The 72,089-nt window shown below is 38.5% G+C and overlaps 1 protein-coding gene and 2 long non-coding RNA genes across 4 annotated transcripts in view; 2 read left to right on the top strand and 1 right to left on the bottom strand.

The window, feature by feature from the left end:
- LOC311439723 overlaps positions 1–3,003 on the bottom strand; it is a 3,571-nt gene extending 568 nt beyond the window's left edge. The window contains exons 1-3 of the long non-coding RNA XR_014694960.1: positions 2,869–3,003; positions 2,317–2,370; positions 197–315 (exon numbers count right to left, since the gene is read on the bottom strand). This is a non-coding gene — a long non-coding RNA (uncharacterized lncRNA). The remainder of the gene's footprint in view (positions 1–196; positions 316–2,316; positions 2,371–2,868) is intronic.
- Positions 3,004–3,717: 714 nt separating this feature from the next.
- LOC311440237 lies at positions 3,718–6,107 on the top strand. The gene is made up of 3 exons (XR_014695280.1): positions 3,718–3,751; positions 4,599–4,866; positions 5,243–6,107. It is a non-coding gene; the product is annotated as an uncharacterized lncRNA (long non-coding RNA).
- Positions 6,108–26,803: 20,696 nt separating this feature from the next.
- RAB11FIP2 (RAB11 family interacting protein 2) lies at positions 26,804–62,622 on the top strand. 2 transcript variants are annotated; one of them, XM_084526363.1, is made up of 5 exons: positions 26,804–27,635; positions 38,920–39,366; positions 40,065–40,523; positions 54,184–54,229; positions 57,978–62,622. In XM_084526363.1, the coding sequence occupies exons 1-5, from the start codon at positions 27,283–27,285 to the stop codon at positions 58,203–58,205; spliced, it is 1,533 nt and encodes a 510-aa protein (XP_084382489.1). In that variant the 5' UTR covers positions 26,804–27,282; the 3' UTR covers positions 58,206–62,622. The 2 variants fall into 2 exon arrangements, with proteins under 2 accessions (XP_084382489.1, XP_084382488.1); XM_084526362.1 differs by having other exon boundaries at positions 26,807–27,635; positions 38,920–39,362; positions 40,061–40,523.
- Positions 62,623–72,089: the final 9,467 nt, after the last annotated feature.

The following is a 72,089-nucleotide window of genomic DNA, read 5'->3' as shown; positions in this document are numbered from 1 at the left end:
GCCTGTTGCAAAGGCACGCAAAGTCTGTAAGTAATATTAAAATGAGCCTGCTATAGATAATTTAATCAAAACATAACTTGTTTGTTTAAGCTTACTGACTGCTGGCATTATTTCTTGGAGAGGTGTATATTGACGTATTATTCCTCTCAGCGAGGCCCAAACCATTAATATTTTTATATTAATAAAATATATGAACCTGAGTAAAAGCAGGGTGCATGCAGCCCAATCAATGCTGGAATCTGCCATTCTCCAAGTGACATGGTGCTGCATGGGGCTGCTGGAGCTGCCTCCGCATGCTGCATGGGGGAAAGGGTCCTCAAAAGGACAAGGAAAAGAAAGAAATATTTTGGAAAAATCAGTTGCTTTGCTTTCTTTTGGATGCTAAAGGTGTGGTATTTGTGGTTTTCTCAGCTACACAAACTTCTGTGATTTGAAATTGTGATTGTTTTGCTATGAAAAGGAAACAATAAGGTGACTTGAAAAAGTAACATTTCATCTAGATTTTCAGATTTACATCCTTCTTTTCTGACTTTGATATACCCGAACGAGACTTGTGCTTCCTGTACTATTCCGGCCTTTCACCATAGCTTTAGTTCTGTAGTTGAACAATTTACAAGAAAATCCTGAGGCCACAGAGCATACACAAACCCCTTCCAAACTGAAGTGATGAAGACAGCACTAAGATGGAAATTTGTTTCAAAAATGAAAATGACCTTTGATGTGCAAGCAAACTGATTTGTGGGAAAAAAATAACTTGGAAACATGGAGTGCAAAACAGTATTTTAATGAAACATCCAAATTTTTTTTTCTACAAATCAATCTCTTGCTAAAGAAGCTGGCTGAGTATATGCATATGCACTGTTGTTAAAACCAGTTGTTTTACTCTGTATGCTAACACATCCTAAATTTCAGTCAAGGTAAAAATAGTGAAGGAAAATAAAGTATTCTGTAGAAGGCCGATTTGATATATATAATAAACTTTTATATCTATACACTAAGAGAAAGAACATTTTCTTATATGAAACAACAGAAAGTAATTTAAAAACAACAAACAAACATTATCAAAGCCAACACTATTATTTTGAGGTAAAATAAATGAAACATCCAAATTATTTCTGTATATGACTCTGATTCAGCATCACTGGGATTTTAAAATTGACTTCATGAGAGCAAGATCAAGCTCTGTAGCATGGTATTACAGACTGTACTTTGTTTGGGAATTATAAAGTCTGAAAACTTTTGTCTTCTCTCTGATGAGCTCACTTTTATGAAGCACATTTACAATCTTTACAGTGGTTCCGGGTTACAAGTGACAAATCAGATCTGAAGAGTAACATTTATATGTTTGATGTTAACTGTAATAACAGCTTTATTCAGTTAGACCTCTTAAACTTTTTAATAAAGCAGATACTTGACACAGAGTTTTTATTTTATTTTATAATAGCTGTATCCCAATAAAAGCGTGAAGTGGTAAGTAATCTGAATGTAGATTATTTTGTGTTTGTGTTCTTTTTTTTTTTTTTTTTTCCTCAGTATTTTCCATGTAATTCATATGTATTACTATTGCATAATAAATAGATTTTTTAAATATTTGTTCGTAGAGGTCTTTCCTTGAACTTAAGCATAAGTTATCTAAACAGTTGAAAAAAGATTTATAGTTATGAAGAGGCCTATATGTCAAGCAAAGTTTTATGATATGTTCCATAATAAATTAGCAATAAATGGATACAGGTGACTGTGGAATTTATGGCCTTTAATGTTTTAATGCTTCACTAAAGAAAAACCTATTATTAAGGTCCTAAAGGGTAATACAGGAATACCATCTACAAATTGTCAAATTAAATTGTTGTTGCTAGGTATTTGAATGGTGGAACATTTTGGTTTGACCAGCAGCAGGGACAGACAGAAATGAAAGTAAGAGAAAACTGGAGCATGTCAGAATTACAAATGGAAATTTCATCCTGCAACCCTACTGCAGCATGTACCATCTGCTCCAGCCGTCGTACTGAAAATGATGTGCCTGATTCTGCAACTGTCTTGCATTTGAATAACCTGTAATTATCCATGTAATCCTGCTAAGTCTAGTCACAGGGCTGTGAGTTACTCGCACAGGTAAAGGCTGCAGGATTCTTCCCAGGTTATTGGATGGACAAAACCCACTAAATAAAGCACTGTGCCCCCCTTTGCTTGGCTGAGACCTTTTCAAATACTTTCATCCAAGTGAAAACTATTGCTTGAATCTGAGTAATTATTACACACCGTGGGAAAGGAAATTGCCCTAAAACACATTCAGACAAATGCCAAAACGATATGCACCTTTTGCAGATGCCTGCAGACCCCCTCCTTTAACCTCTCTTGAGTGGCTAAACCCTATCAAATGACAAAAACATGGATAAAAATGAGAATGATCCAACCAGATAAGAAACCAACCCCCGGCTCAAAACAGCCTTGGTATTTGGTGGGTAAGGGAAAGAGATTAATCTTCAAGGAGAAGTCAGGCCAGGTGGTAAGGAGTGAAGATCCAAAAACCACTTGGCACTGCCTGCCCACTTTCAGGAAGCAGCCAGCACCATGGATGTGACACAGACCCAACAAAAAAAAAGCAGGTCAAAACTGCTTTTTAAGATGATGCATACCCAAGCCATTAGCACTGTGTCCACACATTAACACATCAGCACAAAGGTAGGGCACACGAAGGGCAAGAGGAGGGGGAAAGAGTTATGCAAAAAGTGCTCCGGGACCGCCGCCGGGGCAGCTCATCTCTAAGAGGAAACACATGTTATTCAGCCCTGTGCCTAATAGGGTTGGACAGTAATTAAAAAATATCTTTTATTTGGAGAGCTGGGTCTTGAAACTAACAACTCGTGCCATTAATCTTGTTGATCTACGGCGAAGATCTGCCCCAGGGTCGGCGAGCGGGGTTTTTGCAGGTTGTGTAGGGCTGAGCACAGCAATGGGACAAGGCGTGCTATGGTAGGCCCGGCTGCTTCCTGTAGGTATTGACGCACAGTGGTCAGGAAGGGGATCTTTCTGTGCTCGTACCACCAGGCCACAGTTGTTAAATCACCTGTAAAGATACTGGCACTTCCTCCCAGACACAAATTAGTTATTGGGTGGAATGGAAATCAGGAGCAGGCAATAGGGAAAGGAATGGTTACAGCCAGGCCCCCTCATTTTGCTCTTGTCGAAGGTGGCTCACCAGGGCCTGTCTGCTGCTATGCTGGAAACCTTGAGATTTGCTCAGGAGATTTGCATTCCCACATATGAATGTGAGCTAGCAGTTTGTGAGTTGCCAAAATTTGAAGCTGTGCCATGCTAACTGAGTCGCAGACCTGCCTCATCTGTCCCCAGCTTTGGAACCCTTCTGGCCCAGGGCACCTTGCCATGTTCCACCAGTAAAAGCAATCCAGTACCACCAGGCAGAGCTTGTGTTCAGATGAAAATCTATCCACAACCAGACGTGTCATGGAATAATAGCTTTCTAGGGCAGTTTCTGGAGGGCTATTTTTAAGCCAGCCTCCATCTCCACCTCACTATATGGCTGTTAAGCCCTGTTATTCAACTTCTTTCCAGCATGGCTGCAGTAAAGGGAGATGCTCCCCACCCCAGATAGTCAGGATAATCATTAAATAGCCCATTAGTCTTACTCACTTTACAGTTCCTTTCTTTTCTGTCTCCACTGTCATGACGCTCTAGATGTTTTTCCTTATTTTGACAGGGCTAAGGATCTCCCTTTGTTTTTCGGATTCTGGTATGTTTTTAAAAGAATTCGATGGAACACCTGTGATTTCATCTGGAAGCTGTTTTTATCCTCATGCTGTGAATAGCTAACTTCCAGAACACTCTCCAGTCCATCTGTCTATCAGATGTGTTCATGGCAGGGTGGGGCTGTTTTCTTCACTGTGGCATTGAACTACAAGCTTGGCTGACCCTTAATGGTGACTGCTGCAGGTGACTTGTGAATATATCTGATGTCCAGATAAAACTCAGGCCATGTCACAGGTATCTCCTCTACTCCCAAGAGCCTTCTGCAGTGCTCAGCTCAGATGGCCTCTGGCTGTTAATCCTCAGGACAGGCTCCTTCACCCAAGGGAGCCTCTAGCAGAAAGCTGATGTCTGTAAACTTCCTCACCAGGTCAACTGGCTCAACAGAGAATCCTACCTTTAGTTCAGACATGAACATTTATGCAAAAAATCTGATTTTTCAGAGTCAAACATTATAGGATCTCCAAATATTTGTTATGTTTTTCTTGTGCTGTTATTTTATTCATTACTTGCACTACAAGCTATGTTGTTATCCATATAAAAGACAGATTATTGAATAAAGATCCCACAATTATTTCTCTGAATTCTTTTTCCCTCAGTAAAGTGCAAACAGATATCCATGTGAGCAAAGCGTTAGTTTAGCTTGAGCAAGTGTCTCAAGATCAGGAGCCAGGATATAACATCAGCTTTCTTTTGTCTCTGAACTACTTACATTCAGGAAGCACAGAGGAAGAGACCCTCAGAATTTATTTATTTATTTATTTACTTATTTATTTATTTTTACTTAAACAACAGAAGTTAGCAGACTGAGATCTAATCCTGATCTCTCTTAGGTTAATAGTCAGTCAGTCATATGATAAAGAGACCACATTCAGAAACACCCCAGAAAATCAGTTCACCAGCACACTCCATTTCATGGGGTAGGGCAAGTAAGATAACTCTCAAGCAAAGACATTTGATGTGTGTCCTCATCTTTCCTCTACATAAAAAGTTACAAAACATTAGGACAGATTTGCTGGATCAAGACAACATTTCAATTTGCATATGCAGCTAGCATATGTGTGCAAGACAGATAAAAAGCGTATTGCTACTGTACCAAAGGTAAGATTCTTCATTATACATTACTATAGGCTTTTATACGGTGGTTTTCAGGCTACCCTGTCTTTATATATTATTCCACCATGATAAATCTTTAAGTATATTACATAGGAATGTTTCTTGAGATTTCCTACGTATGGATATTTTAATGGCATCTACAGTAGTGTTTAAATGAGGATAAAGACATAAAATTTATGGATTTCAGATGCTTCTGAGTTTAAAAGCAGACTGAAAAATATGGAAGCAAGTAAATGATGAAGTATAATGAACTACAATTGCTTTGCATTTGGGATTTTCGATCATGTTTAAGTGATTGGAATCTCTTCTTGTGTTCAGACATACTTCAAAGAGCTTTCTTAAGTATTCTTTCTTCATCTAGATGCTGTGCATTGGGAATGGGTGTGAATCAAATCCCAAGCTCTGGACACTCCTGGCTCTGGATCTCAACCTGGATTTTGCAGCTGACATCCTTCCCTGTTACGTTATGTACAGGATTAACAATACCTTTTGTAAGGCACAATTTGTGGTACTACAATTATATCTGCGATCTCTGAGGGCTACAGCTGGGAAGGAAGGGATGCTGAACTTCAGCTGTCGCCCCCAGGGAGTGCCTGGAGACTGGACTGCAGGGACAGATGGTGTTTGCACTTACTGTATGTGGAAACCTCAGTATCACTTGTTATGTCCTGAAAAATCTGTGAATGCTCTTCTGCCAGGGCAGCATATACCAAGCTAAAAGCCAGTACGTGCTGAGGTGAGCAGAGATACAGAAGGTGTGCAGCTTTCACACCCAACCTGCTGAGACCACTGTCAGAGTAACAGGGATGGGGGAAAGGGAGCAAAGTCTGACACCAGACACAAAAGCAAAGTGAACTGGATACCAGCAGGAGGTCTTCTTCCAGAAGGAATGAGGCAGCTGATTGAAGGAATGCAGGACCAAGTCATGTCCAAGAAAAGATGAAGACATTTGGATGTTTTTTTTTTCTTCCAGGAACAAGGCAGAACTTAACAAAATCAGAAATAGTGAGAAGAGCCTCTCAGAGAAAAGGCCTCTAGAACATGCTGGTTGCAAAATGAGAAGAAAGATGCTGAGATAAGTGTTGGAAAGAGTTACTGTAAGAGATGATACATGTACCACACCAATGAACAAGAAACAAAAGGAAAAAAGGGTGTGTCAGTTCACATGATTTCAGACATTTCAGGAGTTCCTCCCAAGTCTGCACAGAAAAAAAAAAAAAAAAAAAGAAAAAAAAAAAAAGCCAATGAAGTTGGAAAAAAAGAAAAATTAAAGAGGACAGAAAAGTGAATGAGTCAGCCTTGAGATCTTTGATGTTGGTGATACTTTCCAGAAAAGAAAAGTACTAGAAACTATGATGGTATCTCCATAAAACTTAAAAGAACACTTGCCCATACAGCCTCCCTCTACAGGAAGGGACTGGGCTGCTGTCTGACTTCCAGGGTTAATTTATTTATAGTGTATTTTTTCATGTTAAATATTTCCAATTTGGTGATAATGGAGAGTGATGTTTTTTCTTGTCCTCTCCTGGAGGTATACGCAGCAAGCTGATTTTTGTGTCCAGCAGTATGTGGCTTATTTGATATTGGCTTAACAGGTATTTTAGATAATACAACAGTGTCTATTCTCAACAGCATTTTTGCTGGGATTTATATAAGGGCTATTTATCTTTTTCTTCTTCTTCTTTTTTTTTTTTTTTTTTTTCCTTTCTCTGACCATATCTCCTTGTCTTTTATTTTCCTGTTTATTTCAACTCAAGAGGGATTCAAGGAAAAAAAAAAGTGGAAGTTATGCTAATGAATTCTGTGCTTCGCTTTTAAAGATTCAAACATAATCTTTCTCTAACATGCCTACTGCAAATTCAAGCATGCAGGATCAAAATTTAAAATTATTCTCACTCTTGAAATAAAGCAAATACATAGAAATCTCTAGAACACAAATTTAAATCACAGTAGAGAATACCACATCTTGAAATCAATAGCCAATTTTAAATACAAAGCTGACTTTTCACCACTAAAGATGCTGTGTGGAGAACCTAGCCCAGGGTTTTGACAGTTAAGGCACTTCATTAAACATCCCCACCTTGGGACTGGGAGAATGAAGCAACAGCACACAGTCACCTCCCTGGGAAGTAAACTGACCACATCCTGACTGAGCTGGATGTCTCCTGGCAATACAGCTTTGCAATACAAAGCTGTATTGCAAGTGTATATTTTTGCCCCTGTGATTTGACAGAGGAATGTACTCAGACCCCTAACATTTGCACTGCTCATCTTGCTGCCATTGTTAAGAGAGCCTACTGCCTTGTAAAAATCTAACGACATGTGTTTCATAAAAATCTGTATAGAAATAACGACACTGGGGTACTTACATCTTTCTGGAACAATTGAATTCTGAAACAAGCATCTCTGGTTCTTCCTCTTGCAAATGGATCAAATTACATTTCACTAGGTAATAAAGTACGGTACAAAAGCCTGCCCAATCTGTTTTCATCTTGTCTCATACAATGTCTCAGATATACTTACTCATTATTCAATCTAATGGGTCTGCATTTGGCATATACTGAAGGTTAGCGTTCTCCTTGGAAGCTGCAGAGGTTAACTGCTCCTAACAATCTCTTTCCTTCCTTTCTGGGCATGTTTTCCCCATGAATAATAGAAACAACAGAACTGAATGTCATAATATCCCAGAATGGAGGTGCTGGTGCAAACCACGGTGATGAAGTAATGGTAGCAATTTTTTGTCTTAAGCTTTGATAATCCCAATGGAGCCTAGTTCATACCTGGAAATATTTTGAAATGCATCGGGGAAGGAATCTGCTCCTGATGAAATGCTTGCAGAGTTGAAGGTCCACATTATTAAGCATTATCATCATTCTTCATTGACATTATTGGCAGTGTTTCTGTGACTGTGGCTGTGCATGAGAAAAAAAAAAAAAAAAAAAAAAGAAAAAACTGCTTGCAGAAGCTGAATTGGAGATATTACACCATTCATTTCAGGAGAGGAAAAAATCTTTCTAAATACAAATGACCTAATTTAATGTTAGCTATGAGCTAAGCTGTGGTCATCATAGTCCTGTGAGTGGTCCTGCTGCAGCAAGTTAAAAACAAAAGTACTTTTGAAAACAGCAGCTTGAAAAAATATTTGGATATAATTGATAGGCTCTACAGCAAGGAATTACATAAATTGCTAATCACACACAAAAAAATGAACAGAATGTTGATACAGTTAAAATGTTGTCTTTGCTCTCATTTTGCTCTATAATCATTTTCTAGTCACTGCACTTAAAGTAGATATATCACATTTTTAATGTAGTTTGGCTCCTTTCAAGGTGTGAAATTGGTAAGTACCAACACCAAAGGAAAAAAAATCTTTTAATACTGTGTTGTGCCACTTGAAGCAGTATTACCCTCTGGCTCAGAGCCAGCAAACTCCAGTGAGAACTATTTTATAGCACATGACTATAATAAAAGATATTTAAACATGGCCTAACAATGGATTAAACTAGTAAGACATAGTTTGTGTTAGATCCCAAGGATGAATATCAAAAATAGAGGCAATATTTTTGAAACAACAGCCAGCAGTGAAAAGTTTATTTCTAATACAAACCAGACAGTCCCCAAAATAATTTGTGGTTTATTTAATTCTTACCGTTCATCTTGTGTTCTTTTGAGTAAGCTAAAGTAAGACACCCGCCTGAAAACACCAGCTGGTTTAGATTTTGATTCTGGATCTCTAGTGAGCTGAAAAACTGTAATCTGCATCTGCAGGGGTGGGGAGTCATTTCTGTAAACAGAAAAAATAAGGATTTCTTCGGGGGGGAGGGCAGCTTATGAGAAGGTGCATTTAGGAGAAGAGAAGGGAAAAAAGACAACTCCACTAATATATGATAATAAATTACGCTTTTGTCATTATCTGGTTATATTTGCACAAACATCAATTGCATGTGAGCCCTGAAAAAGAATGTCTCATTGCCTTTAATATGCACTGCAGTGTGCACCCATACAAAATCATTACTGTAATGAAACCAGCTGCGTCTAATAGAAAGCAAATGATTTACAATGTTACTATAAGAAACTACTTTATTTCATATTATCATAAAAAGAACAGCCCTGAAAATTTGCATGACAAACACAAGAATCCAGGAAATTCCAAATCTAATTCATTTTTAGGTTTTAATAGGTATTAAATTATGAAGGTGAATTGTTAAGACCATTTCTTGAAGAATATTTTCAGAGAGTTTAGCTGCAATATCGGAAGTTGTGTTTAGTGAAATGCATACAAGTCTTGTAGATTAAGAAAATGTATAAGCCTTAAATAGTTTGGATTCCCTGCTGGACCTAGAAAAGCGTGACAGCTTGGCTGAAGGTTCTGGTGTGTCTCAGATCCCTCAGAAGTCATTGAGACTTCACTCCCTGGGACGAAGACTGATGGATTAGCTGCTGTTATTTCTAAAATTTCAGTTGTTATCAACCTGCACAGATTCTTTTTCAGCTATTGTGAAATTGCAATAAATATAAGTGGTTTCAATCCTGCATTCTATGCGTTCATAGGGAGTAGGTGGGTTTCTCAAGTGATTTACTAGATTATGAAGGATCTACCACCATGAGCAAGGACACAGACTATGTCTCACACAAGTCATGAAACAAGTTTTTGTTGTATCACAGCAGGTAAGCTTATTTTATGCAGCTATTGAAGGAGATAACAGCTGTTACAAAAAAGGTGGCAGGCATGTAAAACAAAAACTGAAGTCTTGAACAAATGGAGCTTTATAAGACCCAGGCAGAACTCAAACAAATGTTCAATGAAAGTCACTTTTATGGCTTTACTTTGGTTTATCGCAAGGCAGTAATAAATGTGTCTCATTAAAAGCCAGTAAAAGAACACCACCTACACCACCAATTGCTGTAACTGCAGATATAGCAGATCTGGAATAGTTACCTAAAGACCCTCATTTCCTAGCATTTAATGCTTCCCTGTCCGTATAAACTAGCCTTCTATGGATTTAAGGACTGTTGGATGCTAAAAACAGCAGCTGTTGCTGGGAAAACGACACTTTCAAAGTTCTGTTCCTTTCTCAAGGTGAATTGAGAGGGAGGTTGGGTGAACATGTAGGTCTTATTGGCTAAAAAAACGCCGGAGGAGAGCGCCAACAGAAAAACAAGCAATTCCCCCATTCTGGGTAGAGCATAAATGTTTTGCCTCAGCTTTATTGCTCAGCGGGTCAAATTCGTTCCTGGTGAAATGGCAGTTCCCATGGTGAAGCCACAAGGAAATTCTGAAACCTTCTGGCACCTGTCAAGGGATGGGGATGTGAAAGCGGGGGGAGGAACTGGCATGTAGAAGCTGGGATTAAGGGTGGGAGCCACCACATAAAAGGTTATTCTTGTTCTGGTTGTTAGAACTTTTTTATTGCGTAGAATTTACATACATGCTTATTAAGTGGTTTAAAAAAGAAGCCTGACAGATATTAAACAGCATGCCACACTCTTTATGCTGCTGCCATACAGATGTGTCCAAAGCATAAACAGACTTACATTCAGCACTCAATTGCTCTATGGGAGAGTATCTCTCTAGCAAACTTCTCCAAACTTTTCGGGACAATTAGCTTGAGAATTGGAAACTTTTTTTTCCCCTAATTTGATCCTTTGCTTGATCTCTCACTGCTTTCCAATTACGAAGCGAAAATATATAGCAAGTGTTTTAATGCCCCATATTGAATTTCCTAAACCTAAGCGAGCAGCCGAATTACTGGGCTGGGGATTCTGGCACAAGAAGTACAGCTGTGTGTGAGCTGGTGGGAAAACTACTGGAATATCATGACTAGTCTTGGTGTTCACACTTCAAAGAAGGCATGGAAAATTGAAAATAGATCAGAAAAGAATGATTTCAAGATCTAGAGTATCTGCCTTGTAGGGATCGATGTATGCAGCCTAATCTGTTTACTTTATCAAAAGAAAGGTTAAGAGACTTGATTATGACATATTAATATCTATCTACATGTGGAGAAGATTTGTAATGGCTCTGAAACTTTCCATATAAAAGTGCATCAAGGCCTAGAAGCTGAACATAGACAAATTCAGGTTATGGATAAAGAAGACACGATTAGCAGTGAGGTTAACTATTCATCAGGAAAATTTAATAATGAGTTCCTCATCCCAGAAGCTTTTAGATCAAGGCTGGATAACTTTGATGTGAGGAGAAACATTTGCTTGATCTATGAACTGGGCTGGGCGCAGGATTTCCAGGTGAGGCACTGTGGCCAGGAAAGGTTTGTTAATCATGGTGATCCCCATGACCAAGGATGTGTGGCGGTCAGTCCAGTTTTACCTGGTTGAACTCGTTGGCAAAATCAAAGCCAGTATATGAACCACACTGAAACCTACATCCCAAATGGTCCCCTCTTCAAGCGAGGCCAACACTCTGGGAAGCTCTGTCACCAGTGCCTAACTTGGCCCACAGCACTAAGAACTTTCCCTCCTGATGCCCTCCATGCCTGGACTGCCCTCAGAGGGGAACGGACCAGTAGGCATCCTCAGCTCTTGAGTACACTCTGCAGTGATGGACTGTCCAACATGAAGAGTACATGCATTACTTAAAGTTTATCACCTGACATTTTGTTGTTAGAATGTTTAATCTGTGAGGATCCTTCCTTAAGGATTCATCTATGATGAGATGTTACACACACAGAATCGTTCTGTTCCTGTTCTCCTCAAACCTTATCCAAACCATATTCAAAAATTCAAAAGTGAAATTATTTTTGAAAGCATTTTGAGGCTTATAAAATAGAATGTAAGGACCCAGGTAGTGGCAGGACACTGCACAAAATCCAGATGAGATAAATGAGTCAGCTGGAACATCTGATGGCCAAAATGAAGCGTCTAATTATACAGCCTTTTCTAGCACTGCAAATGAAGGTAAACATGCTGTTGTAGTAATATGGGTTAGAGAAAAATGAGTTTGAGCAGAAGCAAAGAAACAAAGGAGAAGCTGAAGGAAAACAAAATATGGAGATGATTTAAAATCACTTACAAGACCTGTGCCTGCTAATGCATTTTTTCAAATGATTATGACCTACATAAAATACATTCAGACATCTTCTTCTCATTAGAAATACTGAGTTGAAAAAGATATAACCAGTATCCCAGTGTGTTTCTCTTACATGAGCTTTGAACCACAGTTAAAAAGTTGCATCCAACATTGGTATGTCTTAGCATCATGTGTTGCTGGATGATGAGACATCTGTGTTCTTATACGGACAATCCTATTTACTCCAACATCAGCAAGAGTGTTTCTAGGGAACAGTTGCTGATGTGTTAGCATGGTTCCTATTTTTCTATTGAGACTGATGTGCTTCATCTTTGATTTCCTATTTTTCTAGCAGATGGAGTTTTACTTGTATTCACCACATTTTCACAGGTAGATAGAAGATGCTGTCAAATATAAATGGGAAAAAGGGAGCACCACTGGCTTAAGCCATGAAGATACATTGAAAAGCTTAAGGCAAAGGTCAAAGTAAGGAAGTATATCACTTGCTAACATGAGGTCCATTCGAAGTGTTGGGTGAAGAAGCTCAGAGGGTGGCCCCTGTATTCTAACACTGTTAATTATGACTTCATTAGTGAGGCTCAACCAGTTATAGCTCCAATGACAAACTTTCATGGAAATTCCTGTATTACAAACAAAGAAGACAAAGGTATATATCCAACAAGAGATTGTAAAACAGGGTAACAATTTTCATTTTTATTTACTCCAAAAAGAACTAAATCTGATGGCATGGCTCTGCTTTCAGACTGAGATAAAGTCTCAGCACATTTCTAAAGCAATAGTGAACACAACTGACAGAGTAGACTTCTCAGTAGACTTTTAGTGTAGGGAAAAAGGCTTCAGAGCTGCAAATGCTAATCAGAAGCTAAATTCTGCTCTCAGTCACACTGGAGAAAGTTCAAAATAATTACCCCACTGACTTCAGTGGTGTGATCCTAGATTTATATTACTGTAAATGACAGCAAAAATTGGACCCAATATACAAATAATTTATCTAAGGCCCTAAGTATAGTTGCACAATTCAATCTGTAAATAACGCCACTAATGCACATATGGCTAATTTACATCTAGACTATGAGAACATATCCAGTGCTGATTTCCAGGATGTTTGAAGCACTAGGCAGTGCCAAAATAAATTTGCAGTATTCCCATAGCCCTCACAATCCTTCCAACTTTTGGTGTTGGGAAGATGCAGTACAGATATCTTGGAAAAGTGAAATTTTATCTGTTATATGTCTGGGTGTTGGACAATTCTTACAAAAAAAAAAAAAAAATAGCATAGAAGGCTGTCAAGCAGCACTCTATGTCTATTTGCATGAGTTCTGTAAGCTCTCTTCTCTCAATAAGTTGCTTTTATCTAATTTGTCTCTTACTGGGAGCAGAATTTTAGGAGCAGCTTGAGTTTTCTAAGAATAAACCATGCTTCAAAGAAAAGAGGGTTGTAAGCAACACTGGAGAAGAGTGCTTGGAGTACATACATTTAATGCACATAAAACTTAACTACAGCAATTTAATTCAGACTCATTCTCTAATCACATATTTATATTAAGATCTCGCTGAAGCCAAATTGAAATTTATATTGCTAGAAGGCAATGATGATATAAAATCTGAACTATTAATCAACACAGCAAGCGAAAAAAACTCTCCCAAAATGACAAATATCATTCTGAGATTTATACCAGCTCTGCGACATGGGATGAAGAGTTAGAAAATACACGTCTTGGTTTATCAAGGCTTGAAAAGGATACATGTTAAATCAAAGTCTAGCAAATATATAAAATTTCCTTCCTAAAATATTTTATGCTACGTTATTTTATTTTACTTTTCTTTTATTATTATTACTACTATTTTCTCCCCTAGTATCATCAGGGAATAAGGATTCTCCTGTTACCAACGGATCGGAGGTGTTGAGACCCTGCAGTTAACTGCAGATTAATCACAGTTGACTCAGTGGTGCAGGTGGATCCCATTAGACCCTTCAACAACAGAAGAGACATGGGATAGGCCTTTAGTAGGAGAAAGTTTCTGGGAAGAAGCTTTGGGGGGCAGCTAAGTCTGGGAAAGAGTCTTGGGAATGAGTTTAAACATGTTTTTGTTAAGAAGGCCAACCTTTAAGAAGGAAGGTTCTTTTCATTCTTTCAAGCAGCACATGGTTTCTGCTTTAAGGTGGGTAGATACTTCACCATCTTGCAGTAACTACAAGCTTAGTACACAAAGCAATAGTGGAGTTTAATGTATCTGCAAATAAGTTACTTTTACCCAGTCTCAAGTGGCAGCCTATTAATGTTGAACGTTTAGGTCTTGTAAACAAGGGGAAAGAAGTTGATAAGGTCAGAATTCCAGTTGTTAAAAACTTTTTTGGGGACATAATTTTATGGTATTTGCTGAGGTTCTCCTTGACAGTTGATAACTTTGGGATAATTTCTGAGGTAATGGTCTCTGAGATCCTTGGAGACCTATAAAGAGAGAATGAAGGCATAATATATTTAAACCCAGAAAAAATACTTCTAAACAAACCTCATACTCAGACAACGGTAAAAATCTATTCATGTTCTTTTTTCTTTTCCTTCTTCTAGTTCAATAGGAAAGGTCATAATTTTTAAGTCATTTATTTATATTGCTAACACTTCTTAGTTTCTGTCAAGTGCAAAAAATATACATATATCCTCTGTAGAGATGGCAAAATTATCTGTGACTCTCCTTATGTTATTTTTATGTCTAGTTCCAATGCATAGAAGTTGTTTGCAACCCAAAAGCATTAGATATGTACTGCAAACAAGAAAAGAATGTGCATATTTAGGTCTGAAAACAGATATCATATAGGCAATTTCTATTTCCAATGCAATTCTTTAGATTGACCCTCAGTTTGTGTTTCTGTCTCTTTTGAATGGGTGCTTCCCTAAGAGTTCACATGGAGGTTTCTATTACATTTTAGGAGAACCAAAGGGAAATCAAATCTGAATCGAACTCTCAGGGACTGCACGTGCCTGGTGCCATCCCATGTGGAGGTCTGCCTGAAGGCAATGTGAATCCTTGCAGGTCTCGGACAAGACCATGGCCTTTTGGTGTGCCTGAGGTATCCTGTAGGTATTTTATGTTAGAAGTGCATGAGGAGTTTGCACAATAGGGATGCTTTGACAGGGAAGAAGAAGAAGGGGGGAAAAAAAAAAAAAAAAGAATGATTTGCCTGCCTACAGCTTAAGCTAAAGCTGCTGAGAGCTAGGTGTCTCCATGGTTTTATAAAACTGAACTGAAGTCCAACCCAGACACCTAACATCTTGAGACACAGGCAGTTTGGGTCAAATCTGGATGACTGGCAAGTTTAATTATAGCCTAATTATAGCCTCAACATTGGTAGCCTTCCAAAGCTTTGACTATCCTTGGGATGTTCAGACGAGCACGTTCTTCTTGGTATGTCTCCAGAATGCACTTCAGGTTTTGTCAAAGGTTAAAGAAATCCTAAAGCATGTCATGCACAAATATGTTGAGAGGTAGGAGAGTTATGTGTGGCAGGGAGAGGGGGAGAATATCTGGTCCCCAGAGTCCGTCCTGGTCCCGAGAGTCCCAAGGGTGAATGGTGGAAGGCACTTTGAAATCATTGCAAGTTGTTCTTGTTGTCAATTGCCACGTGAATTAAGGCCATGCAAGTACCTTCTACTGTTTCCTCTTCCCTTTCATTTGTTGTCTGCTTAGTACCAAATATTACAGATGTGGTGAAATGCCTTAAAACAACATTACTTTTTAAATAACTTTTTTTTTTTTTTTTTTCTCTCTAGGTCTGCCATTAGCTGACAAAGTCGAAAGGTGTGCTTTTCTCTTTCGTTCTTGCATAGAGTTAGAGGCAATGGCAATTTAATCTGTGACTGAGGCTCTGCAATGGTGCAAGTCTATCCTACTGCTTCAAGTTCAGTGATGCAACCTGAGTTTACACTAATTAACTTTCAGGGATTGAACCAATTTAAAGCTTTTGGACTATGACAATTCTTGGAAAACATTCCCACAGGTTTATTTTCTTCTTTTACATTTGCTTGCTATCTCCATCTCATTCAAAGCAGGGAGGACTGGTTTGCTTCTCTCTTGTCTGGAAAAGTTCCCTGCACTAGGAACCATGGTTAGAATCAGAGTCCTGATCTAAGAGTATGATGAAAAGTGTTGCACTCCAAGTTGGAAACTGGAGAAGAAAATGTTCATGTATACATAAGAATTGTACTCAAACAGCTGATTACACCTTCTCATACACCTTAACAGATGCTTACACCTTTTAAGGGAAAACTAAACCTGAGAAGCAACAGGCAGTTTTCTACGTTTCCCTTGGGGATAGTGTACTCCTCTGTATTTTGCTTCTATACAAACAGTTCAAACTATTAAAGTTCTGTTGTCAGTCATACAACCAAACAACCTTGCATGGCATTACATGTTCCCCTCCACATAGATCAAGCCCTGAATGCAAGATCAGACAAGTAAATAATGCCAACACGTAATACTAATTTGAAAATACATTTATTTTTTTTTTTTTGGTGTGTATGTGTGTGTGATATATTTATTTATTTATTTATTTATTTATTTATTGGCACTTTGTGGGTCTTAACTGTAGTGAGAAGAATGTCTTCAGGTGTGAACTGAAATTATACCTCTACACCACAATGTCTCTGGACTTGCTTGAGTATCTCCATGTCCTTCTCGTGGCGAGGGGCCCAAAACTGAACACAGTACTCGAGGTGCGGCCTCACCAGAGCCGAGTACAGGGGGACAATCTCTTCCCTAGCCCTGCTGGCCACACTGCTTCTGATACAAGCCAGGATGCTGTTGGCCTTCTTAGCCTCCTGAGCACACCGCTGGCTCATATTCAGCTGACTATCCACCAATACTCCCAGGTCCTTCTCCGCCTGGCAGCTTTCCAACCACTCATCTCCCAGCCTGTAGCTCTGCTTGGGGTTATTGCGCCCCAGGTGCAGGACCCGGCACTTGGCCTTGTTAAACTTCATGCAGTTGACCTCAGCCAATCACTCCAGTCTACCCAGATCCTCCTGCAGAGCCTTCCTACCCTCGAGCAGATCGACACACGCACCTAACTTAGTGTCATCTGCAAACTTACTGAGGGTGCACTCGATCCCCTCACCCAGATCATTGATAAAGATATTAAAGAGAACCGGCTCCAGTACTGAACCCTCTCTCTTTGGTGAGATCTCTTCTCTTTAGTGACCAATGACAGGACCCAAGGGAATGGGGTCAAGCTGAGGTAGGGGAGGTTCGGGCTGTACATCAGGAAGAGGTTCTTCACCGAGAGGGTGGTCACACACTGGGACAGGAGTTTAAGAAGCGTTTGGACTGCGATGGGAGCTGACGCTGAGGAGGGTGCTGAGCTGTTCTCCTTGCCCTGCTGGAGGAGCCAGGACAGGCAGCAGAGCTGTAGCTCCAGGAGTGCAATTGGAGCCCATGGAATCAGCTCCTCAGCTAAATGCTCCCCGGGGCTGTGGCAGCCCAGCTGTCAGCACCTCACGCCCGCGTTTCCTGACCCGGTGTGGTACAGACACTTACAGACAAAGCGTTTGTTCAAATAACAATATTACAATATTAACAATATTACAACAATATAACAATATTAACAATATTACAATAAATAATAAACAATATATAAACAATATAATACAAATTGCAATATATATTGCAATTTTTGCAGAGCTCAGAGCTCCTGGAGTGAGTGGAGACTCCCCAGGAGCCCAGATGGTCACTGTCCAGGTGGAAAGAGGAGTCTCTGCTTCAAGCTTCCCGGCAGCGGTGTCTTCAGCTGCATGGGGTGTGCCTCCCCCAGGGGTGGTTTTGCTGTGGAGACGACATGGAGGAGCAATTCCCAGCTGAGCAGCATCATCTCCATGGGCAGCGTGCTCAGCTCTGGGGCATGTGGCAAGCAGGGTGTCACTCCTTCAGCTTCACAGCCACTGAAATCATCGCTGGTGAAATCCCTCCTGTGCGTGCTTGCCACGAGGATGGTGGTCAGGTCAGGAGGTGGGTGACAGTGGTTGTCGAGGCACGGGTGGCAAAGTTGGTGCCTACCAGCATACAGACACAGAGCTGCAGATGTCGGAGGTGGAAGGTGTGCCAAGCATGCCGAGGTGTTTCCTGAAGAACAGCATCTCTGGCACAGCGCAGCTCTGGGGCCACCTCGTGCTGCTGTGAATGCCAGCCTCTGACTATTCAAAGCTCAGGTAGGTGTTCGAGTCGTCCTGCTTGACCCCAAGCATGAGCTTGATAGAGAGGCTTTCACTGGAGGTGTTCCGGGCATCCAGAATGTCATTGGGGTCTTCCTCGGAGGAGTCGTCGTCCTTCCTTCCAGAGATGTCTTTCCTGGTAGCACTGCGCTGCTCACGGCAGAACTTCATGAGCATGTGGCAGAGCACAAAGAACAGGACGATCTCTCTGGTCACGACCCAGAACTGCCACTGCTGCAGCAGCGACAGGAGCAGGGTTCCCACACACGCCCAGCCGTGCTCCAGCTCCCTCTGCTCGATTTCCATCAGCAGCTGCGTCATGCGAGCCTGCAGCTCCTCTGCACGCTGCTGCATGCGCGCGGTTGTAGGCGCATCGAGTTCATCACCAGCTTTCTGTGGGCTCTCAATTAAGCCCAGGAAAGTCAACGCGAACAAGAGTTCCGAAACCATGGTCTGCAAGAGTTGAGAGAGAAGGGGGTCAGCTGGGTAGGAGCTGGCTGGCGGCTGAGGGAGCCGGGGCAGGAGCTGCAGACCCCCGGGGCTGGCGGTGACAGCCACGAGCCCTGCCCTGAATGGCTGGGCCCTCGCTGCAGGCTCAGCAGCCCTCGGGGGGCTGGTGTTTGTGCCCCGGCCCTGGCCCAGCCCAGCCTTCCCCCCGCTGCTTCACTCACCTCGCCAATGGCTCAGGACAAAGTGAAGCAGCGCTGCCCGTGGCTGCCTTAAAAGCAGTCCCCCCATTGTGACAAGTCCTCTGTGCTGTCACCCGCGCCACAGCCCCCCAGCCCTGCCCTCAGTCCCCACACAACCCCTGGCATTGCCCGAGTGCCGAAGCTCCTCGGGCTCCCTTTACATGGCCTGTGGGAGCCCCCAGGGCCGTCTGCAGAGAGAAATTTGGGTGATGGAGCCTGTGGATGCTGTGCTCCTCGTGTGCCATGACGGCGCAGTGCTTCGGAGGAGACATTTCTGGACGGGGACGAGGCTGTGCGGGAGGGGAGGTGCCCAGCGCTGCCGGAAGCTCGTTTCTGCCGTGCCTGTGAGGAAAAATGTCAATAATTTTTACAGAATCACAGAATTGTCTAGGTTGGAAGAGACCTCCAGATCATCGAGTCCAACCTCTGACCTAACATTAACAAGTCCTCCGCTAAACCATATTGCTAAGCTCAACATCTTTAAAAGACCTCCAGGGATGGTGACAACCACTTCCCTGGGCAGCCCATCCCAGTGCCTCACAACCCTTTCGGTAAAGAAGTTCTTCCTGACATCCAACCTAAAACTCCCCTGGCGCAACTTTAGCCCATTTCTCCTCATCCTGTCACCAGGCACATGGGAGAACAGACCAAAACCCCACCTCGCTACAGCCTCCTTTAAGGTACCTGTAGAGAGTGATAAGGTTGCCCCTGAGCCTCCTTTTCTCCAGGCTGAACAAGCCCAGCTCCCTCAGCCGCTCCTTGTAGGACTTGTTCTCCAGACTCCTCGCCAGCTTCGTCGCCCTTCTCTGGACTCGCTCGAGCACCTCGATGTCCTTCTTGTAGCGAGGGGCCCAAAACTGAACACAGTACTCGAGGTGCGGCCTCACCAGAGCCGAGTACAGGGGGACAATCTCTTCCCTAGCCCTGCTGGCCACACTATTTCTTATGCAAGCCAGGATGCTGTTGGCCTTCTTGGCCACCTGAGCACACCGCTGGCTCATATTCAGCCCACTATCAACCAATACTCCCAGGCCCTTCTCTGCCAGGCAGCTTTCTAACCACTCAGCCATCTTCAGACTTCGAGATCTAGAGGAACAGTTTGGGTGCAGCCTAAAAGCCACATGTACAGAAGCTCCCCCAAGCCAGCCAATCTTCTTCCCATGACCTGACAGAAAACAGCTGTCCTGGTTTCAGCTAGGACAGAGTTAATTTTCCTCCTAGGAGCTGGTAGGGTGCTACGTTGTGGATTAGGATGAACACACTGATGTTTTAATAGTTGCAGAGCAGTGCTTACACCAAGCCAAGGACATTTCAGCTTCTCACTCTGTCCTGCCACTGGGCAGGCTGGGGGTGCAGCAGGAGCTGGGAGGGGACAGACCCAGGACAGCTGACCCAAACTGGCCAAAGGGATATGATATTCCATACCCTCTGGCATCATGCTAAACAATAGATAGGGGTGCCTAGCTGGGATGGGGGGGCCGTCTGCTCGGGGATAGGCTGGGCATTGGTCAGCGGGTGGTCAGCAATTGCATTGTGCATCACTTATTAAACTGTCTCTGTCTCGAACTACAGGCTTCATTTTCCTGTTTCTCTCCCCCATCCCAACTCAGTGTTCCCCAGTAGGCTGCTTTTTCTTCAGGTTCTCTACCATCTCTGTGAAATAGTTTTTGAGACTCTGTGAGCTAGTTACATTGGTGGTGACTTTTCAGAACAGGAAAACCCCGGTGGTGCTACTTCCCCGTGAAGTAGTTTGGCAGTGACTCAAGTTCAGAAGATGGCAGGTAAGTGTTCCTGGGTTCTACAGTTGTTTTGTGTTGGGGAGCTTGAGGACTTCCTTCACCTTGTCTGTTTTCAGTGACGTTACTTACATGGATTCTCAGCTGGTCCCTGGTCCTGGTCCCCTCCTCAGAGCAGGCTGCCCAGGTTGGTGTCCAGACAGGCCTTGAATATGTCCAGAGAAGGAGACTTCTCAACCTCCCTAGGCAGCCTGTTCCAATGCCCTGTCACCCTCACCATTGGAAGGCTACTAATGAAGCTGCTGAAAGGCTGTGAAAGAAGTTCAACAAAAAACGAACGAAAAAGATGATGGTTCCAACATTCTTAGTGTTACCTGGTGTTTATTTCAAGTTCGATATTCTACTTATTCTAGTGTAACTGTGACTCCAGATTTCCGGTTGAATAGTTTTATATCAGATTACCAGATTTTAATTAAAAAAATGGAAAATTCAATGTGTATTTGCCTGATTTCAATCCTTCACCCCCTTCTTTATGCACACTCTTACTTTGCTATTTGTCATGCGATCCTTTGTGTACCAGTGAAGAATGAGGTAGGGAAGACAGAAGCTACATCCTAAGCAAAGAGGAGGAAAAACCCTGGTGACAGAGGAGAAGGGCACAGAAGCAATGACAGTGGCAGTACCTGAGAGCTTCAAACCAGCAAGAAAGCATGTGTATGGCTGTTGAGAGCTATAGGAAGATTCATCCCTCCTGTTGAGGCCAAAGGGAGCTGAAGGATGAGATCTGGAGGAGACTGGCCATAAGAGTGAAGGTGAAAAGTAAAAGGGACTGTGCCAAGCGGGACATTGCCTACCTCATCCAGCCTCAGAAAACCAGGAATCCCCATATTTGGGGATGCAATGTTTGTGTTCAGACCAGAAACACGATGCATATGTTCACCTAGCTTTCAATGTTTCCATCAAAATGCATTCAGCTTAACGGTTTATTGTTTTTCTCAAACCAGGAGAGCAGACAGGAACAGTAGCATGAGAAAAACTTTCCAATTCACTGTGGTGGGTTTGAGCCCAGCAATCTGATTTCTGCAATCAATTAATTCTGCTGAATTCCTGAAGAAGTCAGTAATTGAAACAATAACAAAAGCTAAGATAAAGTTAACAAACAACTGTGTTCAGTCTCAAAAATTTGCATAGTCTCTCCAGTAAATGTGTAATCTGGACAGTTGCAACAGCTACTGAAAGTTAGTCGTCTAGGCTGAAAGCAGGAGCTTGCTGCATGTCTAGACAAAACTAGCCTGTGCCTCACAACTGCATAATGTTCAAAACAAACACCTCACCCGAGATCTGCCAACAAAGAATCATTCAGCAAATAATTTCAAAGAAGAGATAGCATTTAAAAAAAAAAAAAAAAAAAAAAAAAAGGTGAAAAGCTTCCTACTTCATAAATAGAAGTCGGGGAGAAATTAAATCACCAGATTATCTGCTCCAGTTTACCACTGTAAACTGCTCTGATCCTCTTTAGCAAGTATGCAGCTGGAAATGAAAAGCAGAGGATCGAACAGCCTCGGAGCAGAGTAGGCTAAAAGATTTTCTTGCCTTTTCTTGTGCAAGGGCAGCCAGAATATCAAGCCTGATGTTTAATCAGATGTACCATTGGCTCAGTAATGAGAGTGGAGAGGGAATTTCAAATTACTGAAACTGACAAAAATCCACCGTAATTCTTGGAATACCCTTTTTTAAAAATGAAAACACAAAAAAGTAAAAAGCTGATCTTTTGGGCCAGAAATGCTTGGAAGAATGTGTAATAGAGATAGATGGCACACATGAGGATTAAGGTTCCATGTTAAATACACTGTAGATATCCACTGTTGTTCTGTGATAATCGCTTTTTAAACTCTCTCATCATTGTACCTTGTTTTCTGTCCAAGTCCACTTATTCTGAGTATATTCAATCATGTCTTTTCTTCCAGTTCTTTTTTAAAGATTTTTGAGCTTAAAACGTTATGCTTGGAGCTTGCATTCAAAAATATCTCCCTTGAGAGCTACATTGTGTTAAAAATGATTTTGCTTTGAGGAAGCCTGGTAGCTCTTGCATCGTTCTCTGCCTTGTTCTTCTCCCCTAACTCCCTCTTCCCAGTGGAGGGCTGAAGGAAGACAGCTGAGAAATGCAAGGCCAGAACTCTTGCTGTTGAAAAAAAGCCATCAAAGCTAGAACTGATGGTCTCAGAAAGGCTTCTATGGTTCTGATTTGCACTATTTGTCCTGTCCTGACTGCTCCTGCACCTCCTCTTTTTGAGGTAACGCCCCTTCCCTCATCTTCAGTCCACTTTGTAATTCCTTCCTAAATAAACCACTCAAAATAAACAGCTTTTTATGACTAAGATGCATTTTAGTGACATGAGCTAACTAGAGGAAGGAACGTGATGACCTTGACACATAAAAAGATGAGCTCTTTTCACGAGCAAGCACGAATTGCAGATCTTGCCAAAAACACAGTCTAAGGAAAACGCCTCTCTTTACCCAAGAGGCATTTGAGTGTTAATTATCTCTTCCAGAGTCCCAGGACTTTCCTTCTCCTGTATCTATTTTTGTCTGCTTATTCTAATCAGCAAAAAGACAGTGACAAGAGAATTTATCCATCACCCCTCAGCGTCATAGTATCCTTCCCCACATGAACTGTTGTTTGGTTAGTGGCCGCTTCAAATTCAGGCAGAAAAAAGGGTTTCTCAAAGATTAGTCATCCTCATTAGCATTCCCACTGTACTGCTAAGGCAACATATTTAATCTTAATGACCACGGATATTCCTACACTGTTTGTCCTGCACCCACAATGCTTGGTCTCAACATGGAGGAAAAGCAAAAGTGAAGGAACAGTACAGTCTCGTCATCAAAGCCGTGCATAGAAAACAAAATGGATTTTTCTAGTGTGATACTCGGTGAATCATGGACAGTGATGAGCAAAACCTACAGTGCATGCAGCCACTGAGTGGTGGCGGTGGTTTAGTAAATGGGAATCTGAGTCGTTTCTGGATTAATGCTCTAACATAGTGTCAGGGGATGCTGTGTTGCTGGAGATATCATTATTTAACTGAGATGTTTTGTCATTTATATTGCACGTTACATTCAAGAAGACAATGTCCCTATTCCAAAGAGGATGGAATCAAAAGGCTGGATTGCAACTTGACCCTGGAGGGCTATAAGAGGGAATAAATTATATCTGGTGCACCTTTGAACAAAATTCACTCTGATTCATGGGAGTGGGGGAGCTGAGAGGTCCCCACTGCCTGCTCCGCCAGATGAAAAGAGAGAGGGAGAGAAATGACGGGGAGAAAGGTTTCCCTCTGTCGTTCTCACATGCCAGGTTGTGGACAAGGAGAATAGGGCTAATAATCTGTCACTGACTTTTAAATCAGGAACAGCAGATTGTGTGTTGTGTTGGTGTATTTTAGGCCGAGTTACAAAAGTTCCTTCATCTTCCTCTTCCCCTGTTCAGCTGCAAGCATATGTATTCAAGCTAGTCCCAATTAAGAAAGATCTGATGTGATGAAAAAATAGAATACCAATAAAATTCAAGGAAAAAGCACAAATCCTGCCTGCTGTAAGAGCTCATAAAACTTTTTCTATGACACAGCATGCAAAACATGATTTCTGACTTAAATTTCTGATTAAATAAATACATTCTGCCTACCTAAAATTCATTTCTTGTTTTGATTTGACAATTGCATCATGCTTGGTTTAGATTTGATGCAATGAAGAATACTCCATTAAAACAGAAGTTGTATGTGGTAAAATTCATTTAAGAAATAATGTGATTTAAATGTGTCTTACTGGTTCCCCAGTGTTTTATCCCCATTGCCTCAGCCTCCTGCAGAACACTTTTATCATTATCCTTCCTCACTCTTCCAGCCATTTGTCTTAAATATTGCTACACCATCCTCAAGCACAGCAATTCAGCCTGGGAACTTTGTTAAAAACTTATTGTGACACATTTGGGAAAGAAACCAAAGGATCTTAGGGGACGCTGGCAGCTGGAGAGGAGGGCAAGCAATTTCCAGATGAGGGGTGAAGGTGATTCATCCCAAAGAGTTGATGTGCAGCCTTAATTTGATCAATGGTATCTCATTGTCATGGTTTCAGCTGGATAGAATTGATTTTCTTTATAGTGGATGGTATGTGTTTTGGTTTTTTTTTGTTGTTGTTGTTGTTTTAATTTAGGAGGAAAATTATGTTAATAACACACTGATATTTTAGTTGTTGCTGAGCAGTGCTTATAAAGCTGGTAGATCTCTGAAGGGACTGTGGTTCATGGAAAAGGCCGTGCTGGAGCAGGTACCTCTTGAAGGACTGTGGCCAATGCATAACATAAGTCCAGGCTGGAGCAGGGGTGAGGGGAGGAATTCTTTGCAATCTTAAACCCTGTAGTCTGGTCCAAAGAGACAAAGGTGGAGATTTTGATGGATAAATCTTTAAATTACTGTAACTCTGAGTTGCATATTATGGGAAGTACTATAGCAGGAGCCACTTGAAATGTAGGAGGATTAGCCTCACAAGCAGCGGACCAAGTGACCTGACCCGAGCTGGCTTTGGTGTCCAGTAACTTCACACAACATACTGCTTCTCCTGTCTTGAGCAACCACCATACCAGAGAAGCTAAGTCATGGACTGAAAAAAAAACAAACGTGGACATTTTATGGACATCACAGGGGTGGTCTACAGACTAAGGGAATGATATCGGTGTGTTAATTGAAGAGTGGTGATTAATGAGGATGTATAGGAAAGTGTGGGACCTGAGCATGGCTTAAGCAGTGTGGAATAAGGGGTGGATTTTGTCATGTGTGTTTTGTTTTCTTTTTTTCTGGGATAGAGTTAATTTTCTTTGTAGAGGCTCAAATGAAGTTGTATTCTGGATTTTTGATGAAAACAGTGGTGATAAAACACTGATGTTTAGTTGTTGCAAAGCAGTGCTTACACAGACGCAAGGACTTTCTGCTCAGCCAGTCTTGGGCTGGGGGGTGCACCAGGAGCTGTGTGGGGACACAGCCAGGACAGCTGGCCCAGGCTGGCCAAAGGGATGTCCCATACCTTACAGCATCGCGCTCAGAAATAACAGCAGGGGTAAAGGAGGAGGCAGTGGGGGACATTTGGAGTGATGGCGTTCATACTCTTCAAGAAACTGCTACCCTAGACAACTCAGTTACATGCTTTTGTCTAAGTATGATCCCAAGAAATGTTCTGGAGTTATCATTTCCAACTGGACTATCTTCCAACATGAACAGAAAGCAGATACAGTGAGGAAGAGGAACGATATGCCAGCACCGCATTAATTATCAGAGCATGCAGACAAATATCCAGTTCACAGTCAAAACGTAAGGGTCATCCAAGTAGTTATTTAAACTGTTAGAGATAACGTGAGCCTAGGCTCAGCTTGTAAAGGGAAACTAATGACTGTGTGCAGACCAGCGATCCCCAACCTTTTCTGACCCTGGACAATAACTCGCTCAGCGTTACGTGTTGTGGGCAGCATCATACTTTATTCTCCCTAATGGCCTTCAACTTTAACTTTTTAATTTCCTGTAGCTCAGCGCAGCAGGAGAAGGTCTCCCAAGCTTTTGTTGCTCACTAACCCGTGGGCCACGGGCTAGGGACTCGTGAGTGAGGGGTGGTGGATGAAGTATTATCTGACTGGGCTGCTGATTTCTCCGCTTGCTGTGGTTTACATGGGTGGTATATAGACCCTGGCAACTGATATTGCGTGTGTGGGCTTCTGGTGGTTTTTTTGTTTGTTTGTTTTGTTTTTGTTTTTTTTCAGAAGTGAAGTTAATGCCTGTGACTCTGCTTACAGGGGCATTTGCACAAACACCCATTGACTCCAGGTGTGTTAACAGAACTGTGTCCTCAAAACGTCCGCCGGCTATCTTTGCTTCCTCCTTTATGTTAAATACGGTTGTCAGGGTGGGGTAGGAAGGAAAAAAAATAAACCAGCAGAAGTTCCAGCGTTTCCCCAGGCAGCTTGCACCAGGACAAGCCGGGCTGGGGCCGACCTGCGAGCCCTGCTCCCCCTCAGCCCCCCGTCAGGAGCCTTCCCCGGGCGGATGCGGGTGAAGAGCTCCTCAGAGCCCAGCCACGGCCGGTGGGGAAGGAGAAGGGGTGGCACCGCCCGGCTGTGGCGGTGGCTGTGGCGGTGGCTGTGGCGGCGGGGAGGGGGCGAACCCTGCCCTCTGCCCTCTGACCGCCGCCGCCGCCGGCAGCATGGGGAAGGCGGAAGCGGCGGAGCCGGCCCGCCAGGCCCGTCAGGCCGGGGGGAGCGCGGCGAGAGGCTGAGGAGGCGGCGGCGGGGCCGGCCCCGCGGCTCTGCCCGCCGCCCTCCGGCAGCACCGACACCGTAAGGGGCCGGGGGAGGCCTGCGGGGAGCCCGGCCCGGGCGAAGGGGGAGCGGCTGAGGCGGGCCCGGGGCCGGGGGATGCCCTGCGGGCGGCGGGGCCGGCCGGCAGCGGGCGGGCGGGCGGGGAGCCGGGCTCCGGGCAGCGCCGGGCGGCCCCGGGAGAAGCTGGGGGCCGTGGAGGGGACGGGAATAGGACGGATGGAGCCGCCGGTAGGGCTGGCGGGGGCCGGGGGGTGCCAGGCGTAGGGAGAAGTGGCTGGGGAGCGCCCCGAGGCTGACAGGTGTCGGTGCTGGAAGTGCCCTGCCGGAGGCTCGCGGCCCCCCGGGTGTTGCTGCTTGGAAGATGATGCTGGCAGAGCAAGCCCAGAAGTGGTTCCCAACTCACGTGCAAGTCACGGTGCTTCAAGCCAAAGGGCTGAAGCCCAAAGGCAAAGGTGGCACCAACGACGCGTACACCATCATCCAGCTGGGCAAGGAGAAGTACTCCACCTCGGTAGCCGAGAAGACCCTGGATCCGGTATGGAAAGAGGAGGCCTCCTTCGAGCTGCCCGGATTACTCATGCAGGAGAACCCAGACAGATACATCCTGTACCTGATTGTCATGCACAGGTCGCTGGTGGGGCTGGACAAGTTTTTGGGCCAGGTGGCGATCAGCCTGAACGATATATTTGAGGACAAGCAAAGGAGGAAAACAGAGTGAGTGATGGTTCTTTGGTTTTGTTTGTTTTCTCGTTTTAATTTGTGTGCACGCGCTTTGGAGGGGGGATGGGAAATAGAAGCCTCGTGATTAAGGAATTTTGAAACGAAATTAGGACATTTCTTTCTTCTATGGTGCGTTCAAAGCCCCAGGCATATACAGTTATGTCAGTGGGGGCTGACCTCTTCCAAAGAGAAATTTACTGTAATCATAGTGGTCACCCAGCGCAGGGCAGGGCTGTCAATAACATTAACACTTTTTGACAGATTATTGTGTGCAACATGAGCTCATTACAGTCTGTTTTTCTAATGATTTCTTTTTTTCTGTTCTGCTAAAGGCAGAATCCCCGTTCAGCTTGTACCTGTTTGAGACTCACACTCTGAAGCCTGGTGTCATTCCCTCTAAAAATGTTTTTCTCCGATCGCTCCAACCATGTGTCTTTAAATATTTTATATTTATGTTTTAGTGGTTAATGAACTGTGACTTAATGAAGGTTTCCCACAGCAGTATGGTACTTTTCTGATCCTGTTTAGTCTTAGGCCGTGATCCTGCAAGCAGGCCTCTACGGAGAAGACAGAAGAGAAATTTCTGCCATTGTAGTAGCCTCCATTATTACCTACAGAATACTTTTCAAGTAAAAATGTTGTTTGCCAGCAAATTCACTAGAATGCAAAAAATAAAAATATAATTTAAAAAAGCATCATAGCAGTTTATTAGACTTAACAGTAAATGCATCTAACTGTTCTTGTGAGTCTGTTTTTTAACAAAACTAGTAAAATTGTTAGCATCTCTAGTGAGGGAATGGTTGTACCAAGATGTCTGGTGCCAGTGTGATTCATTGATTTATCATTCAAAGTGTATGGGAATAACTGTAGAGGTGTAAGTGTACTGCTAGCATGCCTATGACTAAATTATTTGTGTTTGGTTTAGCTAGATTTGTCGCACAGGAGTAGTACGAGAACAGCATGGAGACCTCTAAGCAAGCTGTGAGTGGTCAAAGATGTTCTGCAGCAGTTAAGAAGTTCCTGCCCCAGATGTCTTTCTTCCCTCCTCTCTCTTCAGTAGAGTAGAAAGAAACCCGTGCCCAAACCTCAGCTGGTAAAACCAAAGTTAGGCAGTTCTTCTGTTAGAGGTATCCTGCTAGAGGTGGTGGTTTATGGTGAGGTGGTGGACTTTGCATCAAAGTGACTAAGACTCTGGCATCGTTTATCTTTTGCTGACTGTGCCCTGGAGGCGTCAACCTCCAGCAGAGTCGGAGCAGACAGTTGGAGGCGGCAGTCAGTGCAGCAACACTAGCCAGATCTTGTTGATCACAGCCTGAAAACCATCTCAAAACCTGGTTCTGCTTATGTGGAGTGGTGGTTGAGGTTGAAGGAGCACCAAAGACAGGTCAAAGCTGTCTTTGCTTTGTGTTTGTTTTTTTTAACTGAATTTTTAACAAAGCAGTATGTTCACTAGCCATATAACAGGGAACAACATGTCCATAAAGAATCTGTTGTGGGTCTGTAGTGCAAAGTAATACACCTTTTAATTGCTTATCTTAAAAAGATAAGGCAAAACCAGTAGCGGTACAGTTATCTTTTTGCAATACATGTTAATGCCTCTAGCCTTAGGGTCTTAATTTCTGTTTACACTTGGTTCAAAAAGTTTCAGTGTTCTTCAGACGGGGATCTTAAATATTCTTTTAATCATCAGCCATAATTATCTTGAAAGTCAGTAGACAACTGCTTTAGGTTAAACACCTAGCTGCTCTGCAAGAAAAAGGTGAATGGATGACATAAAAATGCTACTAAATGTGAAAACTTTGTCAAACTAGATAAAAGTATGTATTCACAAACTGGAGGAAAATATGTAAATTATTCATGTATTACTGTGAATAAGAAAACCTGTTTCCCTTTGGGGATCCAAACACTTCTGCATCAATTTTAGTAAAAATAGTTTTGGAGTGTTAAAAAATTATCTCAAGAATTTATAACTGGCAAAATTAACATAGTCCTTGTCAATTCAATAAATATTCAGATCCTGCCAGTACTTTTTACGTGAAGTTGTGCTTAGCCCGGTTTCATATATGTTCGTTGTTCTTTCATTTCTTTCTCTGAAGTGTGAGAGAAGAACTCCTGCTACGTAAACGTGCAGCGATGCTTCCCCAGACCACCACTGAAAACGCGAGGGCTCCTGAGAGCGCTCTGTGCTGCCTGCGAGCTATGCTTCACCAGACAGGGGCCCGTCGGGAAACTTTTACAAACAGCCTAAGTCCTGTTTTCAAGAGTTACTTGAGCATTTAAGATTGCAAATCTTATTAGAAGCTGATGGGTGTTAGGCTTCTAGAGCCTAACAGCCCTACTTGTAAAAGTCTTGCGTGTAAAAGCGCAGCTAGATGGTTGCTTGGAGTTTTGGCAGCACGTGTTCTCCTACTGCTGATTTAAACTCTTACGAGGTAGGAGCCATTGAAAATGCACTTTCTTATTGTGGTCTTAATATGCTTAGAAACCAAAAAAAATGTGTCCCTTGGAAAATCATTTTGGAAAAAAAAAATAACGTGGTCCTTAAGCATTTAGATGTTTTTGAAATGTTATTGTGGTCGTCTCCTTTATGCCTTCGTGAATGCATGTCTGCTGTTGCTGTTTCCCATAAGCGTTAGCTGGAGATGTGGATGAAATATTTGAATGTGTATGTGAGAGGGGGGCAAACTTTCAAGAAAATACTCACAAATGTGATCTCAAAAAAATGCTTTCTCTTTCTTTTTTTCTTTTATTAAATCCTTTTTGATACAAAATATTCCGAGTCCGAAGTTGGCAGTAAACTGAGGGTGATATATTTGGACCTGAAGACCATCTAGCCGTGACTGTGGTGTGGGAACTGAGATATCCAGTACCTTTCAAGACCGAGTCCAATGTCTTTATTACCGAAGCATTTGATGGTTGAAAGCTATATTCATTGTTTCAGAAACACTAATCTGTTTTATTAAGCAATGTTTTTACTTTCAAATATGTTCAACAGGCTTGTGGTGTTATTAAATCCAGAGTTATTTTCTTATGTTGATGTAACCTTAACATTTCTTGCTTTGTTTGGGGATGAATGAGATCCAGTTATTTGATGAAGTGTCTATTGGTAATATTTCTACTTTTTAATATATTTAATAGCTTCCTCTTTCCAACACAGCTGTACATATGGTGCTGTAAGAGACAGACTCAAGAGTCACCAGGGTATTGCAAAAAAGATATTTAATATTCTACACAATGCTGAACCCTGTCAGCAATTCCCTAGTGCTTTTTTAGTAAGGAGGTATGAGAAGTGAAGGCTACCAGCTGATTTTGAATTCCTAGGAAGAGTACCGGGTGTGTGACGTTCAGCTTTTTGTATTTTTTTTTTAATTTAATATTTGATAATTTGGAAGAGGTACCTTTTACATATTCACTGCAGCTTGAAAAACACGCTAGAGAAAAATAATCCTTTTTTATGTATAATGTTTTTTGTTTGTTGCTTTTGACACCTTAAGAAAAATACTTTATGCAGTGAAGTTTTTAGGCAGAGGCCTCACGGTAAGATTTGCATGTCTGGTGTTCCAAGAAACTTGCTGTGACACAGGGTTTAATGAAACAAAGCAACGATTTAGTATAATTTAATAGTGAAAGTTCTGTATGCACCATCATGCAATGTCCTTTTTCTTCCTAAACTGATGATTTTTCAATTTCTTAAAAGTGAAAATTCCTGGAACAGTTAGATCCAGATGCTGCTCAGATGGTCATTTGCTAGGTTTCTTCCAGAGACCTCAGCCAAAGCATCTGCAGGATCCTAGTTCATTTTCTTTCTGCCTTTATGGAAATAAAATAAAAATAATGCCCATCGCATTGTGGTAGCTTTGTAAATTTGACTCTCTGGCGACTCTGCTGTAATTAGGAATGGGCAGGCGCTTTTTACTCTTTCTGTTCATTTCTCCAGGCTTGAAACTAGGCTCCAGATGTCTAGAGTTTTTAGTGAGTTTATTTAACTGTTTGAGAAACTTGGGAGATACGGCTTCATTGGAGGTACATTGAACATAATTCTTCTGATCTTAGATTTCTGCCATAGTTTATTTTTTTTCCAGTAAAATCCCATGGCATTTTTCCTTTTTATTCATACTGGTAAATACGTTGCATTTTTTTTTGGCCTGCTATCCTAGAACAAATGCACCTCTTTTGCTCTTGCAGTTAAATTTAAATGATGATGGGTGACTGTGCTGTTTTAAAGTGTATGTATATTTTTGTAATTATTTCAATTGTTACAATTCATAGTTGCCTTGATACTGCTGATGATCTGACACTGCGTAACATCAAAACAAATTTTTGAATTACTATGGAGTGAAAAATACCCATTTACTGACACAATTTACTGCAGTATTTTTCAGTAGCTTTCTTAATGACTGTGCTTAGTTGTTGTTTGTTTTTTTTTTTTTTTTTTTTAACTCCTGCTAAATGAGCACAACAGCAGAAAAGAGAATTTTCATTAGCTTTCACCATGATATTACTTATTTCATCAGCATTCATTTGGTCCTTGTTGTCCTCTAATTCCACATTATTTATTGTCCATTCCTTTATTAGCTTTCCTGGAGAGCTAATTTTATTACACCTTCAGCTGATTCAAGGTGCAACACTTCTCTGGAAGGTTAAATCTAGAGGGGGCAGGATGTAGTAGAGTTGTTATTTCTTAAATATTTTTTTTTTGGAGGAGACATTTTAGGTATGTGACTTATTTCCCCTTCTCCCTGGTTTCTGTAATACCTCAGCCTCCTCTCCACACCGTCAAATTGCAGCAGTATTGACAAAAATGTTTATCTGAGCAGAGTACAGTGAAGGAGTCTTGGCCTTATCTAAGATGTTTGTCCTCTGTGTACGCTGGCCATATAAAAGAGTCGCAAACAACTTCTCATGAAGCAAAGCACAAAAATTGAAGATTGACCTCGATCAATACCACTTCACATTAACGTACGTGCTTCTTCTTATGACTGCTGAGCTTCCTGAAAGAGAGGAAAATGTTGTGACTTCCTCCAAATTAATGTGAATTCCTTCTCGTCAGCCGCCCTCTATTATACGGAAAGGTTCCCCCTTCGCTTGCCTCTGCCCTGTCCTCTCTCATCTGCAGCAGCGTGAGCAGGAGGCAGGCTTCCAGTGCAGCTTGGATCGAGTCAGCAAACAACTGTGAATAAACAGAAAGCAGGGTTGTGGGGGGCTCAGTGCTCGTCAAGAAGCACTTTTATAAATAATTATACAAAACATAATAAATATTATTTACTGTTTCTGAGCCTTATGTTTATTTCAAACCAGAACAATGTATTTTGGCTCACTTTACAGTATTAAATAATAGTGGAAATGGCAGGCTGGAACAGAAATTATCAAAATGTTGTGGTTAAAGCAAGAGAGAAAAACTCATTCTGCTCTAGTCAAAAGTGGGAAGAGCAGTAATTACAAAATTTCTCAAAGGTACAAAAGCAGCATGGAGGATCCATATGGATTCGTTCTGTTGCTTTCATGGTAGCACTCAGGAAACAAACAAACAAAACAAAAAGAAGGAGGAAAGTTGGTAGTGGGGAACAAACAGAAGAAAAAGCTGCTTATGGGGGAAACCAAGAAGTGGAGCCCAGCTGTAGCTGGAACATAGCAATATTTTAAAATGGGCTAGCAATATTCCCAGCATTTAGGTTTCGACAACAACTGTGAGCATGTATCCCGAATAAGTCATAATTCTGACTCAGAGCCTGAGTGCCATCTGGACTGCAATCCTTCTGTGCGCCGGTTTCTGTGCACACACGCATGCTTCCACACACACAACTGAAATAGCTCGCCTTAATCCTCATACCTTCACTTATTTTGTTTCTGAAATAAAAGTTTTCACACGCGGTCTTCAGCCAAAACAATAAATAGTGTAAACGAAGACCGGTTTAATTACTTTGATTCCAGCTGATGTTAGCTAACCCCTTTGTACGGGTATTGTAATATGTGTCAGCTTCCATATGTTTTGTGGTGTTACAATGTCAGTCTGTAATATTTATTTTTAAACTCTACTTTGTATATCTCATTTCGGTTGGCTTCCAGAAAGTAATAGTATTCATCTTTGTGAATGTCATCACTTATCTTAATAAATAATCCATTTTCTTCTGCATTTCCCCTCATGCGCTATGGAGGCTGGGCTCAGTCCCTTGCCTTAATTTTCCTACTTTTCCACCTTTTTGGTGAAACTCCTGGTATGGTATCAGACTGACTTGCTAGGAAAAAATACCTCCTGTATTTTTTTGAAGGTGTGTTTGCTGCTAAGGAATTTGTTAGACAAGTCAGCACTTTAGATGCTGTTTTTTAGCTATTAGCTGGGGACGTTTCTGTTATTGAGATTTGGTGAAGTAAATTTCTTCATTGTACCTAACTCACACACATGTAATCTAACACGAAGTAGTTCCTTCCCATGACGGCTGGTGGGCATGTTCTGTCACTGGGATTTTGGTGGCATTTTTAGGGGCAGTTTGATAAGTACCTGCTGACCTTCTCCTAACTGGGTAGCAGAGTAATGTCACTTATCAGATCAGGCTACTGGTTTTGGCCATAAAATCAAGGTTAGAAACCATTCAGTAATTTGGGAATTAAAATCCGGGTTTTGCAAAAATCTTTGATTGCAAGTCAAAATTACAGCAAAGTGATATTAGATCGACTCAGTAGGTGTTTGTGGAGTGAAAGCAGAATGCCAGGTTTGTGAAGCAGTGAAATGAGGGGAAAGTTTCTTTGTCCCATCTTCAGCACTGGCAAGGAAACCGAGTCAGAAGATCCTCTTTCATGCACAGGTTGAATGTGCTGGCTAGAAGACTTCCAGTGCCTGTTGAAGTTGGTAGATAGGTATCCCAGTGGTTTTGGAGGCTTATAAAGTTGTATATGATTAAAATAGATGGTGATTTTTCATGCCCATACTGTTAATCACATATTGAGCAGAATAGGCTGAGTGATGCTTCTTCAAACAAAAGAGAGGACCAAGGCTTGGAACAGTCAAATTCCATGGCAGTGTTTGAGGGTAAGGCACCATGACATCAGCTTCCTGCTGTTAGTAGGGGGGAAAAAATAGGCTTTTTTCAAAATACTTGTTGAATGCAGGATGAAGGGTGTAATGGGAGTAGTATAGGTAAGCAAGAGTGAGTTGAAAAACAGAGTACATGGAAAGAAAATTAAATCAGCAAAAGGGGAATAAAAGAGCAGTTGAAGAAATTTTGTTGAAAATATAAATATTTATAGATTGCTAGCTATTTGGGTGGAATTAAGCAGACAAGATTTTTTGTAACTTTATTAATAGTAACTTACTTCACTTTTCTCCTTCACTCTTCCTGTCTGTCTTTCCTAAGGTACAGGATTCAGTGCTGCTCATCCCATACAATTTAATAATATGAAGACGATTGTTAGTGTCTCTCCCAGAAATAAGGCAGCTTTCTTTTTCCGCCCCTAATTGTAGGTGTGGCCAAAATTAAGTAATTTTGTCATGGTTAGAAAATTGCCACATTTCTGCAGATAGGGGCTTTGTTTTTCAGGGCGGACTGTGCAACAGGATTTTTCCTATTCAGCCATGAATCTTGATCTCTTTATGTGTTCGAAAAATTGCCAGCATGTAGACTGACAGTTTATATAATACTTACAGAATAAAAATGATCAGAAACCTGTGCAGGACAGGGAAAGCCCATTAGCACACTCAAAACCATATGAGAAAAAGAAACAATGGTTCTTATGATAGAAACCATAGGGGAGAAGAAGAAATTAGAGGGTGTATGGAGGATGTTGTCCTACAGGACATTGGAAGGTGAGAGCAAGAAGTATGAATGTGATTCAGGAGGCAATAGGGCTTCCTTTGAAGTTGAGAAAATTTGCCAGACTTTGTACAAGGTCTGTTTAAATAAAGACTGTCTGCAAGACTGGATGTAATATTTGGTTATTAAATAAAAGGGCATCTGCTCTCATAAAAGCCACCCTGTTTTGTTCGTGTATGTTATTGGCTATTTTCCTACTTTATTCAGGCTTTCTATAGAATAAGCTTATGGCAGCCTGACAAATGGAGCATTTATTGTGGCTAAAAGTACTGTAAACAAAACCAAAATAGCAAGTTTTATTGGCTTTTATAATACATTACAATTTTTAAAATTGGCAGTGGTATAGTGGAATTTAGTATTTTAAGATCAAAATGTTATCTGAAAACAGTGGACTTCATTTTCCAATTCTTTTTTCTATTATGTTCAGCACTGTTTTTCTATTTGTTGCTCACGCCCATGTGTTGTAGAAACAGATTCTAATAAGAAACATTTACAGACTCGGTTGCTTATTCACGTGCAGCTCCACACAAATGCGTTGCTTGCATTTATTCTCATCTGTTTAAAAAAATAATTATTTGCCTTTGAATTTGAAGAAAATCATCGAGTCTGCTTCTCATATTGTCCTGTTACGAGCTGAAGCATATGGAACCTTCATTGTAAGTTAATCGAGATAAACTCTCCAAGGTAACAAAAAAACCCTCCTTGAAATGCCTATAAAAATTAAATATATGTGTTTTATACACAGACCTGATCTAGCAATCATTCTTCAAATAGAAATTCCACTGAAGTCCAGAGGAATTTAGCTAGAGTAAAAAGTTTATGATCAAATTCTATTGGAATCAGAAGTAGCGTTGAGCCTGGTCCCACCAGGTACAAGGTCCAGTGCCTCATGCACCTCTATCTCACTAGGATAAGGAGAGTTTCTTTGTTTTTTCAGCTGAACTTAGTTTTGGTGTAAAGTTCTTCAAAGTCTGCTTTGAAAACAAATGTACGAACCGCAGACGTCGGTGTATGAGCTGTGTGCCGAAATGCTCTCCTTCAGACCTGGTGAATGTCAAAACAGTATGTGTGGGTATGCCATTAGTGGGGAGTGCTGATAGCGACATGGAGTAGTTGTTAGTTCATGATAAGAATGTCAATAATTGGGTTAAATTCAGTTTTAAATGAAAAGTTTTTCTTCAACACACCAAAAGCTTAAGAATTTATATCTTGATACTGCTCTAAAACAAGTTAGCATGTGTCGTATGTGTTTAAAGTTTCGGTTATTTTTAACTAGAAACATGAAAATCTTATCAGAGACATGATGTTTGAGAGATAAGAGTTAAGGGAAAAGAAAAATGTTTCTTTACTGTCTAGCGTGAACTAATAAATTTGAATGTCAAAAAGTATAAGCCTTATATATATTTATATTTGTTTACTATATAAGCAATCATGGACAGGGCTTTCTCTTTTTTTTTTTTTTTTGTCTTTTCACACAGACAAAATCTGTAGAAATTTATAAGCAAGGGCTTTGCTTGCTTGTTACATGTATTTTAATTGCTCTTTTTTATATAAAAAAAAGAACGTATATAAAAAAAAAGAACGTATGAACATAATTTCTTTTAAAGAGTTTTAAAGCCTATCTTGTCTTCCAGTTTTTGTGATGTTATGCATCATAAAAAAGAGAGTTACTCTTGTTTCTGCTGTGTATGTTTTCTTTAGAGACTGTAGATGAATTAAAGAGTTTCTGGAATCAGTTACCAAGAAGTGAAATTTTATTAACTAAAAGGAAAAACAATCCATCTTTTTTAGACACTTAACATATTTCAGTTTTTGCATTTCATTTAAAATACATAAGCAAAGTTATCTCACAGCAGAAGGAAAACTTTTAGGAAGCAAGTTTAATAATCCTGCATTAATTGTCCTTCTTTTTGAACTTGTGGATCTGCTGGTCTGGGTTCGTGTTGTCCAGTGTCAGGACAGAGGTGGTCTGATATTTCTTAATTATTCTGTTTTACTGTGGTATATAAAACATTTTGGATGTCGCAAGGCAACAGTAAAGTCCATAATGCACTTTACCCTTTCATTATTTCTTTGGAAGGTCACTTTTGAAAGTATTTTCTCATCTCAAAAAAAATAGTATCTCTTCCTGAAAACGTTATTTCAGCTGTCACCTTTAAAAATATTTATGAAATCTGAAAGGAAATTGAGGGCTATTTTTCTCCTTTTCTGACCTTGTTTTGTGTGTTTGGCAGTGTTGAATAATGCATGTGTAACTGCATAATCAATTTTGCATCTGTGTTGATAGGCAATTTCATTTCTTAGTCTCCGGTTCAAAAGTTACTTGATCATGACAATGTATTGTTGTGCTGGGATGCGTGCATTGCTCCTAGCAATGCATTACTACACGGGACGGTCTTACAGTAACTGTAGTGTTGCTACTACTCCTGTGTTTAGCTGAGCTTTGTCCTGGTCTAACTTGTGTAAGCACTGAGCTAAAATACATTTATTGTTACACAATTTTGAAATTAGTAATTCCATAAATCGTGAGGGATTTACACACTTTTTTGGGACTTTTGGTTTAGCTTCATCTCTAGACAGGTGGAAGAGCTTGTCCTTTAGGGGATTTGTCCTCTCCTCCCCAGACTTTTCAGGGAGGTTGAGAAGTGGTGTACTTCTTTTCCTTCATGGTACCAAGCAAATAAGCCATTGAGTACTTTAATACTTAGAAAAAGCTTCAAGTGGAGGTTTGAGACATGGTTCCAAAGCTTGTGGAAATAGTCCTAAAACTAATCCTATTGGTGACCCCCCAGAAATGGGGCAGGTGTTAGATACCCGTACATGCTCGCTGTTCTGCCACTGCTGCGTGTGGAGATGCTGTCGCCAGGGGTTCCAGTTGCAAAACCAAAATGATGATTGACTGTAAAATCATTCGAAGGTCTCAGATATTTCCTTGGTAGTGCAATTGACATGAATCATTACCAGTGGTTAGAAGGAAGGGAGAGAGGAAGAACATAATCTACCACATAACCGAGGCAAAAGCAAATGAGAATAGGTTAATGAATGAAATAGTTGGCACGTAGTAAGCATTTGGCTAATGCATCTCAGGTAAATAAAGACTACTTGAAGAATACCAGGGCTCCTTAAATAGCACGATAATATTTATTTGTGTCTATAATTAATGAGGTACAAATTATCTGTAAGTAGATGTGAGCCCATTAGGTCTGGTGAAGTTTAGTAAGCTTCCACTGAACTGACTTTGGTTCTTGCAACAAATGAATAGTGCAAAGAGCTTCATGCCTCTTTAGTTATTAAATGTTTCCTCTTTCAAAACCAAATATGGACTAAAAAGCTTTTCAATATTTTGATTTTTGGTATGGAATTTGGTTTTCCTATTTTTAACTGTACTATCCAGACATTAACCAACTAACTAGAATTGAATGACTAGCCTCCAGAAAACACAGCTTAACTTGTTCTTTTTCTCCTTTAAGGTGGTTTCACCTAGAGTCCAGACAAGGAAAAAGAACTAAAGACAGAGGTGAAATAAAGGTCAATATTCAGTTCATGAGGAATAACATGACAGCAAGTATGTTTGATTTGTCAATGAAGGACAAAACCAAATCCCCTTTTGCTAAACTAAAAGACAAAATGAAGGGTCGAAAAAATGATGGGACGTTTTCGGATACATCCTCTGCCATCATTCCAAGCACTCACATACCAGATGCAAACATAGAGATATGTAGTGGAGAAGTACAAATGAAATCAAAACCAAAAAAACCTTTCCTTTTGGGACCTCAGCGGCTATCTTCAGCTCATTCGATGTCAGATTTAACAGGATCACACGTCTCCTCAGAAAAACTAAAATCCAGCACAGTCGGCTACTCTCATCTCTTCAGGCGCCAGCTAGAATCTTTTGGTTCGGTTGATGAAGGCGGTAAGTAAAACTCATGCTACTTAATCTTGACAGTTATAATCACAAGTCACTGCTACTATTCAGAAGTCTATTTCTTTAGTTTATGATGCTATTCCAAGGCTAAATAGTTAATAATATATATATTTTTTCACTTTTGTTAGTTGGTGGTTACTTATAAATGCTGTTTCTGAGCATAAGGAATAACTTATAAGCCACAGTGTATGATAATTTATCATTTTTCATCTTATGTCCTCATTTAAGAGTATGTTGTAATGAAACATTGCATTCAAGAAAGAACTCCAGGCAAAATAATGTCTTCTGAAAAATGAAAGTGTCTTTAAAAAGTTTAAAAACTATCACCAAAGTTTTAAACCTGATTTATACGAAGAACTGAAAGTATTTTGCATTGTGCAAAGTTATTATGCAATAGACTACTGCTGTTTTCTGGAATGCCACGCTAGCCGCAGCTGTATTGTTTGTACAACCTAATTTTCACACAGAAAATAAGATTCTGTAGTATCTATTGCTTCCTTAAACGTTTCTGAAGCACCGAGTCGAGGCCACAGCTGTTCATTTTTAAAAATACATTAATTATTCAAGCATGTTTTGAACTAAGACTCAATTGGTAACCTAGAACTAAGTTAGAGTGGGTTCTCTGCATGTTGTAAGGTGTGCTGTACTATCTCATTGATAATGTACTAATAACAGATTGTTTGTAGGGAGTGTAAAGTCTCCACATAGAAGGACGTTAAGTGTCGATACTTCTAAAATGAACCAGCTTGACAGCACAGTTGATGAAGCTGCACTTGAAGCACAAAACGACCCATTTACCAATGTGAGTGCTTCGCTACCCCAGAAATTTGCTACACTGCCACGACAGAAGAATCCATTTGAAGAAAGCCCAGCAGCATGGGATCAGAACATAAGTCTGTTTTCCAAACCTGTTGAAATAAAAAAAGAAATGAGAAAAGAGAAAAGAGAGAAAGTTAGTCTTTTTGAAAGAGTGACTGGAAAAAAAGACAGCAGGAGGTCAGATAAATTTAGCAATGGGGGATCAGAGAGTTCTACGGACTTGAAATCACCCAGTGCATTTGGGGAGACTCATCAGGAGAGTTTTGATTATGAGTCGACTAATCCGTTTATGACAAACTTCAAGCCTACAAGCATGTTGCCATCTTCAAGGTAGGTTTCTACTGTACTTTGATCTGATATGTTGAATATGCTATATAAATGAAAATGCGAAGTGTTGACAAACACAATCTTTGTGCTTTATATACATTTATATCATTGCTTATCTGCTCCTAAGTAAAAGTTAGCAACTTCTAATACAGTTTTATTTCATTTAGAAGTTATATTTATATTGCTAATATGAACTCTGACTGTTCTAGGTTACTTGCGTTTGTGGAAGACTTTGTTCATGTTTCAAAATGGGTTCTTCCTGAGAGTCTTCTGCTTTCATTGAACATTCATCACTATTACAATGCTTTAAGTCTAGGGAAAGGTTTAAGTCTAAGGGAAAAGTGAAACAGAATAAACACATGGTGAAGAAAATTTGAGTAATGATAACAAATGCTCTTCTTCTTACCACTTGGGAAAGAAGTGGGTTTAGATTCTGTGTGAAACCTCAAGAGCGGAAGACCATTCTGTTTCTAAATGGGAGCATCTGCATGGGCACTATCATGCTTGAAATCATTTGGCTCACTGTAGCTTTCCTGAGTTCATGTGTATTCAAGGCCTTATACGAGACAGCAGTTTATATGCTAAGCAAAGTGAATTGAGTTACAGGGGGTGATAAGAAACTTTGATTTAAATAATCCGTTCTAATCTTTGTTTGCTTATCAACAGTTTACTTGTTTTCCTTAAATTAAAAAAAAGTGTATCCAAAATTTCATTTCCCTTCTGGCTTTTGTTTACCAATGAGAAAGATAGTCTTATATATACATATATGTATATGCATACATACATACACACTGCGTATGCTGAGTCCAATATATATGTTTAAACAGTTAAATAATTAACTCATTCTTCATTAATTTGTTCTTTAAGATTATAGAACAAATCAGTCTTACTGTATCCCAACTCAATTTTATTCATAGGTTTGAATGTATGCACTCCTGTTTTAAACTTATAATCATTTTTCTCAATAAAACTAATCTTGGATGTGAATTAGATAAACTGAAATGGAACAACTGTAGAAAAGATTCAGTTGCTAGAAGCGCATATGGACTTCAGTGAGTTATTGCTTCCCACAAGACAAGTCAGTGCAACTGTCTTAAATAACAAGTTTACAGCCAGAGTATTAAAATATTATTTATTTAATAAAGATTAGAGTAAGGTTAGGATGTAGCTTGGTTTGTCAGAAGTTAAACTTTCATTTAAATAAGCTCCTTTAAGGAGGAGTAATTTAAATAACAATTAAAATTACATAGCATTTAATTTTTTTTTTAAATGAAAATTTCTATTGAGGCAGATGCTAGATATAAGTAGTGAAATCTTCTGAAGTTCTTGAATGCAACAGATCTTGATAAATATAAATCATAAACAGTAATCATGATGGACTGTTTTTCTTTGTTTGTAATTAAAAAGCTCATCACAGTGCCCCTTCAGAAGGACTCTAGTCATTTATTCCCCCTTTTTGTATGAGACTCTTTTACTAGTTCTTGACTTTTATGTAAACATATCTATTTGTCTTATCAAAAGTTTATTTTGTTATTTTCAAAAAGCCAAAAATAGTAAACATTCTGACCTTATGGATAAGACAGCTACTATGGAATAATATCTATCATGCAATAATTTGTTAGAAGCTCTCTGTGTTTGCATGCACCACTATTATGGTCTATGAGAATCTTTTACAATAAGTTCACTTTCTTTCATATGCATCTTGTACAATGATTTTCTTTTGAAGTAGAAACTAATATAAAATGTGCATATTTAATAAGTTTACAGTTTAAGTTTACCTTTTATCTGGGGAGGATTTGCTGAATAGAATCCATTTTTAATTTTTAGAATTTGTAATACTGTGAAGAAAGAACTGTATAAATCTGTGGGCACGAAATAATTGAGGTTGAGTAACAAACTCAGTATGCAGAAAGCATACACAGGCAACTTAGATTTTGAGTTGTTTTTTTGTTTACTCAGTATGCTATTAATCTCTTTTGGTTGGATAGCATCTTTGCAAGTAAGACAGGCATTATCTGTTTAGTAAGCTATGTCCAAAATCAGTGTTCTGGTGTGGATGAGGAGTTTGCTTTGCAGTTGGATCTCCCATTTATCCCCACCTAGCTGTGCCTGGCTTTGAATGATGGAGTGTTCATGGATTCCTGCGCGATGAAACTCACGGGAAGATGTGCATTACAGCCATGGGTCCAGGATGGAGCTGGTGCAAACAGGAAGAAAAGAAAACAAAGGAACACAGAACCAAGCCACATAATCACAAAATGCCTTCCCCCACCCCAAAAAAACAGAAACCACCAAGCGAACCAACCAACCTCGGCCTGGAACCTGCATAAATTAAAAACCTTTGCCAATATATTTATACCTTAAGTCAGCTATGGGGCCACAAGAAGGTTTTTTCTTTCTCCTCTGTCATGTAGTTAACAAGATCTCAGGGGGGTTGTACAACCTCATGAGTGTAATCCAGTCTTTAGGATCTGTCACTATATGTTTACCTTACACTGAAGAGGGTCTCAGTCTGGGGATACCTCTATACATCTGTGCCTCTTTATACTCTTACCTTCTCTTTTGTTTGCATTTAGATTCAGTGATTCATCTCTCCCTGATCCTTTAGTCTTTTTTCACATTCTTGCCTCCCTTGATAGCTGTGATCTATAACATAATCTACATGTTAGCATTACTTGTCTCTTTGTAATCATAAACATTTCATCAGTCATCACTTTTATAAAAGATAATATGTTTACCTTCTTAATCATCGTCGTTAGAGGCTCCTACTGCCACTTGTTCGTTTCAGGTTTATTTGCTATTTTATTTTTAGCATTATCAGTTTGCTTACCTGCTTTAAGAGCAACTGACATTTGGTTTTGCCTTGCCTATTAACCTCTAATGAGCAAGGTGACAAATTTTAGGTTAGAATCCAGTGGATCTACAAGACTTGCCATGGCACTTGGGGACATGTATCTGTGTTTAAATGTTCAGGTTGCTGTATTACTGACAGTGCCGAAGTTCTAGATTTGCCATCACAGCTTTGGGCAGAAAAGCATAACCTAGAAATTGACTGCAACAGTCACACGTCATGCTGATGTGGTGGTTGTGGGTGGCTCATGAAATATTTGAAGGATATTTTGATATTATCTGCTTTCTCCTGTCGTTCTCTTTAGTTCTTCCAGCTTGCATTAGTGTATAACAAAGCAGACTGCTAGTCTCACATCGTTACTCCTGAAGTCAGTGAATTGTCCTATGATGTGAAAGTGTGCAGAACCTGGCTTCCAGTTTGTTGTTTGAATGTCTTCTTCAACAGACATAACAGAAAAAATATATGTCCTGCTTAGATACAAAATGTAAAACACATACTTCGGAACAAGTAGGGGAAAATTATTTAACTTCTGACATTATCAGGTTTGGTAATCGTGTACCTAGAGCAAAAAGCTGAAATAGTGTCCTCAGTGCATGGCTAGCAGAACGGGCTGTGTGTCTGCTCTGATAACTTCTCCAGGTCAGAATTTTATATCTCAAGGCAAAGACCACTTTGTCTGTAACAGAAATTATGATTGTTATGACCCAAATATTACCAATTCCCAGATATGACCCAAACATTACCATATTATCAAGTGTCATATCCACACTTCACAAAGTATATGGTTAATGTTCCTTGGCCAGTGATTTTAATTGATTTAAAAAAATGGGTTCAGTTCATGATAATATACTCCGTATTGCTTTTCTTAAGGTGTTTGGAATATCTTCAAACTCTTTTCCATGTAAAAGGGAGCATGAAATGATTTTGGTTTCATGCAGAAGTGAGCAGGCTTAGAGAGTCAGTGCACTGGCTCTATTCCTTCATTGTTTCAGGTCTGAAAAAGGGTGACAGATACTCCATGGGCCTAATCCTAGGTCTTTAAAGTTAATGGGGTCAGGCCTCAAGTCCATCCTAATTAATTTGGTTTGGTAGCCTTGACTAGACAACAATGATCTGTGCAACAGCAGCTCGTAACAGCAGTGCTGGCTAGGGGCTGGGGGAGTTGCTGAGCAGTGCCTTCCCCAACCAGTTATTTAGTGTTGACTGGCTGCATTCATCTCTGTCATTAATTCCTGTTATTTACTAATTAAAAGAGTGAAGATAAATACATTTTCCAGGTGTGTCTTAGCTGCTGATACAGAAAATGTAGACATGGCTGGTTCAACAACAGTTGCAGGATATATATATATATATTTTTTTTTTTTACCTAAAAGCAAAAAGTGTACCAGGATTATTTAAAGTTATGATTTATTGTTATTACTATTATTTATTGTTATTTCAAGAAGGACTAAGAAGTATTTTGAAAAAGCAAAATAAAACCTTTTTTTTTTTTGTTTTGTTTTGTTTTGTTTTGTAAAACACTAGTTGTCAGGAAATCACAAAATAAGGACCCCTACTTTCTGTTAATCTGAGCTCTGGCAAAGGCTTTTCTTGTGGTTTTTGAGAAAATGACTTAGTCTTCTTTCTGCATTCTCTATTAAGTGGGGCTTTGTTACCTCTTCCAAATGCTGCATGGATCCATTAGTATTTGTTAGGGTTGGTAGTGTCACATTTATTTTTTGTTGTCTGGTGTAAGTGGAATGTAGATATTTATGAGCTGTTTTCCTGACAATTTCAAAATGCTGCAGTCTCCTAGTGAAAGCAGAAATGCCTTTTGTAAGGGCATTTTTACAAAATTCATTAGTTCCAAACCACTTATATAGCTGATGAAGCATGCAACATGTTCTAGTATTTTTTGTTAGCATTTACCAGTAATAGATTTGTCTTCGTATTTCTTCATCCACTGCTTTGAAGGGTTCACCTATTATAATCTTTCAATGCATTCATTCTTAACAATTACTTCTGTTGTTGTGGCTCTCAAGAGGTTAATTTGCAGTCAGTAGCCACGTGGATTTTGTATTGAACACAGTTAAAGAAATTGACAGTAATCCCTGAAAACAAAGATTTTTTATTGTGCGGTGACCAAACCTTATGCATCATTTCTCTGAAATTGTTTGTGTTTAGGAAAATACACTACAGTAGGCTAATAAAACGATGTGAAAATTTCTCAATTTACACCACTTGACAAGTGCTAAGAGAAAAGCATCTTTAATTTTAATGTGTTATTAGGACCTTTTTAGAGAGATTGTACAAGTTATTAACAAGGTCCTCTGAGACAGGAGACGGGTAATTAACAAGACCTACAGAAAGAGAGTTTAGGTAATTAACAAGATCTTAGGCAATGGACACAGGGAAACAAATAGTCCAATATTTAAAGCTGACAGGTTGTTACTAGTCTGATCAAATTCCACATCTCAGAAACTGGGTTGATAGCTGTGAGCCTTCTAAGAAACATTGTATGTAGTGTATGTATGTATATTTATATGTAAAATATATGTTTGTGTGTGATATATGTATAGGGTTCTCTACGTCTGGAACACAATATAAGTGTATGTATGTATACATACATGTATATACATATAGAGGTGCATTAACTGCAAACAATTTATAAAATAACACTTCCATAACCTAAATGTCGTTAAACTTTGACAAAATAAGATGAAGCTTATGCTGCATACTTATACTTTATCTGAAGTTCAAGCAGTAAATGTGCTATATTCTAAAAACTGTGGGAGATGCAAAGATGGAAAGGTGGAGAAGAAGCTTAACTTCCATCTTACATAGTAGAAGGTATGAATAACACTCATATAAACATCAGCTATTGGTGAGTTGGAGCCAAAGGAACAGCTGATGTTAAATTTTAGGAAATGTATGTGTGGTTGTTAGGAAATACTATGTGTGGTTGTTAACTAATTAGAGAGGCTATTGCAAAATCAAGCGTTACTCTGACTTTCTAGGGCAGCTTATTGAGCCGGGTTAGTAGAGCAGGTGCCTGGCACCAGTCAACTGCACTTGTCAAGTAAAATATGTTAGCTCCAACCACAGTGAAGATAAGTTATTAGTGCAATAACTTGAACATCAAAGATATATGACCGCTAAATGGTTTCAGCCTTGCCCACTTACGTGTGATGGGCATGGTTACTGGACGCAGCTCCATGGAAATGGAACCCTAGAAACTGCCCGATCAGAGCAAATGGTTGTAATGTCTGTGTAGGCCCTTACAAAGCAGGTCACCCTTTTCCTGTGCACAATACATCTCAATTTTTTTTTTTTTTTCCCTGTGCCCTTGTTTAGAAAATTTGATCTCTAATGAGTTTATAGTAGTGCTTGCTAGAGCAAGGCCTGTTCAGACATTTTAGCATGCACTTCTCGCTTAGTCAAAAAATGAAATCGGGTAAACTACACTATTTTCAGAATTTTGTTATATCTGCTGGTGTTAGCATGTCATGCTTTAAGAACAGCATGCAACTACATTGCTCTTCTTGATAGGAAAGTGGTTTTTTTATTCAGTTCTCTACTGAAGTTTGACTACGCGTATTTCTAGTCGTGTGATCATTGCTAGCTAGAATTTTGATTTTTATGGCAGTGCATTAATTATTTTCTAGACTGTTAATATTTGTTAATTCAGGATGGCAAAGCTGTCAGTAGCACATCCTTCAGTCAACAAAACAAATACATTACAGGTATATGGGAGGTAAAAAGAATCTACGAAACCAGGAGAAGTCATGCAGGGAGTCTTGGTCCGTCCTGCTAAGACGGTTAGTATCTGATTTAGAAAGATCACACCATGTGATGAGAGAATAATGAAATCTTTCCTAAAGCTGCCACAAATCAATGATCACATTATTTGTGACATTACTAGGATGGGTTGGAGCAATTGATTCCTGGAGAGAGACTACCAACTATTTCTGCAATTAGAAATATTAGTACTTAGTATTACTCTGCTATAGACTCTTTACCAGCAATGACTTCATATTAGTTGCCTGGGTTAGGAACACTGTTTTAGGAGTTCTTCCTGCAGAATGACAATTATTATTTTTTAAGCTTTCATTAACTGTTGGTGCGCATTAGACCATGTGAAATCTTTTTTGAAAAGCTTTGATGCATATCACCTGTCCCAAGGGGGAATGCGCTGCCTGTTCTGTTTGCTTTTAATTAATATTGAACACTTATATCCAGTTTCTTTATTAATAAAAGAATTTAAAAATAACTCTCAAATTTTCAATGCAAAGTTTTACTTCAGGGTTATTGTTTGTTTGTTTTTTTTTGGTTGACTACAGATCCATGTAAGTAGGGTCTCCTAGTAGAGGTTTTTATTACAGAGGATCTTTAATGGTCTCTTGTGGATAAAAATTCATGAGTTTTTTAGCCATAGCACAGCTGCCTAATAAAAGCAGGAACATTTAAACGCTTAGAAATATTAACTTTTTTATATACAACTGTTTGTTTTCAAAACTTGCATTAATATTTGGTTGAGTACACTGCTTAAGATCAATTTGGGTTTCGATACCTTGTAAGACCTGACTAATGAGTGAATTTACATGAGTAATGTGTCCAGCTCTGGGCAAATACAAGGTCCATTATTGAAAGATACCAACATGTTTGGAAGGAGAAGGCTACCCATCAGGTAGAGCTCACAAGTACAGCTCTGCATGCTTCCAGATCTCTCCATCTGTCTCCAGCAGCATCGGATGCTTCAAAACCAGCCACAGCCTGTTGTGGATCCCAATTCATGTCTGTTTTCTTAATGAAGTTGTTTATACATATGCATAAATTAGAGATCCGCCTTAACATTTTATATCTGCTTCTCAGATTTCTTACAGACACATGAATGACTACATCATGTAGTTGTGCTCTTGTATCTTTTACTTATTTAAATCATCAAAAATCCCACCAGCAAAACACTTTCAAAAATATGTTATTTCAGGCAAAACAATGCAATTTTCAAAGTGCTCAGGCTGTGTTATTTAAGGATTGTCATATCCTGAGTTACTGGTAGTCCTTACAAACAGTTTATTTAGTGCAGTTAGCAAAGAAAGTCAAATACTGTGCTTCACTTCTACCAACAGGTTCTTTACCATAGCTAGCCATACTATTTATTAATTTAGCATAACTCTCCCTTAATTTAGTATAACTCTCCTGTATGTAGCAATTACTTTTTGTTGAATTATTCAAGTTTTGTAACTGAAAGCTTCTGGTCTTCTATTTAGTTGCACTGTAGTGTTTTTACTGTGCTACATTTTATTTATATATATATATATTATATATAAAGAGAGATACAAGATAAAAGGTTGCTGCCTTGAAGTGCATTTTGTTTAGGACCTTTATCAAGGACTGCACTCTGAGCGTGTATCTTTGTTATCGTCATGGAGCCTTCTGCTATCAGAAGGGCTCCACAAAGTGCAGCAGTCTGCTCATGAACAGGTCATTTCCAAAGGAGTCTGTGTAAAGAATATGTAGATTGGGAACAAATGGTTTGCAATAGCAATTTATCTTGCATTCAAAGTTTGAGATTTTTGGTCCAGTTAACTCTTGGCATGAGTCTTCTTAGCAATATTAAGAAAATGGAGCGATAGGAACAAAAACTGATGTTCTTTGTGTGTCCTCCTGGGGTTACACAAACTCCAGAAGGCTTCAGAGCATGGCTCAACAGCAGGACAATTTATATAGCAAAGTGTCTTAAGTGATGTTCCCCAGAATCTGATTGGGAAAGAAATAGCAATATGCTTGCTTAACTGCCAGACGTGACAGTCATTCCTTTTCAGGGTCTAAAGTGATGTCTGCATTGCCAGACACAGCAGGCTAATCCTATTCTATGGAAAACTCAGTTTCTGAATTTCATTAACTGTATCTGATTTTATTCATTTCTTTTGTTTTTCTAGTACACTGGTAATAACTTAAACTATATCTTAGTATTTTAAGTTGCTGGTATGTGTGTTGTGATAATCCAAAGAATAATAAGCAACAGGCCAAAGACTAAGTAAGTAGGAAGAATAATTTTTAGACTAACTGAATATGACCATGGTAGAGTTTTGCTAATTACCTGTACAGAGATGTTCTGAATTAAACAAAACTGAAAGCTCACACTGAACACATTGATACAATGGATATTTTACAAGATATGAAATACTTTCATATATAATACTTCAATACTTTGAGTATTAAATATTAATGTAAGTATCCTCATTTTAATTTCTAATAGTATACAAAGCAGTGATCATATAACTAATATGGATAACATATCTATATAACTAATATGGATAACATAAGTAAAAAGCTTTTGCTCCTTGGAAAAATATGATTTCCATACAGAATAATTTAGGAGTCTGATTCCCATTCATTATGTTGTCGGAGTAAATGGTTCAGGCACTAAAATGGTTATATCAGTTGTAGGAAAAAAAAAATAAGCATGGTTTTAATTTCTAGATATTTAGAAGCTAAATATTTAAGCAGCCACTAGTCCTAATGTTTGAATTTTTAACTACCATTAAACTTCAGAAGACAAAATTTAAAACTCCAATTACAAACTTGAGCTTGTGATAAATCTTCAACTCGAGGTACATTTAATCTTACCAATAGATAACCCAGACAGCGCTATACCAGCACAGAGCTCAGGGAAGGCTCAGCAGTGGGCGGCCCCTCTTCTTACAGTGCTTCACCTTGATCGTGCTGGAGGAGTGCCTCCTTCACACCGTTCCTGGAATGTTTCCACTGAAGTGCCTACCTAAACTGCAAATAATCAGCCAGGAATGCAACTATGAAACTGCCTCATAAAGGGGAGGTGTTAGGAAAGAAGCATGAGAGTTTCACGTGATTCTAACAAAATGCATTTAAGGAAAATAGCAAGAAAGTACAAATAATATGCTTGTTATGATTATGATGCAGTCATCCAAAACGTAGAATCAGACTTACATATGTCTGTCACCATTATCATTTTATACCATATTTATTTCTCGTCGTTTTTCTCCCCCCAGCAACATGGCAATAGGAAAGGATTCTCATCTCACATACCTAAACTGAAATCTAAGCTAATAAAACAGAAATTCTAGCAAGCTTTACTGTGCAGTAAAAATATAAAGACAAAGTTGTAGTAAAATAATCGGTATGATTTAATGCGGTGAAAATATCTGACATAAAGTAATTCTTAAGGCAAATAATTGAATTCCTAGATGAGTGAAATGGGGGCATAATGAATTTCTGTGCTAGATTGAGTGAGACTATTGTACAGCTGGTGGCTAGAGGGGATGTGGAAGCTGGGTGGCGTGCTTGGTCAGTCCCCTTCTTGATCTTACTGCAGCTGATCTTGAACCTGTGCCTTCTTCCTCAGACCTGCCAATGTGATTTGCCTTCGTTTACTAGTTCCCACATTTCTTAAAGGTGATCAGACAGTGCAAGTTTATTAGCTGTAAGAGAAGATCTATGGACCTCCTGATACCAATCACTGTGAGACCTGATATACAGTGGTGGAGAGGGAGGCTTCTCAGCCTGTCTGGATGAGCAGAAGAGGTAGAAGATGACTCCATTCCTTGAGATGATGAAGGAAACAGGAGCAAGGAGCAGTCAGGCCAGTTTGTGTAGGTTGGAAGGTACATGCAATAAGCAGGCATCAGAATCAGATATAACACCTGGGAGGTACACACAGTCCTAATGGTGATGCATGAGCCAGAGAAACCCAGCCTGACTTCAGTTCTCAGGGGAGTTGGTGAAAAATCCATTTATTAGAAAAGAAACATCTTTTTACTTATAAACTGAGCATTGAGAAATTTACTTATAAACTGTATTGAGAAAGTAATTATTGTCATAATGTCATTTTTTAACAATCACTTTTTACAGTGAACTGCATTCTAAAAACAAAAAAGATTCTTTTTTCCCAAGCTTTTTGCTCCCAGACTTTTCCATAGCAGAAGTTCCCTGCAAATTTATCAAACCCTGGGGAAAAAAAAAAAAAAAAAAAAGAGTCAGGACTACAGCTTGCCTATGTGCTGAGATGGTAATGCAGTAAAAATGACACGATTTCATATTATTGCTTACATCAATACTTTTGGAATGCTCTTACGGACTTGAGAAAAGAGTTGCTTGAAGGATGCTTATGATCATTGTGCAGTTCATGGGCTGTAGTCCTAGAGGTGTGTGTTCTGTAATCTGTTATGAGCTATCAAGCGATCAAGTAAGATGATAACTGAAGGGGTGTGTATTATTGTGATGAAATTTAAATGCAAAAATAAATGCTCTCGTTAATTTCAGTGCACAATATCTGCAACTCCCCCAGCTGTATGCGTTCATAATTTTACAGTATGCTCTTTCAAGGTATTAAAAGGTTCTTGGACAGTGAATTATGGGGAGAGTCTGCAACTGCTCACGTTCACCTCGGGCTGGAAGAGCTGCCAGGAAACCCAGAGAGGCTCGGCGAGGCCATGGAGCTCCCAAGTCAGTTAGTTAGACAATCTGACTTGAAAATGTTAGACGCAATCTCGGCACCTGTTTCTTCCTGCTTCACTGAGAAGCAGTATATTTCCACATATCTCTCTAAAATATGAGTATTCATGGGATTTGGGTTTTATTGGTGAATATTGCATTTAATAGTTTTTCTTTTTTTTTTTTTTTGCAGTGGTATTCAAATTACTTCACGTGAAATAGGCGGATGTACTCTTTTGTAATTGCAATGTCCACAATGTTAGAGAAACAAGATATGTTTTTAGTTGGAAAAAAAATAGCCCATATTGGCAGTGATTTATATTTCTAATTTTCTAATGTAACTTTTCCTAGTCAGAACTGCCCCTTTTCTTTTAAGCTGCTGCTATGAAAGAGAGTCCCAGAAGTTATTTCACAGAAACCATAAAGTCATTCAGTGCAGTGAAAGATCTTGCTGTTTTAACCTTTCAGAAAGTCGCTCAGTTGAGCAGTCAGGCCGCATTATTCTATATCTTGTCTAACATGAGGAAACAGTCCCAAAAGAAAGATAGCCCAAATTAACGCCACACTTCGTTAAATAGAGACATTCTTGGTTTTCACCAAGCTAATTCGATCCAGTTCAGTTAACTCATTTTTTTTGTGCTTGGATCACAAAAGGCAGCCATGAATGAAGCAAGTTCATCATGGGTTTGACACATCAGTGTGCAACTAAAAGGCAGGCCGTGAGGGAGGGTTCCTGCCTTTCGCTGGTTAGACAATACCCGATGAAAGCGGCCCCTCATTCAAAACCGTTCTCCAGCAAACTCCAGCAGAATGCTTCAGATCACTGTTACAAACAGGTACAATGGGAATTAGCCAGGACTTGATTCTTCAGACACCTTTTTATTTCTGGTTGTGACTGGTCATGTAATCCAATCTTCATCTAATATCCTCAGTCTGGCAGATGGTTCACTGGGCTTGTCTATGAGCAAAAGACTACTTTTGAAACAAAAAAGTACACAAAATGATGTTTTATTATGTATTATGTCTCTTCCACTTTTACACCATGAAATACATGGCTTTCAAATGCAGAGAACAAAGAGTGATGGACACAAAATTCCTTCCTTTAAGCTACATTTAAAATTATAAAAAAAGGTGTACAATTACTTGTGTAACTTTTGGACTTACTCTTTCAACCAGAGACTAGGATTGCAGTATTTTATTACTAATTCATTTGTATTCACGTACCAGCTTGTTGAATGTAGAACTAATCAGTAGTATTAGGCCGTTGAGGTTCTCTAGTGTAAAAAAATATGAAAGAAATGAACTTGTTACTTCTGAAGTCTATGAAAGCTTATGTAGCATTCGTAGTAGCTTGTTATCAGTTCAATGCAGCCAACTCCAGAGATCTGTTTTCTAGAAGCTGTCAACAGATGTTACATTTGACAGCCAATATGTACAACCTGACTAAATGGTAGGCTTTGTGATGTGAAGTAATAATGCCTACTATGATGCTACGAAGTAAATATTATCAGTGAGTCATATCCAAATTCTGACTTGTGTCCAAATTTTGCTCACGGTTTCTCTAAGACTTAGTTTCTCTTGAAACTTGCTATAGCAAGCACTGAGTTTTGAAGACATTTGCAAATAATTACATCAACCCATGAGAACAGTGGACTGATTCTTGGGTCTGACACTTTGACAATGGCTGCTTTTATCAATATCTACTGCCCTTTTGCAGTTGAGGAAGAAAAGCATCTCAACCATACAATATAGTGAAATAGCTTTGCCTTCTGGATGTGTGAGATAATCTCTAAGTTTACAAAAAATAGCTTTTTTTACTCAATTTTATATGTAAAATAAATATTATTAGTACAAGATAGCTTTTCAGCTCTAACTTAACCTGGTGACCTGAGTGGAATTTATGAAGGGCCTTTCTCCTCTGGCAGCTGCAGTGAAAACTGGCAATACACATTAGTTTTGTTTTGTTTTGTTTTGTTTTTTAAACAACCTTGTCCCAGGGACCTATTTCCAGAATATTTCATTTAAAGTAACTTTTTTTTTTTTTTTTTTTTTTTGCTTAGAAGCTTGAGGTAAGTCTTGAAATAATCAAAGAGCTAGTGAAGCCCAATCGGTAATATCTTAGCATTGCTTACTCTAATTTTATGACCAGAAGGAAAGGAAAAATTGTGAATGAAGAATATACGAAATTTTCCATTAACTTTGAATACTGTACTAATTGTAATACGTTTCACAAATCAGGTAACTAAATCATCATAAATACTTTGTACACCTAATACACCTGGTTTACTAGTAGTGTCTAGTAGAAGTTTTATTCAGATAAATGGACCTTTAATAGTTGTTTGTTTGTTTTCCCTACAGTTTTAATACGAATCCTTCTGGCATTGAGGACCTCAGGAAAACAATGGTGAGTTATGAAGTGTCATGGAAAACCATCAGTAAATACCAACTAATTGGTGCCCAACACAACATGAGCTGTTATTCTTATTGAACCTCTTATAAGGAAATGCTTATGTTTTGTTTGTTTGTTTTATCCTTGCCTTTGATTGATATTTCCAGAAAATCTAGTTGGAAAATTAGAGGCCTAAAATAAACTTGGAAATGTGCAAAATATTTGGATAACTTCTGGTGTTATGATGTAGAGAAGAAAGGGATAATTAGATTTTTACACACAGAGTGAGAAAAAAAAACAAAAAACAAAACACTGGGGTATTTCAGAGAGCTCTAGAGAAGTGTAGTCAGGTGAGTAACCCTGTATTAGGCAGCAAGGCATTAGCTGGCCTAGCAGGTGTTTCCTATCACTAAAGTCTGAGACCTGAGGACCATTTGTAGGTGGCCAATCCAAATGGAAGTAATGAACTGATATGTGGCAAGATTAATAGCACAAATAATAAATGAACAGCCTCACAGAAAACACTAAAAATAGATGTACTAGAAGTTATTATTCAAAATACTCTAAAGGTATCTAAAAATGTGTACTAAGAAAGAAAAGACGAAACAAAATCCATGGATTTACTGTACAGTGTCTTTGTCTGCAAGAAAATGTGGTCTTACTAGAATTTATTCTGTGAATAGATCAAATCTTTAAACGTGGGTTTGTTTTCAATCTTTAAAATATATAGAAAACAAATTTCACAAGGAAGTATGACTTTGTACTGTTTGTTTTTTGCTGCTTTATGGAAATGACTTGTAATAATATTTGATGTTATTATAAACACCCAAGTTTTTATAATGTAAGTAACCGGTGGGAGATGTCAGAGTATATGAATGCTGCCTTTGATCAGATAGTAAACTGAATGCTACCAGGCGGTTACTTAATCTCTGACAAAACACAACATCAAAAAAATTGATTTAACTTTGCAGCTATTGTCTGTAACGTAACCATAATTACAGTTTCTGCGTGCTTGCAAATGTACTACTGCAAATCATGTAATTTATTGCTGGTAAAAGCATCTTTATAATTCTTTTAAGAAATAATATGTGAATTGTTTTATTTAAAGGATTTAAAGGTGATAAAAGAAATCCTTGATAATTTTGCTTGTGGAATAGCAGCTATCCTAAATGTCAGTTGCAGGATTATAAGGTGGTGCTCATCTAATACAAAATACAAATTAGGAGAGAAGAAGCTATATCGCAACCATAGTTTTGAATGAAACCATTTGATTATTTTTTTTAAATGTTCAAGATTGCTTTCTAAGGTGTTTGAAGTAATTTATTATTAGGTTCTGCAATAATAGCCCTCACCAAGTTATTATATTTCTTCCTTGTGCATCACATTTAGTAATTATGTTTGTATGTCTTCTACTCTGGTGCCAACACCTGTCTCTGAAAGCAGTGCTTGAATGGGAGCAGTAGCCAGTTGAAAGGGCAGTGTGAGCTCTTTAAGGCCTAATTAAGAACTGAAAGGAAGATGAAGTAAGTAGGACAAAAGATGTGAAAGTAGCTTAGATGATATTCCCAGAGCAGAATTCCTCATTAGAACAATAAAGAGATGATCAGAGATTGCCAGGCCTTCGTTTTATCTGACTCCACTTCCTCCGGCTCCTCTGGATGTCCGTTTGTTCTCCAGTAGGAATTTGTAGCTGAGGCAATCCTTCTTTGCATAGCCTGTTATTTAAAACATTTTTAAAAAATGCTTTATTAGAAGACTAATGTTTTGAATTAAATTTCTAGTAGCTGTTTTTGTAAGGATATAGTTCTTCCTTATATGTGTTGCATAATTGTTCAAAATGGACATTTAAAATCTTCCTAATTTTAACAATATTTATTTCTAAGTAGTAAAAGCATTTTAGAATTTTCTTGTATATTTAACATGATAAGTTACTCAATCAAAAGATCTGTGTAGAGCATGTGTATGGCAACACATCTTTAAAGCATATGTATTACACACAGTTTTCCAGTAAACTTTATATAATAATTAAAAACATAATTGCATCTTCATTCCAGTTCTTTTGCCAAATCAGAAAATGAAGCAAACCCTATATTTTAGACATCGAAGTTTAACTGTATTTTTCAAATTTTTTTTTAAATAATTTTGTAAAAATAAGATTTAGCTTCCTTCTTGTGGAAGAAAATGTGTTAAAAATCTAGCAACCACAAAGTGAAGTTATTTTCTCTTCTATACTTGCTGGAAATCAATTACTAACCAATATATAAATTTCATCAAGGTAAACATTTTTATAACGTGGGAATTATTGATCCTGTAAAATGCTGCAACTTGATAACATAAGTTTAAGATACTAAATACAAGTACATAAACGTGACATTAAATATCTCAAATGTAGTGAGAAATCTTTAAAAGCACGTAATTTCAGGAGCTGCTATTAGAATATAATTGATGGAGAGAGGCTGATTGATCTGTCGTACTTCAACCTATTTGCAGTACACCATCACTTCTAATTAGGTTTATTTGGAAACTTTGACCACCTGCATGTTTTAATGATTTGACATATGCCAATGTGTAAATATGGAGCTGTATGGGAAGAAAAGGAATGAAGCAGAACACTTGTGTCTGAACACTTGATTATGTGCTGTGCTACCTAGCTGTGCATGCTTTATCATTTTTAATGAGGAGTTTCTACTGTAAACAAAAGCTGTCTTGTGTTCTTCTGCTGCCCTGGTAGTTCAGGATTTGAGAGGTTAGATGATTGTACTTAGAGGTTCCCTATCTTTGATTTTTTTCAGTTCCTGAATCAGAGAAAACTTACCGTTTTTCACGTTTTGTGGTGCTAATACCTTTATGAACTGACTCTCAGAATCTTTTTCTTTTATACATTCCCAAATGTTTCCTAATCTGGTTCCTTAAGGTTGCAGCTATTTCTTCTTGACACAGAATAAGACACTCAAGTGTGTAGTGTTTTGGATCATGTCTTGCCCTTTGTTACAGGGACTAGTTTGTCCATCTCTGCTAATGCCTGTATTTACTGAGTCAGCAGACATCATTATTGAAACACTTCTATTTCCTTTGCTGTTTAATTCTGTGCCTCTCCTGCTTTGAAGGAAGCAAGCCAGATCTTTTAGTAGTACACAGTTCTGCCTTAAGTGCTCTGGTGCAAATGAGATGAAGCCTTTTAACTTCACCTGAAATTTAAAATTGGAAGTTGTAATGTATGATTCAGAGGCCAAGGTCTGGCAAGCCACTGATGACTAAAAATAGAATATGAAAGACAGATGAGGGCTGATGTAATTTAAAGCTAAGTAAATGTTTTGCTATAATATTCTCAAAAGGCAAGAACTCAAGAACGTTATGGTTGGGCTTGAATTCTCAGGGCTCTTTCTCTTTTTCTTTTATTATTAATGTTACCATGTAGTCGGTTTCCAGAATGGACCTGCTAACCTTTCTTGGGGTTATAGCTCAGATGTTGACAAGCCATGGATATGTCTTTCTGAGAACAACATTTTTTGCTGACGTGATGGTGGAGGGAAACTGTTCAAACTGGGCAACATGTCTCCAACTGTTTGCTTCAGTGCAGTTATTGGAGGGAAAAGCTCTAGAGCAAATTGAGTTATATTGTAGAAGAAAAATGGCTTCTGTTAAGACTTGTATGTGGGAAATACATGAAAACTCAAAAGCGTGTTCAGATCAATGAGCTGTTTAATAAAATCTGTTTTTGTTTTGTTTTGTTTTCTTGTTTTTGTTTTTAAATTTTCTGTAGGATGTAAATCCTTTTGATGCCACTGCAGGATACCGTAACCTTACCTATGAAGAGGTTTTGCAGGAGCTGGTAAAACATAAAGAGCAACTTAAGAAGAAGGACACCCATATTCGTGAACTGGAGGATTACATTGATAATCTTCTTGTACGAGTAATGGAAGAAACACCTAGCATTCTCAGAGTGCCATATGAACCTTCTCGAAAAGCTGGGAAATTTTCCAAAAGCTAAGATAGTGACCCTTGATGGTACTTTCTGCTGAATACGTTAGGGGAAGGAAATAACACTTCAGCATTTTTATTTCTTTTCATTACTTTTGTCCTAAGAAATTTCAGGAATTGGGAGACAGAACTATGGCATGTTTTTGTTTGTTTTATTTTACTGGTGTTTGTTTGTTTGTTTTTTACTCCAAACACTAGCAGAGACTGCCAAAAGTAATGTTTTGTTGGATTAGCTACATACTTTTTTTTTTTTTTTCTATAAAATACCTTTAGGTACACCATACGTACAGTAGAGTAAATAATGCACATGAAATATGTCCATGCAGTTTTATATGATGGCTTAGTGTTCACTGTGTGGCAGTTTCAGCTGGGATAGCCTGTGCTGTTTTGAATGTTTTCTCGACCGATTATTGGTATTATGCAAATATATCAATTCTGATATTACAGCATGCCATCAAAACCACTGTTTTCAAGCCAGTGTAGTATGCTTTACTAAATCTAAATGTGACTTGTTGCAATTGAATGCAGTTCGTTCTACACATGCTAGAAGAAAACAGTGATGCACAATCTTTGCAGAGTAAATGCTGTACTGTATACAATGTGCTTTTCGTATGACAATGTAAAAAATATCATGCCATTTCACTAATGGCAAATGCTGGAATCAGTTATTTTACACTTAAATGCTGAATTTTGTGTGTAATGATTGAACTTTGGTAGTGAGCTCATGACAGGATTATTTTGAGGATCTTTTTGTATGAAGTTATTGCATGCCTTTTTATATGTTAAAGTACTTTGACCAGTGTTAATAGAGTCAGAAATAGGATGGAGAAAAGTATGGAATAAGATAAGAATACTTCGTTCAGTTAGTCTACTACAGTAAAAATATAGGAGAAATGAACAGACTGACTTAAATAGACATGATAATTCTGCAACTATATAACCGACTCAATTTAAGGTTGAGTTTTACATGATATACATGTATGTCTCTTCAGGTTTTTAAACTTAAGACAACAAAGTATATGCCTTTAGAATTAGGCTGTGTTGCTGAAACACGTCTAGAGTACTTAAAAAGGGTTATCATTTGGAAAAAAAGAAAAAAAAAAAAGATATGTATTCCTTGTAAGTGCTTTTAAAAGTCAGTTTTCATTGAGGCAGATGAAAGAAGAATGTAATGAAAGTCTTCCTGATCATTTAATAATTGTTTGTAAGATGACATATGAAAAGGATATCTGTTATTCAATAAATTGGCAAAATATCGTGATGAACTTACAATGGGAAAATACAGTAGGAGAATAATCCTCACAATATTAACAATATTAGATTTTAATTTTAATTTCCTTCATAAGCATCTTAGTCTGTTGCTGTGAAACAGTAAGAAGGTATTAAAAAAATTTTAGGACATTTTAGATTTGGATTTGGAAGGAATGACTGTCTTTTCCTCCTTTTTCTACACCTGATCTGTTTTCTTATATCATCAAGTAATAACTGTTTCTTTTTCAGATATAAAAGATCTATATTTTCATTTTTAAATCTGCAAAGATTAGTAATATCTTGATTAACTGTCATCTGGACAAGCTGAAAAAGTTCTGCTCTCTTAATGCTTTTGACAATGTTAGTTTTCTATGACAGCACAGAATTATTCTTCTTAGACAAAAAAATTCTGTGGTACAATTGTTCCCAGATTTTATTTTCTTTCTTTTTTTTTTTTTTTTTTCTTTTCATCTTTGTTCTTTTAATTTTCTTCCATTTTTAGGAACTGCCTCCCATTCCCCAGCACTAACATTAATGCAGTTTGAGTATTCTCAGCCCTGTGTTGGGATTCAGTAGGGTAGGTAATTTTGCTTGCATGGAGCCTCAGCAATTCCAGTCAAGCCCTACCAGTTGTAGTGCATTTAGACAGTTGGAACAAAGAAAGAGGCCAACTTCATCATGTAATTTCTCTTTTGACGACTGAAGGATTTATCAAGTTCTGTACCTCGTAAACCATATGAATGTTCTTTTGACCCACTCAAGGTCTAAATGGCTGTAGATTTGTTGTAATATATTTGAAGTGCCAAAGGTTATGTACTAAGTTATGGTACGTTTACTGTTGGAAGTTAGATTTTGCACTCAATTAGATTTTAATTTCCTAATTACACCAAGATGTATTGCAGTTACTCAGTATTTCCATAAAAGTTCTTGAACATTTTTGAATATTTGGCTGAGGCAAGTGGTTTTCTCATATTGTAAATGGGGAATTGTGCAGTTGTTTTGAATTCAACAGACGTATTAAAGCTAACTGGTACGCTATGAGACGATCTGTACTATCCGTGATGATTAAACCATACACATTGATGGGGTTTAACAAGTAAACTAACCAGAGACTATGCTCCAATGACTTTTCACTTGCAAGCCAACTTATAATTATTAAAATGAAACTCTACTATATTTAGCACCTCTGAAATCACTTCTTTTAGAATGTAAATGTAGAATATCAAACTGCATAATTGACTAAAAGCACATCATTTGACATATTTGCATACCAAGAATGATAAGCAGATTAAAGGTAGCGAAAAGATCAATTTTTGTGCATTAGTGAAGAAATTTAGTGAAGCTTTGAATGTGCTATCAGGTCTTTATCTGATCTATAAGTGAATAAAAGCACCTTTTGTTAGTCAAGAAAGAGAGGAGAACGAGAAATGCAATTTAGGAAAAGGTAAAGATACCAAAAGAGACAGAATGGGACATTTACAACTCTGAAAATATTTTATGGAGTCTTTATGACTAAAGATATAAGCTACTTTGGAGCAATTCTGGAAGGATTGCACACACATAATTTTCTGTTTAGAAAGCAATTTTAATATTTGTCTATGTTTTGAGATTATTTTTGAAAAGCATCTTCACCCCACCTGTGTTTGATGAACAATGCAGCTTTCAAATGAAAATACTTCATACTGAGTAATGTATATGTTGAAGAAAAAAAAAATATTTCTCCTGTAGGATAAAATTGTAAATTTTCTTGCTGATCGTTTAAAAATTGTAATAACTTGCCACTTACAATTAGTTTTTCTTGCCCTTTACACTTGGAGGGATGAAAATTTTGGATATCTCTACATTATTTTGATCTGTCAGAACTTAGTATAAAAGTTCATCCATGCACACAATGGACTTGGAAATTCTCCTTCAAAACAGCTCTGCTCATAGCAATGTACTTTACTTACTTTAAAGAACAAATAAAAAGGCCATATTTTAATTTTGCAAGTAACAAAACTTTCTGCTCTTCAAGAGCAGAAATATTTTCTTTAATATTTATGTACGTTACCTCTTGCTGCTGTATTTTATGTTTAGCTTGGTTTTCCACCTACTAATGAATGTAGCATTCTCCTTAGATTATACATAACTACATTTATTGCTGTTGGCTGTGTATCAAGAACTATTTGTAATTTTCCAGCTGTGAAAATGTTGCCTTGCATTTAGAAAGGTTTCATGATGTGGGGACCTAATGAAACTCATACTCCTTAGGTAGTAGTGTGCAGTTCTTTCCGTACAGGATGCCCTTTCTTAGAAGCATCTTAAAACAAACAGAACTGTTGTCTTAATATGTTTACTGCTGCACTGGAGGTTTATTTACACTTCCAGCTTTAAAGAAAAAATATTGTATCAAGTATGTAAAGTAAGCTCCTGCTTTTTTGCTGTTTACGTATCCATTACTGTTGTAGATACGATAGGGGCGTTAGCTGTATGATTTTCAAATGGCGATATTGAAAGCATGTTGACTAACTTCCTCTCTTTGAAGTCCATGGTGAAGGATTATAGTGCTGCTGTATTCATGATGCTAGATTTAAGGGTCTGTCAGCACTTTGAGAATGAAACCCTATTTTCAGGGATTTATAACTTCTAAATCTAGATACAGGCACTGGAAGTATTTGATATGCAATAGGTAGCACTTTAATCTGTTTATGAAGGATTTTGAGATTTGTTTCTGTTGGAAAAAGTCATGGTCTTTTAAAGCATAGTGGGCATTTGCTTTATCTTTCACAATTTATACATCGAAGAAGCCACTGTATATTACAAGCGATAGAGCCATTCCTATTCATCTTAGAAGCTTCCAGATGTCTTGTATTATTACAATGTGCTATAAAAAGCTGAAGATCCAGGTTATACAGGAAGTTTGTAAAAGATATGAGCATTACTTATAACTTGAAGGTTGATTCTTGTCTTGTGCAATCAATGGTACTTTGTCTAAATTTAATAATGGTACAGAATCACAACTATATGCACATGTGAGAACTATAAACTTAGAATGCATGAAAAGCTTTATTTTTGTTTCATTATTGCAACTTCAGCTCCTTTAATTTGATTAAAATGTTATCTTAATATTTTAATTTCTGTCCATTAAAAAAAAAAAATTGCATGTCTAACACTAATAAAGCACCACGATGCACTACCATGGTATTCCTTGAATTGTGGTATTAATCTGTGTTATGCAAAGCATGTAACTTCTAAGCCCCACTTAAATACATGTTTGTAAGGCCCAAGGTTTTAAGACTCAGAAGTTGTAGAGGGGAGTAGTTCCTTAAGGATGGTTCTACACGAGTGGTAAATGCAGGACAGTTGTTGTAGGAGGTCTCTTCAGTAGTGTCCAAACCTTACAATCGGGGGGGGGGGGGGAAAGGGGCATGTTATTAATGTGCTAAAATAAATGTCGTTTTTATATGACAGTGGCAGTTCTTTGAAATGCACCACTCCTCTGATTGTCTGGTTGTGTTAACACTGCTAGATCTTTGGCACTGCAGTTCTGAGTTGCATTTAGCATGAGGACAAACTGCAGATTTTGTTATTCTGCTTGACAAAATACAACCCACCCAGAATGGCAGAAAACTGGTATCTTCTCCTTGCCCCACAGGTACTTTTTCAATGATCACTTCAGTGCACTGTTCTCAGCAAAAGATGCTTCTGTGTGTCTTCTTTCCTTCTTTCTAGAGGCAGCAAGACAGCAAAGTCTGTCCCTGCACATAGTTTCCTTGGCTCCTAAGGAGGTACAGAGGGTAGTCCTGAGCTCAGAGAAGAATAATTTTATGGGTTCACCCAGTCGCATGAGGAGGCTTGAAATTCATTTGGATGTGCTTCCTTTCCTTGCAGTTAACTGGCTGCATGACCAGGTCCTACACTGAACCACTTTGGGGACTTAATAAAGGTTTTTCAAGGATACTTTAAAAATAGTTTAGCAGTTAAAAATCTATTGAAATACTTAGATGTAAACTAGAAGGACTATTATGGACAATTTGTCTCTCTTCAATTACATATATCCTAAAGTTATTTGAGTCAGTTCTTTATGGAACCATACAGGGTAAAAATCAGGATTTCATTTTCATATTTAAGTTGTTTAATCTGTTGTTAAGGGGGTGTTGTGCAAACTTTGGCTGCAGCTCACTTGTGAAATGTTGTCCTTTTGTATAATATTGAACATGTTAGTAAAGTTACAAGGAATTATGAAAATCAAATCTCTCATTCCCCCATTCCACGTTAATAAATGAAATGTTCACTTAATTTGTACTAGTGCCATTTTATGAGGGAGGGGTGAGACTAGCTGTTAAAGGAAGCTGTTACCCTCTTGTCTGTTCTACATATGAATAATGTGATGGAAGGCTACCACGCTCAGTACATTCCAGTTTGAAAACCATATGCCATTTTAAGGTATTGTGCAATGTTTATTTAAGTATCAATACATCCCATCCTAGAGGACAATGGCAGTTACATGGAGATTTTTGTAGTGTATCTACAATGTGTTTTTTTTACAACATATAGCAATGCAGATCAGCCATTAGTAAATGAATGGTTATTTATGACAGACAAGTATCCTCCAAGGCTAAATGCTGACAAGTTTAAAAGTGAGCAACTTAATAAGCTTTTAGGTACCTGCAATATTTAAATGAAGTCCAGTATTCAAAAGGGAAAGAGCTTCCTGGGATCATCCTTTGCTTTAGCCTTAAAAAGATCTGCTGTGTGATGAAGAGGGACTGAGCAGAGACACATTGGATAGATTTCACTGTTAGAGAGGGAAAGCGAAACAAAACAAACACCACCAACAAAAAGCTGAAGTTAGTAGCACAGGATTGCAATTTTAAGGGATCTGTTTGCCCAGCGTGTGCCAGATTCTTTTTTTAACAGAAGGTAACAGAGCATCCTTCACGAGCAAGATCTGGCACCTCTGCTTTCTTAGTCCCTCTGCCATTGTAGTATTAACTTACACTGGCCACTTCCATAAGAAAGTTAGAAAGTGTCCGATGAAATTTGGGGTCTGCAGCACATGGCTGGCCAGATTGCCTCTACTGGTACTTGAAGTGGGTGTCTGGCTTCTCGTGGAGTCTGACAAGTACAATGCCAAAAAGTGTCATAGCACCTCTTTCTCTAAACGATTAATTTGGGGCCTTCGTAGGTGATGAATGTCTCCTTCTCCGATAACTTGCTGCTTACATTACAAATTCCTTGAAAATTGACTCCCTGGGACATCTTTACAGAAAACACCAAGAGTCTCCATTTAAATTTAATGAATTTATTTTGCAATTCGCTAAGGACTTGTACAATGCGTCAAAATCTGCCTCTTGGAGGCCAGAGCTTTGTCCATATAACAGCAGCTTAATGGCATCCTTTAAAAACAGCTGCTGACTCTCAAGCCGTAAGTATTTCTATTTCCTAGTAATAAGTTTTTGTCATTAAAGTAGCTTATTTCATTAACTTACAATTCATAGCTTAAACATGCTTATATTTTGCTAATTTTAGATTACTTAGTACTTATTTTTAAGGAACACAATCACAAAATGCAAGATGTCACTAAAAAAAAGACTTGCCTTGTGCATAGAATTTCATTTCAATAAGCATTCTTCAATGCACTATTTTAAGGGAATTTTTACATGCTTTTCTAAATCAAATCATCACAATTGTATAACAAAAAGCAATTCAAAGTGTTTATGTGGTTTATAGTTTCAATTCCTTTATAGATATCAGCTCCCATATTTTAGGATTCGAAAGCTACCACAGTTAGATATTTAACTTGTAAAGTAACATTGTGAGATCACAAATTATTACTTTCCAAAATTTACATAGCCAAAGTATCTGATATACTCTTTTGTGTACTGTAGAAGTTAAAAATGAGCTCTGGGAGAATTGAGATTTTCCTAAGTTAATTAAATAAATAAATTAAATTATACAAACCTTTGGGATAAACTGCAGTGCAACTACTTTTGGGTATATAGCCCAAAGCACTCCTTTATCAAAGAGGCTAGCATCAAATTTGCTTTCCTTTGTTTACAAAACGGAGGACGAGAATAGGAGTCACATTACAACAGGTGCTAGGTACTGCTATTATGGAAAAAAAATATATTGACACAATGAGAGAAGTGGTCTTGACTTTTGTGTGCGCATGAAGTATGTGAGTGCCAGGCTTATGTATTTCCAGAATCAGACATTTCTTATATTATCCTATTTAAAGACTTGTATAAATAATGTGGCCTTTAACAATGTGAAATAGTTATTGTTGGCTACAATACAAGTATTAATGCATGTATTAATCAAGTTCACTTGATTAATGTTACTGCAGTTTGAGACCTTCTTGTAATTGGCCTCATCATAATCCACACACAGAATACAGAGAAGTAGCATGAATTTTAAGTTGAGAGACTAAATGAAAGGAGCAGCCAACAGCAGTGGGGAGAAATAAAATAATCCTAATTAAAAGCAAAAGAATTATGTGATCTGAATTAAGATTCAGTTGGTGGGTACTGAAAACTGTTTTTTCTGGCAAGCAATTACAAGTGTCCAGTATAACAGCTTGGGAGAAACAAAAAAAATAATTAAAAAAAAAAAAAACACCCTTCATGTTTGATGGTATACATTTTTCTAGCTCTTTATAAACCAAATATTATGTTAAAGACTTATGCTTAACCTTTGTTACATTGGGCATAATTTCAGACAGTTGAAGCATCCTTTTTTTGCTAGAGTTGCACATGATTGTATTTACTAATGGGGACTTAGTTATCCTATCTGTTTCATGATTTTCTGTAGTAGTTTTAAGTTCTGAACATTTCACCACATTCTATTTAGAGCATTATTTAAAACTTGTTCCAGTTCTCTTCATTCTTATGCGTGCTGATGTGCTAAACCGCTCCAGAAAGTGGCTCCGCTCTCGCCATATTTGGAGGCCGTTCCTCTTCTTCGCTCTTTGGCTGGGTTGGATGGGGACCTCTATGTAAAGTAACAATCAAAATATGTGACAGGAGCTGCCTGCCAAAACTGGGATCAAAGCAAATTTATAAAGGGCTCATTTGAAAATTATCTTGAGCCTTGGAAGAATGACTGAAAGCCACAGTCTAAATAGAACAAAAGATAGTGAATAGCCGAGGTGGGAACAAAGTTCTTGAGTACAGGTGAAGATTTGCAACTACCTTGTCATAAGTGAAGGGAAGCAAATAAGCAGATGGGTTTCCAAATGCATATCCATCAGGATGGGATAAGCAGGTCCTGTTTAGGCTTAGTATACACAAATAGTTCAATGCTCTTTAGCTAAGACATGTTAACATGTAAAGTAGCTCTTCTTGATAATATCATATGGTACATTAACTTGTCTGAAAAGTTACTAGGTTTGGAGATGAAAATTTGTAAAATATGTGAACATTTAGCTTAAATTCATTAGTATTAGCCTGTTCATCTGAATAAAGAGACCATTTTTTTCCTTCCCATGTATCCAGCTGAGAATTGTGTAGTGTTGCAAACTACAACTGATGTAACTGAGTAGATGGCTGTACTTTGCAGTTGAATATGTGTGTTAATAAAGAAAAGCTAGCTTTGGAGAAAAGAGTTCTGTGAAAAACCTAACCAAAGCCTCTCTCACAAACACGGTATTTTTCAAAGTCCTGGGATTATAAGGTGTTCAGGAACAAAGAAGTAGAAAACAAAAAAAAAAAAAAACAAACAAAAACAAAAACAAAACAAAACAAAAAAAAAAACATTCGGCTGTGATGGTTTTAAACAACTGTGAGTTATGCATTTAGGTAAAAAAGTGAAATGCTAATTTTAGGAGAGGAAGTAAGACAGTTTTTAGATAGGCACTGTATTAAAGATTGACCATATGCTAATATATAAGGTAGCTGTAGACAGGAACAGCATCTCACTCCGAATATAGAAGGTGAGGAATGAGCTTGCTGAGTTTTCCTGTGGCAGGCATGAGAAGCAATAACCAGCTGCTTACAGGAGGCAATAACTGGCTAGCAACAGTAAGCATCACACTTAAGAGTGTGCTAGATGCTGTGAACACAAATAGGAACAGATTTCTGAGATTTTTCTATTACCTGGAGAAAAGTACACAAATATTCTCCCAAAATAAATTACTTGAATTGCAAGTCCCTGTTTTTATTTATATATTTCTCTGTTTGCCCAAAGGACAATTAGCAGATACATAAAATATTAAATAAAATATTAAATATTTCATTGCTTTATAGGAGTCTTTCTTTGACTCAGCTTCAGAAGACAAATCGTGGATTTTAATATGACAAAAAGCCAATGGAGTCCTTGCTCTGTTCAAAGACTGACACAGGAACAGGGACTGAGAAGGAGACACATTAGGCTGGTAGAGCTCTTTCTACAAGTAAAATCTTTTTAGTGCAATGGTGATCATCGGTCAGGAGCACTCAGCACTTGTTGTGATATGTGGTCTTAATGTCCTGGGAAACACCCTGCCCCGATTTCATCCCCGTACAGGGTAGGTATCAGTCTGGTTTGGGAAGAGTTATTCTTACATCAGTGGCCAGATGAAACACTCACTCACTGCAATCCCAAATGCAAAGTGATACTTTCAATGTATTTTAGAAGTCTGTGCTCATTAAGAGACTTAGGTATAAGAGCATCACCTTTTTCTCAGGGTAGATCTAGGGGTGGTGCTTGGACAGCAACGTCAATCTGAAAACCTTTGAGCAAACTGTCTGGAGACCTTATGGTTTGTACAGTGGCAGATCTCAGCATGACATTTGGATTATTGTTATTCTTTTTCTATGGTACACTTTGAAACCACAGTATATTACATTAACTTGTATCTCTCAACTGCTGGATATTAATTATTTAGGCATTGGAAAACTGACGTCCCCTGCTTCCCTCAGGTGTAAAATCTGTTTATTTTAGTTGTGGCCCTGGAGTTTTCACTGTCTATTGCTACCTGTGAGGAAAGATGGAAGCAAACCTGCCAACAACTACAATCAATCCACTTGTGAAGTGGGTTTTTGTTTTGTCTATAGGCCCTTACTAAGTAGAAAGTTGTGAAATTCTCAATAAACCTTTTTTTTTTTTTTTTTCTTCAAACTTTGAAATTAGTGTCAGACTTTGGCATTATGCCAGGTCAATATGAGCTCAAAAGGCCACTAAATTCCAATATTAGCAGTTATTCCCACTTTGCAGTTATGTTAATGACTATTTTGGATCCAGGGCAGCAGACCCTTACTACACCTGTTTTCAAAGTAGCGATTAGCTTTATTGAAACACAGGAAAATTTAGGGATGAATATAAATCCTGGTTGCTAGGAAATATTCTGGGTTGTCTAATGGTAAACTTTTATAAAAAAAAAAATGTGTGTTTGTATCCCAAGATCTTTGAGAGATGGCAGCAGCATCAGTCCATTCCTTTCTGAGACCTATCCTTCCTCTGACACACAGGTAAGCAGCTGAAGACATTTATTTGCACATCAATTCTGAATAAGCCATTTCATTAGCTGTTGAAATACTCTTACAAGCTGGTTCACCTGTATTTTAAATTTGGCTTCTAATTGGTATAGACTTTGCACTTCAGAAAACTGTAAAAATTTGTTGCAGAACAATAATAAATAGCATACTGCCCAAGCATATTGCATTTCTTTACTAATACTCATTGAACATATTTTCCAGATATACTTGTGTATATTTAAGTATGTATCTGAATAACTCTGCTTTTAAATTCAAGAGTCAAGTAGCTACTTTGTATGCCACGCTTATCTTAAATAGAGTTTGATTTAAAACATTTATCTTCCCCAGTATCATCTCCCATGTCAAAGCACATTTAAATCACATTCTGTTCCTAATATCCCTTGTGTTTAAAATGGTATCAGAGTACAAAAAAAGTTTGATGAGTGCTCTGTTGTTTGCCCACTTTGTAGTTATTAGCTTACTCAGTCATTGTTTTGAATATATCGCTGAAGTTGAGAAAGAGACATTTTAGCAAAGTAAACTTTTAAAAATTAAAACCAAGGTCAGACTGCAGGGCTAGTAATACTAGAAGATTGTAATTTAAGATGGGTCCAATTATGCAAAATCATGTGTTGAGTTACAGCCTCATTTTCTCCATTAGGATCTGTGAGGTTGCATAGGTAGAAATAGAGGAAATTCAGGAGTGTTTTTTTTTCTTTTTTTCTCCCTTAATCATGGCAAAGGAAAATGCAGTGCTTGCAGAAGTGCTCATTTTTAGATCAGTAGCTCAACAGGAAAACTCTTCTTCCAGGAATGTGTAGTAAGGGCATCACTTCGGTGAAGGCAACAGACTCAGCGCGAGACTTTGGAGGGATTTGGCACCTTGTGGTATTGTGTTGATTTTACATGTAAGACATTTAGGCAACACCTCTGAATCTAGAAATAAATTCCAGTTGAGAGACAGAAAGCGACTCTCTAAATCAGAGAAGATTTTACTGGTTTTATATTCTTAGTGTTTAAACCAAATGCCATCACAGCTAAGTAAGTGTTTTTTTCCAATTACTTAACTTTTCCTTGTCCTTATTCTGTTCTTTATCTGTTCCTTCAGGTAATTGGAAAGTACTAGAAAGTGTGCAGTGGTGCCAAACAGTGGTTCCCAGAAAGGCCAGAGTTCCTGCCATTATATGTTCTCAACTTCCATGTGAACGAGGCAGACGGTTTCATATTTTTGATTGTTTATATTAAAGCATTCTTAATAAGAGAAACAGAGAGATTATGTTCAATCAAACCAGAAACAGTTCTGAATATGTTTAAGCAAGTTTCTGCATTAATAAACAAAACTACTGGGTATTTTTTTCAATCACGCAAACATGAAAAAAGTCATCAGCATTTACTAAAGCATTTGTACAATGCTCAAGGCAAGTTCCAGCTGGATTCTCTTAAAAACTTCAACCTTTTCTAATAAATGACTCATAAACCTATTGTAGCGAGGAAGCTTTTCAGAAAATTTATTCAATTAAAAGGGATTTTCACCATTTGAACAAATGTTAAGTTATCATAAATATATTCTTGTTATATGAGGAAAAGAACACATGTTGCTTTTGCAATGCATTTTTCTTTCAAGCAGCCAGAAAATGAATTTCAGAACAGACAAATTTACTACCATAATTGTTGAAATGTTTTTGAAAGAGGGATGCTTGCTACTGGGCAGGGCTGATGCACATGGTATGAAGTTCTTGTACCATCTCTTTGTGTAATTAGCAGACTACGTGGGACATCATTGTCAAATTAATTCTTTAATAATTCTACTGGGCCAAACAGCCTTGTATTATCTTCTGCAAATAAAAGTATTTGTAAATATTGAATCACTGATGGGAACTGAATTCTAAACCCTAAGTTCTGTCATTCTCCAGGACCAGCTTTCATCTTCGGATGTTGTTTAGCCCCCAAGGCACCTGTTCTCCCTCCTGTGGCTGGCAGGTGAAATCTTGTTTCAAGCTCTTTCTCCCATCAGTAGCTTCTCCTTCACCTCCAGGATCTCTCATATTAAAAGCATTTGCCTCTCTTACTTGCTCAGTGGTTAGTGTCTGCACTGGGTCAGGAAACCATCTGGTGAGGCATTGTAATGTTTACCTCCAGGTTGTACTGGTTGCTTTTAGCATACTTTTTTTTTCAGATATTCCTGTGTTTACCTAAAGAAAATTATTGCTAAAAAGATAGTGGCACAGCCTGAGAGAGGAGAAAAATTTGAATTTAAATATCCATCTTTATCATGTCATATCCATCTTTATCATGTCAATACTAGGAGAAGTAGTCTGTGTAATAAGGCCACTACCAAGTCCAGCCAAGACGGCTGAAATGTTTCTTCATGACCAAAATGTTAACAGGAAAAAAAAAATCCTAGTCAAATATTTTTTAATATATGTTGGACATCACTTTTCACCAAGTGCTACAGGGACATTTTTATCCTAGAATCATGAAATAATTCAGATTGGAAGGGACCTCAGTTTGGGTCAACTCCTATAGTTGGGCAACATCCCCTTACCAGGAAATGTGTGTCAATTAAACAGCTTCCTCATAAGAATGTAACCAACCTTCATGTTGTTTGTATCTTAAAATGCAGACTTGAACTGGGTAGTTTCTTTTAAGATGTAAAAACAAAACAAAGCAAAAGAGTTTTCAATCTTTTATTCTTGTATGCTGTTTTACTAATTCTAACATGACTACATTTGTGAGTGATAGATAAGGGATTAGGTCATCTTCTAGTTGGCTAAATGAGTTGATAATAATGAATTCAAACTGACATTGCAAAACTACTCAGAGATGTGTGCAGATAAGTATTACCTCTATGTGTACATTAAAAAAGAATATGACTTCTAGGAATCCAGGAGAAACCCTTTATTCAAACTAATATGAACTGTATGATAAGTAATATTAAAATTTACATTTTTACTCTGATAAAACCAAAAATATTCAAGCTATGTTTGTGACAAAATTACTACTGAAGCAATAAGAACAACGATAAGCTTTTTTTTTTTTTTAATATTATATTTTTGTATGATTATATATTCTCCAAGGATCATGTTAGCAAGTGCCAGTTTGTAAAAAGGATAGGACTGTACCTAACTACAGTTAGGTACATCAATAATAGTTCTCATCATCAAATAAAGTTCTCATTGAAAATGAAGGAGAAAAATTAAAAAACACTG

This window comes from Aythya ferina, assembly GCF_964211825.1.
Source record: "Aythya ferina genome assembly, chromosome: 7".
In the NCBI taxonomy this organism is placed as follows: Eukaryota; Metazoa; Chordata; class Aves; order Anseriformes; family Anatidae; genus Aythya; species Aythya ferina.
The sequence above is the reverse complement of the archived record's forward strand: the minus strand, read 5'-3'. Positions and strand labels throughout refer to the sequence as shown.

Bases quoted from the DNA above. Each gene is read 5' to 3' on its own strand.
- RAB11FIP2 (XM_084526363.1), top strand. From the start codon at position 27,283: ATGATGCTGGCAGAGCAAGCCCAGAAGTGGTTCCCAACTCACGTGCAA. The intron at 40,524-54,183 runs GTAGGTTTCTAC...TTTTCCCTACAG, and splicing joins AGCATGTTGCCATCTTCAAG to TTTTAATACGAATCCTTCTG. The intron at 54,230-57,977 runs GTGAGTTATGAA...AATTTTCTGTAG, and splicing joins AGGACCTCAGGAAAACAATG to GATGTAAATCCTTTTGATGC.